This window comes from Ceratotherium simum, chromosome 13, assembly GCF_057802395.1.
Source record: "Ceratotherium simum simum isolate JZ-2026a chromosome 13, ASM5780239v1, whole genome shotgun sequence".
NCBI classification, from domain to species: Eukaryota; Metazoa; Chordata; class Mammalia; order Perissodactyla; family Rhinocerotidae; genus Ceratotherium; species Ceratotherium simum.
The window spans coordinates 47,792,551-47,858,172 of NC_141912.1; the positions used below are offsets into that span (position 1 = coordinate 47,792,551).

The window sequence follows — 65,622 nt, forward strand, 5'->3', positions numbered from 1 at the left end:
AAATAAATATAGCTTTTTGACGGCGCCTTGCTTATTATCCTTTTTACTTATAATATTGAACTTTCTGATTACTGCAAATGATATTTTCTTAGCATCCAATTAAAAGTTTAGGCTACTAGAAACTTTATAGAGCACAGTTCTTCTAAATCAGACAACTGGTGGACAATATTCACACGTTCTTGGCCTTTGCGAAATAAGTACTGAACGTGAAAATATAAAGGAAAGTGTCAGTTTCTATAATGGCTTTTTGCTATCCTATTTCTGCATGTATTGAACCCAAATGAACCTGAATGGTTCATTTTTTTCTAAAAGTAGCTTCTATTTTATTTTGTAAAAAAGAAAAAAAGAAATAAAAAAGAAAAAAAAAAGAAAATCTCTTTCAACTCTCCACCAATTGGTTCAGAAATTAAAGAAAATATATTTTATCTATTTATGAATCATAATAGTTGCTTCATTAATGGATTTCTTACCAAGCAAATCTCATATTATATTCCAGTGCTAGAAAGTTCTATTTTTTTGTGGGTAAATCCTGAATGATTATTCAGAAGTCCCACCAGTGTGAATTAGAAATTAAGTTGAGCCTTAAAAAAAAAATCTAATTGGAAAGTTCTAATTATAATGCTACTCCTCATGCTATATTGTGTCTTTCTATGTTTTTTGTAACCGAGGAATACCATTAGGTAAGATTTCATTTTTCCAAGCTAATAAAAAGCATGTTTAAAAAAATATGTTTAGGGGCTGGCCTGGTGGTGTAGTGGTGAAGATTGTGTGTTTTGCTTCAGTGACCCGGGGTTTACCAGTTCGGATCCTGGCCGTGGACCTACGCACTGCTCATCGAGCCATGCTGTGGTGGCATCCCACATATAAAAAAATAGAGGAAGATTGGCACAGATGTTAGCTCAGGGACAATCTTTCTCACCAAAAAAAAAAAGTTTAAAATATAGTCTTGAACAATTCTACTGAAAATAATATCTAAAATACCCTCTAAAGTCCCTTCATATAATATTTATTTTTAAAATACATACTATTTATGTGTACAGGTTATTATTTTGAGTTCTATGTTTTTATGCAACATTTATTTCTCACATATACCTTTGTGTTCTTCATACTTTCCATTTTAATGATTGCATAATACATGTCCACCTGTCATATTTTTGTTTCCTTGAGTATTATATTGGCATTGGGCATTTTTTTTCTTCCTTTTTTTTCACTATTATAAATGTAGAGCAAATATACTTATAAGCTTTAGAACATACTTTTGGTAATTTCAATTCTTTGAAAATCACTGAAACTAGCTTTAGGGCCCAGCATATGATCAATTTTGGTAAATGTTCCACGAGCACATGAACATATGTGTGTTCCGCAATTGTTGAACGTGGTGTTCTATACATGTTAATTAGGTCAAGTCAATCATTGTTGCTGTTCAAATCTTCTATATCAGCACAGCCTGATAGAAATATAATGCTATCTATATGAATTCTTATTTTAAATTTTCTAGTAGCCACACAGTTAAAGAATAGGTGAAATTAATTTCAGTCATATATTTTATTTAGTGCAATATACCCAAAACAGTATCATTTCAACGTGTAATTAGTATAAAATTATTAATAAGGTTTTTTCATATTTAGCCTTCAATATCTGATATATATTTTATATGTACAGCACATCTCAATGCAAATGCTAAATTTTGATTCCTGTTTAGATTTCATAAAATTTACTGTTGAAAAAGTAGACACAGACTCACATAGCCTATGAATGAAATCCATTTCAATGAAATTTAAAAGCCTTCAATACCTGAATCAAGTGCCAAAAGAATTATTTTTTTTCCTTTAATATTTACATTCACGTTAAGAAAACTGGTTTATCTCTTTTAGAATACTTGATCTATTTTTTGAAGCAAAAGTATATAATTTTCAAAACTACAGCTGTTCAAGTTTAATAAACTTACTAACTTTAGTGTTAACTCAGTACTACTAACATCATTTTCAAAGGCATATTGTTAAAGTTGAAAGAGAATTTTAAATTTATCATCATCAAGAATGCATTATTCAAATTTTCCTGTAATATTTCAGCCAATTTATATAATATTGTTGATTACAATGAAAATCCTCTCAGTGTTGATTTATGTTAGAAGAATGTGTAAAAATAAATATTACTGATTTGTATTATAGAAAGTTTTGATGTTAACATAAATTATCATACCTGTCTAGCTAGGTTACAATAAGCTTTTTCTTTCCTTAGAACTTGAAAATTTAGCTCGTTCATATACAGTGTGATACCAGTGAGGAAACATACATCAAACTCCTGATTTTTTGTCTTTGATTATTGGATATTTGAAAGGCATTCCTTTTGTTTCAAGAAAATCTTGAATTGGAGTTAACAATACAATAAATATTTGTAAAAGTCTTCCAGAATTCAACCAATGAACATTGGCAAAGAACCCAAGAAAATTAAATTCATTGTCTTCTGTTTCTTTCAGTAGGTCCACAAACTGGTGATGAATCCTAGCATTTGCATATATATCTCACATAATTTTAACAACTGTATGTATGATACTTTTCATAGAGATTGTTTCAGAAAGGTGTGCACAAATATTTTCAATATATATCACACTTGGGAATGAAGTAATGAGGAAAGTGTGTCTCATTTAAAATTCCAATAAATATGGATTTTTGATCTAAAATAACCAGAGCACTATCTGTTGTGGGAGAAACTAATTTTTTCATATCTAGTTAAAATTTTTCTTTGACAGATGTAAAAGATTTAAAAATATATATGCCTCCAGTTCAAATTTTTAGGCTGTGAGTTTCCAACATTTTTTTGGAAATTGGGAAGTCCTTTGAGACAATACTTACCCAAAATATTAATTTGGCAGAGGCTGTTATATTGTATGACTCATCTAAAGTTAAGAATAGTATTTGCAATTTTTCAAATTTTCAATCAATTAATCTTTTATATTTTTAGAAAGGTCTTGTATTTTATGAGCAAGAGTTGGTGGCTTAATCAAAGATCTTTTACTCTTTGTAAAATATCTTTTTTGGGCTTTTCTCATAACTTTCTAGCAAAATTTCCATATCTAAAATTACAATTTATTTTTTCATATCTCTATCTAAAAATGGTTTTCTATTTTGTGCAAAATTTTATAGCTGGACAAAGTTAAAAGGCTAGCTCTTGTTAAAAATTTTTAACACTTTTTATTGGAAATTCAGTTCTCATTTCAAGTGGCTAGTTTTGCCAATTCTTTTTTGACTGTTGAAAGTAAACATTTTACATAATGCTGAACATGTCTTTTAATATTCTTTATTTTTAAATTTTTTTTACACAACAGAGAGATTTTTTGCTTTGTTGTGTCACAGAAAGTTAAAAATGCCATTTATGGACTTTGCAGCATCCTTTTTCCCAGTACTTTTTAAAAGTTATTGTATCAGTTATAATACTAGTTTCTGCATCTCTACTAGTTTCTACATCTGTAGGTTGTCTTAATTTTAAATTTAAAAATTGATCCTTATTAATTTTTTAAATTAGAAAAATAATTTAATTTCATTATAATTAAAGTAAATATTTAATTAATTACTAATGCAATTTATATAGTCTTTAATTCTTGCTATCTGCATAAAATATTCAAATTAATGCATTAAAATGTTACATTGATATGCAGAAAAAAATCATTCCAACTTAAATCAATCTGTTGACCCCAACTAGATTGATGATATCTTTATGTATAATGCTAGACCTGGTGCAAACACCTGACACGTACTACATACAGCAATAATGTCTTGCTCAATGCAACAGTTAAAGTGAAATGCAGCCCTACCAAAATGATAAAACGGTGTTTAACAAAAAAGTATTTAATGGATCTTCAATTTTTAAATTTGTATTGAATTAATTAAAACAAAATATAAAATTAAAAATTCAATTTTTAGTTGTACTAGCCACATTTCAAGTGTTTCATAGACATGTGGCTAGTGCCTATTAAACTGGACAGTATAGTTTTGTATTCTTATTTATTTTTTTGCATTTTTTCTATCAAAGATAGAGAGTATGTTATGAACTCCAACTATGATTGGGAAATTGTTTATTTCTCTTTCAAATTCTGTCAGCTTTATATATTTGAAGCTATTTTAGTGTTTAATTTCCTTTTTTATCTATTGCATTTCTAATGTCAGTTATTGTTTGTATTTTTCAGTTCTAGAATTTCCATTTTTTACTTCTTCTTGTTGATTCTAGTTCTTTAGAGAAATTCTTTACCTTGTTATTAAATTTTGAACACATAAATCACAGTTTTTAAAAAAAAAAATGACTCTGTTTATTAATTCCAGTACCTGTATCCCTATATTTTTATCATCTGTTCTCTATCTTTTCTTTTCTCTTAATATGTATGCCTGGTAATTTTTGACTCTGGATGATTATCTTCCTCCAAAGTAAGAGTAGATCGTCTTAATTCAATCAGGCCTTAAACTGATTCTAAGTTTTATTTCAGCCTTTTTAAAGACCTGATCTATTTCCACCTCACCTTAATTTCTAGGATGCAGTCCTTCTGAAGCCTTGGATTGTTGATCAATATCCCTCCAAATAAGCAGACATGTAACAAGGTTACAGGTTGATCTGCTCAGCACAATGAGATTGCCAATAGTTCTCTGAGATTTTCGGCTTCTGAGCAGGCAGTCTTTGTTGACTATTGGCAACAAGTTCACTTTTCTGAGCTTCTCCTCTCTATAGGATTTTGGTTGCTGAAGTCCTAATTCATGGGTAGTCCTAAACTCCAAATATGTCTTTCCAGTCACTTGGGACTGGCTGAAAACTCTACTCAAGTTTTCTCCTATTATTCTGTTTTTGCTCAGTTTCTGAGCCTCCTTGCCCACATTATTTATGAATTAGCAAATGCCTTGAAGGGAAAAGCATTGAAGAATACCAGGCTCACCTCTGTGATCTCAGCCTCTCAAGTCCTGGCTGCCTTGGTAGCATTCGATACTTTCATTCAGTTTTTTTTTTTTTGTATTTCACAAACTCCTCTTGTTATTCTCAGTGGGAGAATTGGTTTTCTCCAAGTTAAACTTTTATAGCTGGAAGCAGAAGCCTTTCTAAGCCATAGAAACTAGCACTTACTGTAGTCTTTTTCCTCTTGATTACATAAAAAATACATATTTGTTGTAGCAAATACAGAAGACCCAGAAAATACTAAAAGAAGTCATTCATTCTCTAGATAATTACTTTTAACGTTGATATACGCTATGGACTGAATGTTTGTATCTACTCAAAATTTATATGTTGATGCCTTAATCCCCAGTGTGATGGTATTAGGAGATAGGGTCTTTGGCAGGTAATTAAACGAGCAGGGTTTGATGGGATTAGTGCCCTTACAAGAGGAGACACCAGAGAGCATTCTGTTTCTCTCTCCCTACCATGTGATGACACAGAAAGAAGGCAGTTGTCTGCAAGCCAGGAAGAGAGCTCTCACCAGAACATGACCATGCTGGCACACCCTGATCTCAGACTTCCAGCCTCCAGACCTGTGAGAAAATAAATTTCTGTCGTTTAAGCTACCCAGTCTATGATATTTTGTTATGGCAACCCTGGCTGACTATGCATATATGCAGTCATTATCTCTGCTATATACATATCTTGTTTTTTGACTAAATGGAATCCCATGTATACTTTTTATAATCTGATTCATTTAAATTTAGCACTATATTGAATATTTTCCTGTGTCGTTAAATATTATTCTACTACATGTTTTAATAGTTGCAGAGGATGAAAGAATGCAATTAGATTTCTTTCCAACTTTTTACTATTTAAAGTAATGCTATGCTGAACATACATATGCATAAAATTTTTGTATTTCTCATATTATTTCCTCATGATAGGTTCTTAGATATACAGTTTGCCTAAATAAGTAAACAGTTTATGTGTATATAAACTTTTTATTCTGTACACATAAACTTTTTATTCTAGAAAATTTTGAACATATAAAAAAGTAAAGACAATACTATGTGAACTTCTAAGTACCTGGAATCTAATGTCACCATTTCAGCAAGATTTAAAAATATGATTTGGTCCTCGGTTTCAATAGTGAATAAACAATTCATTCCTACATATTAGGGAACTCCAGTAGGTGTTAGGTGTTTTTTCTCCCACTCCAAGTATTTGCGTTTTCAATTTCTTATGTCATCATTGTACAGTAGCCTCAAACTTCTACAAGTCCAGTTGATGTCTATATTACAAATAGCCTTAAACTACTGTGGGGCTAAATTTACATTGCTACTTCAGGAACTCTGGATTGTCACAGCAGTACCTCAGGTATTTTATTTTTCCTTGGGGACTCCGGAAATGTTGGGAGGAGAAGAAAACACAGAAATGGGTCTTTGGGCTCAAGGCCACATTCCTGGAAACTAGGAGGAGTAAGATCCCATACATACAGGAGAGGGGAAGAAGGGTACCCCTGGAAGAGTAGAGTCTGGTTCTTGATTGGGGTTAGTCAAGGGACATGTATTTTCTTTTGGAGATTGGCCCAGGGTTCCTAGAAGAAGTCTGCTAGCAAATGTCATTTTGAGTTTTCAGACACCAATTCTTTGGGACTGCCCCTCAAAGGAAAGAGATGTGAAATTCAAAGTGAAGGGCTACCTTTTGAGGGCACAAATCACTTAGAGCCTGGGTGATTTAAAATTGACTGAGAGCCGCACCACCTGAGGAAACATTTTGCTGCATGAGGGAGGAAGAAGCTGAGACTGTCAGGGGGTAACAAATAAGGCAGTCATCAGTGCTGGAGATGAAAGAGCAGACGAAGAGGAGTAGGAAATGGTCAATAGAAACAAGGCAGATCAGCAATGAAACAGACACTGAAAAGAATCATCAAAGAACTGGAGGTAAAGAGCAGCACTGGTGGGAAGAAGTGGAAGAGGCATGTCAGGGTGGCATGTACTCATGAAATTTGAAGCCCGAGAATTTGAGGGAGGTGGGATGGAAAGGGTGGCTCAGGCCACTTTCCTCTTGGTTCACAGCCTAGGCTATTGATTTCTTTCAGGCTACATGAGAGAGTAGCCTGAGAGAATCACATGGGTTTTCACTGTTATTCATTTTATTCCGAGTAACTTCAACTTATTTTCTTCCACTTGGAATAAACATATTAACCCTCAACAAAGAAAGACCATCTTGCAAATTAACAAAGAAACCGGATTGCTGAATCACTCTTCCAGCAGCCTTTCTTCTAGAGCAAAATCACTGCCTATAATTAGTGCATTAATGTGTGAGCATGTGTGTGCGTGTGTTGAGATGGGAAGATGGGGGTAGGGCATAAGAAAAATGCACAAGCAAAACGTTAAGGCCAAACAGACTATAGTCCAGAGGAAAGTTACAAAGGTTGGGGCAAACGTCTCCAGTTGGGGAAGCTGGAAGGACTTCATGAAGGAGGTGGCTCTTGAAATGAACTTTGAATGTCATGTAGGATTATAAGAGTGATGGTGGAAAGATTTCCAGACCAAAGCACGTGTGCTAAAGCTTACAGACACAAAAACATGTCAGTAATTGGGAAACAGTGAGATACCTGGTTGACGGGCCCACAGGAGTTGAGATCAGCTGGAAAGCACATTTGAGGTCATATAGCAGAAGACTGTATGCCACGCTGGGAGGACTGCTGTGCAGCAGGAACTGGGAATAATTTTGGGAAAAGTTTCTTCTGATTTCTCAGAATAATCTAAAATCTTCATCCTCATTTATTTTTTCTTTAAACATTTCCTTTTATTTAAAAATCAATATAGGAGTATAGAACATTTGGGAAAAGAAAACAAGAATAGAAAAAAATCACCAGTAATTCTACCACCTGGAATCAACCTTTTGCTGTATTTCCTTCCACAAATATTTATTTACGTATTTGTGACATATTAGCATTCATAAAGCTTTAAAAGTTTAATTTATATATATAATATTACATCATAAACATTTCTTAATGCTATTATACCATTTCATAAATACCAATTAATGGCCTCCAGTATTCCATGATACTGGTGTATCATAGTTTAATTAATCTCTTACGGCCTGCGGGATTTATGGGTTAACCCCTTTTTTGGGGATGGTGGCGTGCTTGCAAAACAGTGATTTAAAAAGATCCTTACAGTTTAGAATATCAACTAGAAACAAAAAAAATTTAATAGGGATATATGTATAGTCCTTTTAATAAATTAATTTATATTTTAGTTTCAAAAGAATAAAAAGTACCAATAAGATACCCAAAGAGCTAACACAAAAAGGACCCAGGTGCTTAATTTAATGGGACTCTCATTGAAATGACAGTTGTGATGGGGGATACTATGATTTATAATAAGAAATATATATTTGATCATCATCCCTGTTTCTGGCTCAGATCTCCTAAAACCCTAGGAATTTCCCAAGTGATGAAGGTGTCTTTTGTTATGTTAGTGAGGTGACTTTTGGACACACTTATGATGGCGGCTGGTTGCCAGCGGAGCCAACCCTGTGATTAGAGGGTTGGAACTTTTAGTCCCACTCTCAACCCCCGGGGAGGGGCTAGGGGCTAGAGGTTGAATCAATTGCGAAGTGGCCAATGATTTAATCAATCATGACTATGTAATGAAGCCTCCATAAAAAAACAAAAGAAGAGGAGAGTTTGGAGAGCTTCTGGGTTAGTTAACACACGGAGATTTGGGGAGAACGGTGCACTCAGAGAGGGCATGGAAGCTCTGGGCCCCTTCCGCATACCTTGCTCTATGCATCTCTTCCATATGGCTGTTCCTGAGTTAAATCCTTTTAAAGTAAACTGGTGATTTAGTAAGTAAAATGTTCCTCTGAGTTCTATGAGCCATTCTAGTAAAGTAATCCAATCCAAGGAGGGAGTTGTTGGAATCTCCAATTTATAGCCTGTCTGTCGGAAGTACAGGTTATATAGCCTGAACTTGATGTTTGCATTCTGAGGTGGAGGGGGTCATTGGAACCTCCAGTTTATAGCAAGTTGGTCAGAAACACAGATAACAACCTGGGCTTGCAACTGGTGTTTGAAGAGGGGAGGGGAGGAGCAGCCTTGTAGGACTGAACCCTTAACCTGTGGAATCTGATGCTATCTCTGGATAGATTGTGTCACAATTGAATGAACTGTAGGACACCCTCTTGGTGTCTGGGAGAATTGCTTGGTGATATGGGGGGAACTCCCCTCACCACATGTTGGAATCAGAACTAAAAGAGATCAAATAGCTAATGTGATCTTAGGTTTTCAATGTAAAACATAGTACCACAATAAAAGTAGGTAAAGGTGTCTCCAAACTCTGATAAGTTTATTTAAGAAAAAAGATTTGCGAATGAATGAGAACAGGGCAAAACCAATGCTTCCCAAGGTGATTTCTCCCATATATAATGACAAGCTTCATATTTCGACCTTTAAATGTAGATTGTTCATGAGAATGAGTAATATTACTTTTCAGAAATGCTTCCTCCATGACATCACGCTAACAGTTATCTCAGGGGTCTAACAGTTTTAAATTATAAGCAGCTGTTGGATAACAAATGCTAACTTCCATTGTGCACATTTAATGAATTGGAAAAATGCAATTAGAGTAAAATTCTTCTTAAAATGAAACCTAACCAATCAGGTCCTTGAAGTTCTTATTCTGATCATAAATTTCTAATATACATCCAACATGTAGATGTCAATGATAAAGGTTCAGAGATAGGGTTGAATGGAAATGAAGACCCTGGTGTATTGCATAGGATGAAAGATTCAATTATAATTACTGTTTACTCAATACACTTTTTGGGAATGTTTACTAGGAGGCAGGCAAGATGAAGCTGTGAGGTATACAAAGATGATGAGCAAAACAGTCTCTGTATTTTTAAGAATTACGGAGTCAGATGGGATCAGCAAGGGCACAGGGGATTAACTAAGATATGGTGGGATGTGTGCTATACTAGTGTCAGTATAAGGAACCATGAGAACTGAAACAACTGAGGAATTAGTGATTCTCTATACTGGAGTGTGGTGATAAGAATGAAATGATACACACAGGTGACATTTAGCTGATTTTGGAGGACAGAGGATAAAAATTCCAGAAAGCAGTTGCGGCATATGAAAAGGCAGAGAAAGATAGTCTCTTTGACAAAACTCATATTCTAGCTAGTCAACAAGCCATGAGGCGTATGAGTCTATTAAGGCTTGAAAGTAGATAAATGTATTTCAAAGGTCTTTTTAATAAAGTGGTTGCAATCAAAAAGGTTTTCTTCCTTTAGTTAGCCAGAAAGTCATTAACAATTTTGCTGAGCAGTGGGCGTTACAGGCCAAATCTCATTTATTCTTCACAACAACTCTCTAATATAGGCATTATATTGTTATCCCCATTTTGCTAATGGGGAAATAAGGTTTAGAGAGTTTCAGTATCTTCTTAAGATTACTTAGCCAGACCTGGTGTTTGAACCGTGCATTTGTTTGTAAGAGCATTCTCTCAACTGCTATTTGTTTTCTAACCATCTACTTTGTGAGCTTTTCTCTACACTGTTAGACTTATTTTTAGCATATAGACATGTGTGGGTGGATGCACATATGCAATGACGGTTTATTCTTGCCTGACCACATGGATTATATTGTTCATTTAGTACATGTTGGCGCCCAGGGCAGGCCACCCCAAAATATCCCACAATGGCATATTGATTATTTTGAATTAAAGTTACTTAACAAGCAAAAAGAGCATTCTGACCCTCCTCTTTCTGTTCCCCCTGAAAGCAGGAAATAAATCTCCCACGTGAAAGGTGCTCTCCCTGTATCCTTCTCATCAGAGCTAGGGAATTCAGGGCTGAGAAGCCTGCAGAAACAAACTTTGCTAATTTACCACCTCAAGCCTAAATTCTGCTTAAATTCCTCACTAATTACATACCTCAAATCCAAGTTTATTTGTCCTGCCGTTCCTCACAAATTTATTGTTTCTTTGTATAAAAAATATATATATTTTCTGCTTTGTTAACTTTCTGAGCATCGTTTCTCTATGGTCTCCAATACATACATATTAAACTGGGTTTTTCTCCAGTTAATCTGGTCTTTTGTCAATTTTATTATTAGTCCAGCCATCAGAACACAAGAAGTATAGAAAGGGGATTTTCCCTCTCCTGACACATACACATCCTTTGAACTCCTTAACTCTCATTATTTTCTTATTTAAATTTTGACAGCAAACCTTTCCATGCACTGTTCTAAATACTTTGACTATATTAACTCATTTAATCTGAAGTAACTTGCCCAAAGGCACACAACTAGTAAGCAGTGGATCTGGAATCTGAACCCGGGACATAGGACTACAGAAATTATGCTCATAATCACTACAGGATACTCGTTTTGAAATCTTAGGTACTTGTCAAGTTCCCACATTTGAGATCATCTCGCCTATTAAGCTGTCTCACTGTCTCAGGTGAGCTCCAAGCACTGCATATACCCCTAACTTACGGCACTGGAACTTTTCTACGTTGCTATATTCTACATATTCTACATTGCACTGCATATCTTAATTTTTCTACTCTTACCAGACTAAAAGCCCATAGAATAAGCATCTATGACTGACATCATCATAAGCCACATCTTCTCTCTCTTCAATATTTGTTACCTGGAAAATACTTAGTAAATATTTGTGTAATGACTAAGTTAAGATGACAATTATGAATATCAATTATTCATTATTGCATCGAGCTATAACATTAATGCTCCCAGGTACTATCACTATTTGCAGAGCTATTTATCTTGACTCTAAGTATTTCTGCGTTTTAATTTTTTAATGATTTATTTATTTTGTTTATTGTATATATTTTTTGACTTTCCTTTGCTGGCTGGTGGCCTGCAATCACCTCTTTTTTTAATTAATAATTTTTTTTAATTAGGTTTACAGCAAAATTGAACAGAAAGTTCAGAGAGTTCTCATATACCTCCTGTCCCCACACATGCACAACCTCCCTTACCATCAACATCCCTCACCAGAGTGGTACATTTGTTACAGTCGATGAACCTATCTTCATACATTATTATCATCTAAAGTCCATAGTTTACATTAGGGTTCACTCTTGGTGTTGTACATTCTGTGGGTTTGGACAAATGTATAATGACATTATCCGCCATTTTAGTATCGTACACAATAGTCTCACTGCCCTAAAAATCCTCAGTGCTCTGCCTATTCATCTCCCCCACCCCGTCTACCCTCTGGCCACTATTAATCTTTTTACTGTCTCCATAGCTTTGTCTTTTCCAGAATGCCATATAGCTGGAATCCTACAGTCTGTATGTTTTTAGATTGGCTTATTTCACTTTGTAATGTGCATTTGTTTCCTCCATGTCTTTTCGTGGTTGATTGCTCGTTTCTTTTTAGCACTGTATAATATAATATTGTCTGGATATAGCACAGTTTATTTATCCATTCACCAGCTGAAGGATATCTTGGCTGCTTCTAAGTATTGGCAATTATGAATAAAGCTGCTATAAATATCTGTGTGCAGGTTTCTGTGTGGACATAAGTTTTAACTCGTTTGGGTAAATACCAAGGACGGTGATTGCTGGATCGTATGGTAAGAGTATGTTTAGTTTTGTAGGAAACCGCCAGACTGTCTTCCAAAGTGGCTGTTGCAATCACTTCTTGCTTCTTTCTCTGGCATCTCTAGGTTTCCTCTGTCCTTTTTTTTAAATTGTAGTAAAAAAATACATAACATGAGATTACCCTCTTAAAAAAACAAAAGTGTACAGTACAGTATTGTTAACTATATGCACGTCGATGTACAGCAAATCTCTAGAACTTTTTCATCTCACATGACTAAAAGTCTAAACCCATTGAACAGCAACTCCCCATTTCCCTTCCCCGCAGCCCCTGGCAACCACCATTGTACTTTCTGCTTTTCTGAGTTTGACTTCTTTAGATCCTCATATAAGTGATCATGCAGTATTTATCCTTAACTATCATATGATCCAGCAATCCCACTTCTGAGTTTTTATCCAGAAGAATTGAAAACAGGATCTCAGAGATATTTGCACTCCAATGTTCATTGCAGCATTAGCCAAGAGGTAAAAATGACCTAAATGCCCTTGGATGAATGGATAAAGAGAATGTGGTATATACATACAATGGGATATTATTCAGCCTTAAAAAAGAAGGAAATTCTGTTGTATGCTACAACATGGATGAACTTTGAGGACATTATGCTACCTCTGTATTTTTAATCTCTTCTTTCCAGCACCCTGCAGTCAGGGAAGCCAGTTAACTAAGCTTGTTAGATTTGTGTCTAAAGCAAGAGTACACAGATGCATGGATCTGATGAAACAGATTCTGTGATGCACACACCCACAACTACATGCATGTATTTAGAGACTTTTCTTGATTATTCCTGTTTTCTATTTTTATTATTTAAAATATACATTGTTGCATTATTACAGTCAATATAAAGAATACAACTAGGAAAGAGGAATAAGTAAAAAATGCTTGCATAAACTGCATGGGGTTGAATATACGTAATGAAGAGCAGTAACAGTTTATGTAAATGAAATCTATTGTTCTCATGTCCCTGATGCCCACTGTTATTAGCTGACTGCCCCTGATTGACGTGAGAGAAGTTGAGAAAATTTTATTTGCTGTTAAAATAAATTTTGATGGTTGGTAGATTTTTAAAATTCTGTAATCGTGTTATTATATTTTTTCATTGCATGAAAGTGTCACCTGAGGAGTTCTCAGTTTATATCTGAATGGAAATTTCAGTTGGTACTAAAATAACTGTCTTAAAATATTTACTACACCTGACTCATTTTTTTCCCTCTTTGAAACTCTCGATGAAGGGAAGTATTTCTGCACTTTGCTCCCTGTAAATCTCCAGACAGCCAGTTCAATGAGAACTTTCATAAATTTCCTTCAAAACACACACCCACACAGCTCTTTTCCAAATTTTCTTATCTGACATGCTTTATGTTTCATTTAATCACAACAGTCAGCATTTACACACTTTCCGGAATCGCACTGGATCTCATGAGTCTGCTCAGCTGGTTCTGACTCTCCGTCTTCCTCACTGCCTCGTTTGGGCAGGAAGCTTTGCAGAGTGAAGATGGGCGGAATTTTATGAGGTTTGAGCAAGAGATAATAACTTGTAATAACCTAAAATTCATGCAAACTTAGCTTTTGGGACTGTTTCCTTACTCATACTTACAAGGTAAACAAATAGTCTCTCTCTCCTCCTACACGCACACACACGTGCACACACACACACACACACAAGTATAGGTTTGGCATATAGTAGCCACTCAATAAATGGTAGGAATTATTATTATTACCATCATCACCATTATTTTTTAACCAGCATCTTAGTCATTGGGTGAAAAAAATTTCTTTTAGGTAGTGGTGACAAATTTCTCCATGAGGTGCTGCGTAACTACATCTTTGTTTTTCTTGATGAGAAATTTGTCCTGTTCTCATTATTTTAGAATCTATAGACCCTTACCGATATTTTATAGTGTATGTGGCTGATTTCATGTTTAGTTTGTATTGCATATTCTATCATGTTTGGAGCAATTACCTGGAGGATACTGGGCTGTCATGTTGGGTTGTCATGGATGGCATCTTGTATTATGGTTGGGGGCATGATGTGATGTGGAAGGGAAGGGTCTCATACCCTTCCCATTTATTACTCTCCTGGTGGTTTGCCACTGCACACACATTCATTTCTGAGGAATTCTTTACTCTAGGAGAACTTCGTCTCATTACTTCTTTACGTCATTATGGAAAATAAATCAAAGACAAGTATAGTCTTATATGACAAAAGTCAATAGTTCTTAATCATGAATGTGTGTTCATTAGAGTTATCAGATGGGTTTTAAATACGCATAACAAGACTTGACTTAGAATCCCCAGTGGGGCCCAGGCACATGCATTTTAACAAATTTGATAAGTAATTCTAATGTCCAGTTAAAGTTCTAAGTCACTGATCTAAACCTACAGAATTATAAATATACACACTCCCACTGTTCAATCATTCACTGAGGCAGATTTCACTGGATACGCAATTCCATGGACTGTTCTTTTTTTTCAGGAAATATTTTAATGGCCAATGGGTAGATTTATTGATTTTTTTCTCTATTGTTTTTCTGTTTTCTATTTTATTGATTCTCATTTTTATCTTTATTATTTCCTTTCTTCTTTTTACATTTGCTCTTTTTTCATTCTGGTTTCTTAAGACGGAATCTTAAGTCACCGATGTGAAAACTTTTTCTTATAAATTATGTATTTATGTCCTTTTGGTGAATTATGAAATGACTTTCTTTATTCCTTGTAATTTTATTTGCTCTGCAGTTTGCTTTGTCTGGTATTAATATAGTCACAACAGATTTCTTTTGATCGGTGTTAATATGGTATATCTCTTTTTCATCTTTTATTTTTTAACTTATTTATTTCTGTATATATGAAGTACATTTCTCATAGTCAGCGTGTAGCTAGCTCTTGCTTTATTATCCAATCAGACAATATTTGACTTTTAATTTTGGTGTTTAGACCATTTACATTTAATGTGGTTATTGATATGGATAAGTTCATATCTCTCATCTTGCTATTTGTTTTCTACCTGTCCCATCTGTAATGGTTAATTTTATGTGCCAACTTGACTGGACCATGGAGTGCCAGATATCTGGTTAAACATTATTCTGGGTATGTCTTAGAGGGTGTTTCTGGATGAGATTAACATATGAATCTGTCAACTAAGTAAAGCAGATTGCCCTCCCTACTGTGGATAGGCTCCATCCAATTAATTGAAGACCTGAATAGAACAAAAAGGCCTTCCTGCAGTAGAGGAAGACTGTCCCCGAGCTGGGACTTTGGTCTTCTCCTGCTTTTGGACTCGGACTGGATTTTATACTGTCAGCTCTCCTGGTTCTTAGGCCTTCAGACTCGCAAGGGTACTATACCATCTACTCTTCTGGGTCTCTAGCTTGCCTACTGCAGATCCTGGGACTTCTTAGCTTCCATGATCATCTGAGTCAATTGCTTATAACAAATCTTTCCCTCTCTCTGCACACCCACACACATCATCCATCCTATTGATTCTGTTTCTCCGGAGAAAGCTGACTAATACACCATCTAATCTTTCCTCTTTTACATTTACGATGCCATCTCATTTCCTTTGTTGGCTTATTAGCTACAAATCTTTGTTTTGTTATTTTAGTGGTTGCTTTAGGAATTGTTTTATACATGTTTAACTGATCACAGTCTACGTTTAAGTAATAGATACTTCACATATAGCATAAGAACCATAAATATTATACTTCCATTTCTTCACTCCTGATCTTTGTAATGTTTTCATTCACTTTACTTTTACATATGCTATCCATCCGATACTACATTTTTATTATTTTTGCTTAAACAATTACATTTCTAAGAGATTTAAATAACGAGAAAAAAATCTTATATATTTACCCGTATAGTTATATTCCTGTTGCTCTTCATTCCTTTGTGTAGGTCCATATTTTAATCTGGCATCATTTTACTTCTGACTTAAAGACTTCCTTGAACATTTTTTGTAGTGTGGGTCTGCTGCTGATGAATTCTTTCAGCTTTTGTATGTTCTAAAATGTCTTTATTTGCCTCTGCTTTTGAAATACATTTTCTCTGGTTATAGAATTCTAGGTAAATGTTTCCCCCCCCATTTACTACTTTGAGCACTCTGTTCCACTGTTTTTTCTCTTGCATTGTTTCTAGTGAGAAATTTCTTGTTGTCCTATCTTTGTTCCTCTGTGTGTGATGTGTCTTTTTTCTCTGGCTGCTTTTAAGATTTTCTCTAAATCACTGGTTTTAAGCAAATCAATTATGATGTGACTTGATGTAGTTTTTCTTCATGTGTCTTATACTTGGAGTTTGTTGAACTTCTTGGATCTGTGAGTTTAGAATCTTAATCCAACTTGGAAAAAAGTTCAGTTATTATTTCTTTGAATATTTTTCTGCTAAAGTAACTCCAATTACACGTATATTAGGCCATTCGAAGTTGTCCTATAACACACTGATTCACTTTGAATATTTAGAAATTCTGTTTCCTCTGTATGTTTTACTTTCGAGTTTCTATTGCTTTTTCTTCAAGTGCACCAGTCTTTTCTGATCTAGATTGTCTAATCTGTTGTTACTCCTATACATAGTATTTTTTATTTCAGACATTGTAGTTTTCATCTTTAGAAGTTTGCTTAGGGACATTTTTATATTTTATATTTTATATGTCTCTAGTTAACTTTTGAAAACACATATGGAATACAGTCATAATAACTGTTTTATTGTCCTACTCTGTTAATTCTAACATCTCTGTCAGATCTGGATCAGTTTCAGTTGGTTGATTCATCTCCTCATTAGAAATGGCATTTTCCTGCTTTTTTTATCTCCCAACTCCATCTCTTCAACTCTGGGAGTCTGAATTATTCCTCCCTGAGTCTGGAAACTCTCCTGGAACCTCTCTCAAGGAAGAAAGCTGGACAATTATATATAAGGTGGCCAGGGAAGGACACATTGTAAAGGTGTCATTGGAGCAGAGTATGAAGGAAGTGAGAGGGAAATCCTTGAAAACATCCGGGATATGTACCTTCCAGCCAGAGAAAGGAGGAAGGCCCTAAAGAGGAAATAAGAAAAATTAAAAATAGTTAGCCATAATAAAACTTAAATGTTGAACTAATTTATTTATCAAGTAATTTGTTATGGGGCAGGGATATTCAAAATAATTATTGTACATCCCTTAAAATGATTTAGGTAAATTCAAGTTTGTTCCCAGCTAAGATGGAAGAAATCCTTTGAAAGCATGGACCCAGGGAGCTGGCTACAGGTTAATATTCTGGAAAAAATGTTACTAGATATATTATTTGTTGTAGCTCAAGCAACAAATTGGATTATTTCAGTTTAGTTGATGCATAGGTTTTTTGTTTCCTGTGTCGAAGGAACGTTCACTGAGTGGATTTTTACAATGATTGCTCTTCTTATCTAAAAGGAGGAACAATTCTGATGCCCAAGTTTACATGTTAAATCTCAGGGAAACAGCATTGACTTACAACCATCTGCTTTAGTTGTTATTGGTGGTAACTCAAAATGACAGACAAAGGAGATAAATGGACAAGAAAATCTTCCTTTATCAAAATCTAGGGGCTGGCCCGGTGACACAAGCGGTTAAGTGTGCGTGCTCTGCTGCGGTGGTGGCCCGGGGTTTGCAGGTTCGGATCCCAGGCGCGCATCAACGCACCGCTTGGCAAGGCTGTGGCAGCGTCCCATATAAAGTGGAGGAAGATGGGCATGGATGTTAGCCCAGGGCCAGTCTTCCTCAGCAAAAAAATGAGGAGGATAGGCAGATGTTAGCTCAGGGCCGATATTCCTCACAAAAAAAAAAAAAAAAAAAAAAAATCTAGAGCCCAAGGCTTATAAAGAGCTTATAAGTAAGTTGTTGTATCGAAGGATCGGAAAAATAGCACCATGACTAATCTGAAGAAATTTAGAAGCAAAAGAGAAGAGATAGAAGTAAACTCAAATTCCTATTCTTTCTTTTTTTTTATGAGGGGATGATTCAACACTGTTGAATCTTACTGTACAGATCTTCTGCAATGTCATTCTGATTCCTTACCTCTTGGTTCTAATTTTAACATGGAATTCATCTCCTTCTCCCCTTTCATTGATTGATTCATTCAACAAATATTTACTGAGTGTCTACTGAGAATGCTTCTGATACTGTGCTTGGCCCCGGGAGCACCATTGGTGACCAAGAGACACAATCCCTGTTCTCATGAAATTTTCTGTCAGGCGGAAGAGACACACGTTAAAAAGATAGTTGCCAGTTTTACAAAGGAGAAGTTCAAGATTATTTGGGAGTATGTAACAGGGGAACACAGTTCAGTGGACCAGATGCTGGTAACTGCTATTGTGCTGGTGGTGGCATTGATCCTTTTGGCTGAGACCCTGAGATGTGTGAGGTGTGCACTTCGCATTTTCCTGTCTTGGACTGCAACCAGGGGTCCCAGCAGAGGCGAGTTGCTGGCTCTGATAAAGGACAATTGTCTTGGGTTTGATGCTGTCACCTACCTCTGTACCCTTATCAAGCACATCCTCTCACTTCCTTTGGCCTGTTGTCTGTCTCTAAAATAGGGGTTTGCTGCCACAAGATTTTGGAGACATTTGTAATTCCTATTAATGGTTATTGGATAGGTACTTATCCCAATTATAATTAAGTAAATTTTGTATAGTGACCTTGCACCTCCATTAAAATGGAAACTCAATGAAGGCAGGAACAAACTTTGTCTGTCTTTTTACTGTTGTATCTCCAGATCCCAGTAGCTTTCCTGGCTTATAGTGGACAAAATGATATTCTTTTCTTTAAATAGGTAATACTACCTTTAGAGTCATTGGACACTATTGTATTGCATAGAAGATGTCAACATCTTCCAAGCTATTGATGTCTTCCTCCTCAAAATTCCAGCATTTGGCCTCCTCCCTGGATACTTAATTCTGACTTTCTGTGGCCATTGGTTATCTTTTCATACAGATTGTAAGTGTAACTAATCCTGGAACTTGGGTCTGCTGAATCCACAGTCAGAGATTTCATTTTGTAGCAAGCATGAATCTGTACACAAGGCATGGCTTATCATTAGTAGAGAATCCACATGCAAATTAAGGAAGTCAATGTTCTTTGTACTGTGCCCCCACCGTGGTCATTTAACCATCTTTAAATTACTTTTCTCATTTCAGCACCTTTCTTTGGAGAGACATTATAATTTTTAAGTTTTAAAAAATAAATCACACACCTCCGGGAAAGACAAATTTGCCGTCCAAGGCCAGGCTTTTGAAAACAAGGTATCTTCTCTCCAGGTGGAGGGTAAGTGAGTGAATGGGAGATGAACTGAGGTATGACTTATGCTGAGAATCTTTTAAAAAATGGGATCATATCAATAGCTAAGATATAGAAACTACCTAAGTGTCCATCAATGGATGAATGGATAAAGAAGATGTGATATATATATCCAGTGGAATAATATTCAGCCATGAGACAGAAGGAAATCTTTTTGCAACAACATGAATGGACCTTACAACATTATGCTAAGTGAAATAAGCCAGACAAAGACAAATACTGCATGGTATCACTTATATGTGGAATCTAAAAAAAAAAAAAAGTCAAACTGATAGAAACAGAGAGTAGAAAAGTGGTTGCCAGGGCTGGGGTTGGTGGAAATAGGGAGAGGTTGGTGAAAGGGTAAGAACTTTCAGTTATAAGATGAATAAGGTCTGAGGATCTAATGTATAACATGGTGACTCCAGTTGATAACGCTGGATTGTATAGTGGAAATTTGCTAAGAGAGTAGAACTTAAATGTTCTCACCAAATAAATAAATAAATAATAAGGTAATGGATTGTTAATTAACTCAATGGAGGGGAATCCTTTCACAATATATGTATAAATCAAATCACCATGATATCCACTTTAAATATCTTACAATTTTATATGTCAGTTATGCCTTAATAGAGCTGAAATTTAAAAAAATCAGGTCATATGATTGGAAAAGCACAATGATAGTGTTGATTGGATAGGATGTTTAAAACTGAGATTATATTGAAAAATCTAGGAATATTTCTTTCTGAGGGCTGATCTGAAATAATCTTTCTATCTGTTAGGAGGCTTGCCTTAAATGATTGTGTTTACTGACACATTACATTTTTTTTCTCGATAATCAACATAATTTCCCACTTTTCTCCATGAAAACTTATTTGAAGCAATGTTAAGTGTGGGTTAAGGGCTTGTTCATTGGTTTAGTCAACAAGCATTTAATCAGATTCTACTGGGAGCTAAATAGCGTAACCTCGTGAAGCTACTTAATTTCGCTGAATCTCAGTATTCTTAGCAACAAAACAGTGATAATAACAATAGTCTACTTCATAGCATTATTGTTGTAATGGAACAACGTACGTAAAACACTAAACAGAGTGCCGGTTATAGGGTGTGCACCTGTTCAATGCCTGACATTAGATCCTGTGGCTGCTTAACGCCAAAGAACCAAAACCTCATTTTCAATTCTGACAAAACTTTAGGGCTAAAAACTGGGTCAGGACAAGGTGTTAACTTTTATGTGTGTGAGCTTCTCTCTTTCTATTTTAGTGACCTTTCTCAAGCAGTTCTATTAGGTAATTAAAGAGAATATCTTTTGATGAAAAAAATAGCCTAAGAAGACAAACAATGAATGAAAGCTTTAGGATTTAATTCTCGACTATTTAAAGATTAATCTGAGGTTTTTAAATCTGAAAAGAAAAAAGCAAGTATATGGTGTCTTAAAGTACAGTCAGCAAACAGCATTATTCTAGTTTCTGATCAATATAAGGGCCAAGTAGTTGTTGCTGGCTTTTTAATCACCAATAAATTAAGCTTCCAAAAATTGCCTCTCTGCTCACAGTTCAATAAGATGAGATTACTTTTTCCAAAGATATGATTGGTCCTTTCCGCAGAGGGGTGGAGAGAGCAGGAAAATCTAGAAAATGAATGCTTTTCACTTGATAATGTTTAAAACCAGCGGAGGTGCAGAGTAACCAGAGGGCTACTTTGGAAAGAACCAATAGGAAGACATCGCAAGATCTGAGCAAACCCAGCCTGAGAAGCCCAGGAAAAGAAACTCCTTTTTGGCAGGCCCTTAAATTGGTGAGTTTGAACAAGGGGATAAAATAGCTACAAAACGACAAATTCTAAGATTTACTGTCTGGAAGATAGGACTTTGAATTGAATGGTCAGTTAAAGGGAATTGTGAGAGTAGCCGAGGCATGATTTATGGGGCACAGAGACAACAGTTCTTAATTCACCTTTAGGGGTTTCCTCTTCTTTTTCTTTGTGCTTGTAAGAACTAGGAGCAAGTTACAGCCCTTCTGTCTGAATCTTTACTCTGAATATCACTGTATAATTGATCAAGTTAATTAGATGTTTTTCCCCCTGTGGTGTTTAGGCCCAAATCTATCAACTAATACTTAAAAGGCATGTCAGAAACAGAATTTCAGATCAGGAATAAAACAAGGAAGGTGCCCAGCAGTGGAACAATGAGAGACTGTAAAATTGCAGTTTCTGATCTGTCTGAAATACTGAGTTTCTTGCCAAAGTAAATATGTGTCTTTAACCTATTTGTTTCTTCCAGATTTTTTCTTTTTTAACTTTGAATGTTTACATAAGCCTTGTGGTTTACCTCTTTTTGAGAAGGAATGAATAGATACAATCACTGAAAATTCTGCACAGGCTTCATGTTGACCGTTATTATTACCGAAGGCAACTTCATAACTGTACATCATGGAAAACATGATCTGTACAGATGTATGAGCTCAGAGCTGGAGTACTTGAATTTGGGAAGCAAGTAGGGGATTTGGGGCCCTTTTTGTCAGTTATGTTATTTTGCCTAAGTTTTTTTTTTTTCACACTAGAATTTGAGGTCTGGAGGAGGAAATAAAATGTCCACAGTGAGGGTGCAGATAAAAGATGTTTCCAGCTTGAGAAGGATTTGCAGGCCCAGTGTTCTGTAATGATGCTGACGGGAATCCCGAGGTTCCAGTTTCATCTCTGGGGTTTAAAATGTCCTGTATGCTTTTGAGCCAATCTTCTAGGCCAGGCGCTGTCTTGATTCTCTGCAGAGGTTGGGCTAATTGTTTCCCTAGGGAGGGCTCTTGGGCGTGTGGGAGGTCCCCTGGGAGAGGAAGAGAAGGATGAACCCCATGCCAGAGCTGGGCAGCGTTGTCTGATACTTGAGTTGGAGGAGCCTCTTGTTCTGTGAATGAAAAGAATTGAGGGCTGGCAATTAAAATCGTAATTATTATATGAAAGTTATGCCTCATCCCTTTTGCCTGGGAGAAGTGGCTTGGACAGTATGTGGGCACAAATTAATTTGAAACTTATTACTCAGAAGTTCAGAAGAGGAGATGGTGGAAATAGATAAGAGTTACATTAAAGTTGGCACAAAAAATTAATATTAATCATCTAAGACAATGTTAAAGAAGACCTCTCTATTGCTTACAATTTTCCTGTTACCTTAGACTTGTCAATTTGTTTCAAGCTGAACTGCTTAGGAATAAACTGATACGGAGGTTATTATTCTTAACAGAAAACTCTGCCCCTTTTTTACATGGCTTAGAAGATAATGAGTCAAATTGATTGCTGTCTTGTTGGCTTGGGTCTGTAGAGGAAAATACTCTTTTTTCCTTCTTTTTAGCCTCCCTTCCTTTCTTCCCATGTTTCCTGCCATATTTTTAGTTAAGTGGTTAAAAAAATATTTCTATTTTATTTTATTCTCTAGCATTATATTGAACCACGGCAGAACAACCTGGAGTGTATGTACATTTCTGTTTGACAGCCAACCTCAGCTGATCACTAGTTTTCATTGTGGCTGTGAACATTTCCCTATAAAGAAGGCAAGGATCTCATTAACACTAACTAATAGCTAATGTTTACCCCTCTGGAGACCTGGATTGGGGATATTTGAGCCCCCAAATTATTTATTTCATTTCTTGGTTGCTACTTTGCCTGTGGAAGTGCTTGCAGGTTCCTTTTTAATGTATAAAAGAAAAATACTACATCCTCATATATGCCAAGATAATCCAAATCTCTTCACTAGAACACAGATTTGATGTACAACACGTTAGTTTTGCTATTATTACTGCTTGATGCACATCAAGCACCTGTAGCTGCTGACATAGAAAAAAAATCATTATGAAGAGCACAGTTTATGCTTATTGAATTTACAGAACACTCAGTGAGCAAGAGACACAATTACCGGGGAGAAAATCCCCAAGGTGTCACCTGGGCCCGACCTGTGACTGACACACAGCCAAGGCAGTGCCAGGCACATGATCAGGAGCACAGTTGTGAGCTGCAGCCTGGGGGGTGAGATTTCTGGGCTGTGAATAGGATCCCTTGCAGAAATATCTTCCATCTCAGTTCCTATGAGGCACCCCATTAATAGCAAAGCCCAAAGGGAAGTAACTTATGGACTCAGTAGGGGCCTGCCACATAATCTGTGGTCAATAACTATTTATATGAATGAATGAATGGATGGGTGTACAACTTTTGCTAATGTTATAAATAATCTGCAACAAATCTTTTATTAAAAATACAGACAATAAATGTTATAAAGTAAGATACCAATGTTACATAGTTAGAAAATGTCTATATCATTAATTACCCTCCAAAGAAAACGTAAAAAAAAAATTACTCCTAACATTGCTATATGTAAAAACTATACTATCACTGTTCATAATAAAAAAATTTAACCCCTCGGTGTCTTTTATATATTTTTCTCTATACGGTTCTTTCTCAAAAAATATTTCATAACTCTTTGATAATTATTTTTTTCCACTAACTATATTGTGAATATCCTACTACGTCAATGAAGTTTATCAATTCCATTTTGTTTTTAGAGAAGAATTTGACAGGACAGGGAAGGGGGGGGATGGCATGAGACCACTGTGGTACTCAGAAGGCGAACGGAGAGCTTGAGGTTGAAGAGACTGGGGGTTGAGGTTTGGTCCTGAGTTGTTGGCCTCTCACCCTAAAACACTAGCTTGGAAAGTGGCATAAATTTCTAGAGTTGATGTAAAAATGAATCTAATCACCAGACCCTTTCTCCCGTAGATTTATTGTGGGTAATCCTTGAAGACAGGAGTAAAAATGGGCGAACATCCACTTGACAAAGACCTGTAAAAGCCAGCCATAGGACCTCTAAATTTTTTAAAAGATTATTTCCTTGCTTATATTTTATCAGGCTTACTACCAAGACATTTTACCCCTAGAGGCTGGATATTTCAATTCTTGCTGCTCATCTTTCTTTGACATCATTTTCCTTGTTCTTGGATGCTTCCTTGTTAATCTCTGGACACATCACGGCCTTCCATGTTCTTTCAAGGATACCCATGCATTACATTGTTTCCAGCTCCCTCCTCTGTGTCATGTTTGGCATCACCTGTACAACACCTGTTTTCAGCTCCTCTGGCTTCTACTAGGTATCAAGTAACTAATTTCATAAACTCCTTCATGTTAATGTTTTCATGGGTGCCGATAGATTCAAATCTTATGTTCTCAGGTAATATATACCTAGAAAGAAATTTTGGGGTGCTAATGCCTTGAAGTAAAAAAGCCAAAAGTGTCAGAGGGCAGAGCAGGCCAGTGGGGAAGCTCATTTTGGGCAGAATACTTTCAGACACTTTGCGTAAGTGGCTATACACAGTGCCCATGCTTTTTGCTATCTCCTGCTGTAAACCAGTGAAGATTCAGCAGGTAAAGGGAAAATTTGTTGTCTAATACTTTTTGAAGATAGTTCTAAGACTGGATAAAGTTGAATAGAATTAGGCTCTTATCCTCGACATTAATTTATAGTGTTTTTCTCCTCTTAGGAGGTGATGCTTTGCCATTCTTTTTTCCATATCTGCTACATAGCCATTGTGTAAGTCCATTCAGTTTAGACGGGAGGACTTGGGCCTGGCTATGCCTCAAGTTACTCCTTAATTTTTATTATTGAATCATAGAGGATTTTCAAGTTAATCCTAGTAACTCAAAAGATATTTAAAACATCTGTGAGTGATGAGGAATGGGGATGTTTTCAGGCTTTTTTGTAATAAGCTGTTATGAGAAAAGTCTTAAAAAGCTTTATTCATGGTCATAAGGACCATTAATTAGCAAATGTGAGGGCAGTAGAGTATATTTTATCGCTTGAAAGATTATGCTAACATGAATAATGTGAATAATCGCGTATAATTTTCTCCAAGAGGTTTACTCTATATCTTTGCATAGAATCCTAAATTCAGAGGGAATCTTGAGAAGTCTCTTATTTTATTCTCTACTTTTAGATGGAAAGCTTCTTTTGCAACTCTCTCACACCTCCGTGAAATATTAGACTCTTCAAAGAGGCACTTCCAGTGTTAGACGGTATTTCCACACAACCAAAAACTCCCTTATTTCAATTTAAAGTTTCTCTAGATGCAATATACCTTTAGAATTCCCAGTCACAGATGTGTTATTTTAATTCTTGATTCTTTAATGCAGTTTTACTAAGGCAGCATTCTCACACAGATGTTGTCTCCCTGAGTACTAGTACCATGAGGTGCTGTGCAAAAAAAGAAAGTTTCCATGGTTACAAAACTTAGCAGAGTCTGCATACTATAACACCCTCTTGGGAAAGATCTTTTTGTAGCTATCAGTCTCTGGAAGTTGCCCCCAGACCATGGCACCTGAAGAAGAACTAGAACACAATCAACAACTAGCATACAAAAAAGCAAAAATAAGAGTACAGGTGAAACAGATGTGCAGCTGGTTGAGAACCATTAGTTTTGATTGTAGGATGCTATCCCCAGGAACTGGGGGACAGGGTGATGAGGGTCCTGAGCACCTGGGAAGATAGAATGGGGTACCATGTGTCATAGGCAGTCTTCACACACAGGAGGTAAAATGGGGAAGAAAGTAACCAAACAACCTTATTTTATTACCCAATGAGGTAACTCAGGCCCTTTCAATACTGATAAAGGAATTCCTTAAAAGAGGTATGTGAACAAATAGGTTCATGACTACATGCTGCATTTATTGTTTTAAGTAGCACAGTGAGTGTTGTTCTGTAGGAACACTTGTGATAGTCACATTGCTACATCCTGCTTCCACCCGGCTCTGATGATGAAACCTCACCACCACAAAGTAATGATAATGATCCCATAGCCCATGCTCTCTCTATGCATTGGTACCTCTACCTTCTTTCTTTAGGACTAAAAGTTGTTCAGTGCACATGTAGGTAAATAAGAGGAAGAATTAAGTAAATTAAGCATGATTAAGTATCCCTCAGAGTACTTTAGGGCATGGAAAGATGAGAAGCTCTTTTCTCAAGAAGCTATTGAAGGAGCCAGATTCATCTTCTGAAGGATGTAGACTTTGGACAGGGGCCTGAAGGTCAAGTGGAATTTGAATAGACTAGGAAGACAGGGAACAGACATTACATGTAGGGGGAACAACATGTGAAAATTATGGGGCTTAAAATGAGCTTGTAGTGTATGAGGAAGAATAAAGAGCCCCCACATAACCAATATATTTAGGATTCTCTACCTCTTCTCACTCTGCCTCAGGAAACTACCTAAGTCTTGTTTTTGAAAAGAATTGGAAACACCTACCCTTAAATTTTTTTTATTCATGTTTTAATGGTTTTTAACATTGTGAAATTTTGGGTTGTGCATTTTTGTTTGTCCATCACCATATATATGACTCCCTTCACCCCTTGTGCCCACCCCCCATCCCCCACCCCCACTGCCCCTGGTAACCACAGTACAGTTTTCTCTGTCCATGTGTTGGTTTATATTCCACATATGAGTGAGATCATACAGTGTTTGTCTTTCTCTTTCTGGCTTATTTCACTTAACATAATATGCTCCAGGCCTATCCATGTTGTTGCAAATATCTTTAAATATTTTATTGCCAAACTTGAACAAAGCACAAATTTTGATCAGTGGATTTGGAAAAAAATAAGCCCACATATCATATGTCAAAAGCAACTCTTCTGCCAGGCGTTACTAAGCCAAGGTGGCTACCACTTCTCACCATCATGGACTCTATTCCAGTGAAGCCAATCTTCTTCCATCCCTTACATGCTCTGTGTTCATTTTCCCTCCAAGCCTGTGCTCATCTCATTCCCCCCTACCCCGAAAATAACCCTCCACAGTTGTCACTGCCTATTAAAACCCCTCAGGGCTCAGCTGAAGTTTGATATCATCATTATCAACACTAACCTATTGAGACTTATGCTGTGTAAGGCCTTGGGGACCTCGAGATATAGAAAGGACAATTTTATTTTTCTGAGGAAGATTTGCCCTGAGCTAACATCCATGCCAATCTTCCTCTATTTTGTATGTGGGTTGCTGCTACAGCATGGCTGCCGATGAGTGGTGTACGTCCATGCCCTGGAACCTAACACAGGCCACTGAAGTGGAGCATGCAGAACTTAACCACTAGGCCATGGGGCTGGCCCCAAGAAAGGACAATTTTTGATATTAAGACACACACACACACAATCTAGTTAATTTCTCAGATCATATAATTATTTCCTTGCTTTAAAAAATTGTCTAAAACCAAATAATTTTATTGTTTTATATTCTTGTATTATTATTTTCTGAACATTAGTTGTGTGTTTTTTCTGTCCAAAATGATAGTTATGCTCCTTAAGTCCAGGTAACATGATACATATCTCTTATCCTACCTCATCGTGCTGGGTTAATAGTAGATATTCAATCGATGCTTCAATTGTTACACAAGCATACATTTATTTAGCACAGGACCCTGAGGAAATTTGTCATGCAACAGCTGTGTCTTTGTGGATGGGCAAGTTTGGGACAAGTAAGTGTTCCAGCACATAATAACTAGATAAGACTGTCCATTTACAATATGCTTTCAAATCCAACATCCTGTTGTTTCTACAACAAGGATGGCTGGTGAGTAAGAATGATATTGCCCATTTTATAGATGAAGTGATTGTGATCCAGAGAGTTAAAATAATATCAAGATCAGAGGGTAGGTGTCAGAGCTGGACTCAAACCCTTGTCTTATGATTCTGAATCTAAAGTGGAGGACAGGACTGAACAGTCAGTGGGCATGGGGAATCTGTGATGAGGAGAGAGTTTACCAGAAGGAGGGACAATCAAAGCGGAATTAGAAGTTCTAAAGATAAACTTGGGATTGGGCAGGTCATGAGATGGGGTGGGGTTAGCAGTCAGAGGTCTCTATTTCTGGCAGCTCCACTTCCTACAGCTCCCAAGAAGAAGGATTTTGAGTGAACATTAACCATGTGACTGCCCTCAAACTGTGTGTGGAAGTAGACAGTAGCTTCAGCCAACTGGGCACCACGAGGGTCACGAGTGAGTTGAGAAGCCCTATTTAAGATGTAAATAGGAAGTTAGCAAGAGGTCAACCTGGATCTTTTGGAGAGATTGAATGACATCCTTAGACCTCTGCTGATCAGCCTGTCATCAATTGTGGGGCATACAACTCTACGTTCCACTCACAGGCTAAGTTCTGCCTCAAATCTCTTCCTAGAGGGCTGAACAGTGACATCTATTGGTTCAATTTGAAATAAGCAAGTTCAAAAGCAGTTGAAATGTCCACATTAGTATTTCTCCCCCTTTCAAAACAAATAATAAGAGTGATTCCAAAGGAAGTTATGACATCAGCAGAATGCTTTATCTCAGGAACAACACGCCACTCTAACTTTCAGCACTGGGGATATTGTGTGACTTATATTTTTGCGGAGGGCCCATCAAAGACTTTGTAAAATCGATATTCAATAGAAACACTACAAAGGGCTGTGTGTTTTGGGAGTTTCTCACTACTCAAGATTTCATCCTGGAGCAGGAATGAACAAATTTAGAGAATGGATTTGAGAGGCAGTGGTGGGAAATAATGAAGTTGCTTTCTGCTTTAAGAAACTTGGAATCAAATCTTCCTGTGGATGAGACTTGTGAGTTACAACGAAGATTGAATTTTCTTTTCTAAATGGTCCTAAATTTCAAGATAAGCTTGAAAATCTTCCAGTTCTTAACTACATTTGGTAAAGTTTCTATGATCCTTTATACTCAATTCTCTAATAACTAATGACTATTTCTTCTTATAGAAAAACTGTAAAGCTCACTGAATATGTAACTGATAGAGTTGCTCTTCTGGGCAATTTGGATAATTAAAAAAATACTCTGGCAAATTAAAAAATATTTTATATATTTACAACATTTTAAATATTGATGAATTGTTCTCTCTATAGGTACAGTGTATATATGTGTATATATAGAGTGTGTATATGTAGTATATATAGTATGTGTGTATACATATGTAGTGTGTGTGTACATACAGATATGTATATATAGTGTACACTCCATACAATATTTTCGCTTAGTTCAGACTTTTACAAAAATTGCTAAGAAGCAGTAAAACGGATAGAGTTTGGCCTTCAACCTCTCATTCACCCAAGGGAGGGGTGAAGTGGCCCAAAGAGAGCTGTGTGATGAAGAAATGAGATAACCCAGGCTTGTATAATCACACATCCAATAATTGAATACTGACATATTTGGATCATTGAAGAAAAATATTAAAATGTTCTCTCCAGTTATTAATTAGTGAATCAAGCATGACCCTGGGAACTTGCTTTTCATTTTAAAACAGGGGTATGGTTAAGAGATGGTTCAGATTGGCTTATTCAGGTCTCTTGAGATCTCTGCCGGTTTGCTTTGCAGACTCCTGGTGGCTGGAGAACAGCATGGCGCTAAACCACACCGCCCTGCCCCAGGATGAGCGCCTGCCACACTACCTTCGAGATGGGGATCCCTTTGCTTCCAAACTTTCCTGGGAAGCGGATTTGGTGGCTGGCTTTTACCTAACAATAATTGGTAAGCTTCCTTAATTTTTCTGTGCAAAGGTTGCATCTAGAAAATTCATGGGCTGATATGTTGATTTTGCACAAAGATTCTGACACTTAGGTGGGTATTTTAAGTGGAGACGGAGAGAGGGAGGAGGGCCGAAGATGGGGTGGCATTACGGAGCTAATAAATGTTTCCTGGAAACAACTCTCTGTTACCTTTATTATTAGGGATAAATATTCCCTCAAAAATCTAAAGAAATTTTATAGCAAAATAATTGATTTTGAGACTGTATTTCATTTTGGTTGCTTTGGTTGTAGGTTTGTCTTCTGAATAACATTAATGATAATGAGATCTTATTTAAACAGAGTGCCTTTACTTTTTAAAACATGCTTTTGATATAGTCATAAGAGTACAGGCTCAGAATGGATCTTAGAAATCATCTAGTTCAGCCTCCTCTTTTCACAATTGAGAAAACTCTGGCCCAGTGCTGTAGTGATGATGGACACATTGAGTTTACTTCACCTAAAAGTAAAGTTGTATCACAATATCATCACTAAGTGATTTTGGTGGGAGTTGGAAAAATGTATTGGTAATAAATGCAAGTCAGTCCAAGGTCAAAAGATTTTTGTGCATAATCCACAACATGGTACATCTGCTTCCAGACTCTGCTATCCAATGTGGTGGCCACATGTGGCTCCTGAGCACTTCAACTGTGACTTTTCCAAAATAAGATGCACAGTAGTGTAAATACACACCAGATATTGAACTTAGTACTATAAAACATAATGTAAAATAGCTCATTAATAATTTTAAAAAATTGACTACATGTTGAACCCATAACATTTTGGATATATTAGGTTAAATAAATATCTTATTAAAGTTAATTTAGTAACATATTTACTCTGTTTACTGTGGCTACCAGAAAAATTTAAAACACACATGTGGCTCATGTTTCTGGTTTATATTATGTTTATATTGGACAGCACTAGTCTAGGCAATTAGAATTCAACTACAATACTTTTCTTAAATTTAGAAATGTTTTAAATTTGGGTAACCAGTGTGCAGGTGGGTTATATCTTTAGGTGTGTCTGCCTTTAATCTTTTCAAATGTTGGGTCAAGCTTTCTCTCTCTCTCTCTCTCTCTCTCTCATTCCTTCCCTCCCTCTCTTTCTCTCAACTATTTATTACTGACTAAGAATTTCATTTAACCTCCTGAAATTAGCAAAACTCATTAGAAAAGTCTGGAGACCCCTCTATGGTCAGTACTTGAGGCAAAAGGAATTGATGAGATTTAATCAGAAATTCTGCTGCAAAGGGATTCCCTGGGCCCTTGGCTTTATTATTAGTTATTATCAAACTGATTTAAATTCTGTGTCTTATAAATGGACACCATGTCCTTCCAATCACAAATATATATTGAGTGCCTGTACCTTGCCACTGTTTAAGTTGCTGGGAATATAATGGTGAACAAAATGGCAAACTCGCTGTCTGCACAGGGACTATCTGGTAGCAAAATCCACACCGCATTTTTATTAAACATAAGTACTTTCAATTATCAGAAAAGACAGAAAAATAAACATCTTATAAATTGAATTTGTCTCAATCAATTGCAAGGAATGAATTAAACAGTAGCATCTTTAACCTGACCAATTTCTCAAGATGACACAAATAAGGAGGTATATCAGTTCCATCCCACCTTGGCATGAAGGATCGCAGGAGGAGAGGCAACCAGTGGGTGGGTGGGGGGAGTCAGGAGGATTTCTCACTTGATGCACGTGGGGTGGAAGGAAAATCCACGATCGTATTCAAGGGGCTTGATGAGATGGATCCAGAAAAACAGGTCCCCAAAGAGTCTCTTAATAAATGGAGCATCAGGTAACTCAGAGAGCTGGGAGTGGAGCCAAAGGCATGTTCCAGAACAGTCATTCGGGCTGAGGCCAGGGGCAGCTGGAGGGGGTTAGACTCATCCTAGAGCCAGGTCCTGGGCTTGATCCTGTGTCTGGTTTTCACCTCCTCCTAGGATAGGTGTGCAGGGATGTGCCCAGCTTCTTTTTAAGGAACCACAGTGGAGTGACATTCTTGGCGAGCTTTGTGAAATACTAGGAGTCTTAGGGAAAACTGGAAGGTGAAAAGATAAACCTGAGTTTGGAATAGAGAAGAAATACATTAGAGACCCATTTCCACCTTCTACTCTTCTACTGTAAATTCTTAGTTTATTAACTGTCTCTATATGAGATTTTATTTTTTTATATTCATAGAAAGATTCAGGATTTTGATAATTTAAAATGTCTCCCCTCCCTTTATTCTTTACCTTCTTAATCTTGTTTTCCTTAACTACCACTAGAAATAAATTTGCATTCTCTTGACACTCCCCTACAGATAAGATTGCCTGTGGAAATTACCTACATGCGGCTTGAGAGAGTTGACTATTTTTCTATAATGCTTTGGGCACTGGGTAAAGCCTTATGAAGTAGAGTTAATATAGATAATTTAAGAAAGGATAAGTAAGAAAATCAGTATTCTCAAAAGAGATGTAGGAGCCAGCCCTGATGGTGTAGTGGTTCAAGTTCTGTGCTCTCGTGGCTTCTGCGGCCCAGACTCGTTTCCTGGTCACAGAACCACACCACCCGTCTGTCAGTTGCCATGCTGTGATGGCAGCTCACATAGAAGAACTAGAAGGACTTACAACTAAGATATACAACCACGTTCTGGGGCTTTAGGGAGAGAAAAAAAAAAAGAAGAAGATTGGCAACAGATGTTAGCTCAGGGCAAATCTTTCCCAGCAAAAAAAAAAAAAAAAGAGATGTAGAAAGGCAAAGCGTGTTTAAATGAGTTTGTGTATAAAATACATACACACCCTTACAGTTTTTAATCTTTTAATTTAAAGTAGATGGCATTTATTTATAATATTTCAAGCCATGTTTTCACGTTTTAATTTTCCAATGTGCCTTACTAGCTGGTTTCCTTTAATGAGACGTAGGTTTCATTTTAGTTGGTTTGCTCTAGAACTCCGTAATCTCTTCTATTTTTTTCCTCTTCTGTCTTAAGGAAGCTAAAAAGGTTTAAACAGACCATTAGGCAGCGCTGACTCCAGGGATTCAGAATTCCCTAAGAGCACAATGCAGTTAGTTCCTGTTGGTTTCATACCATCAGCTGAAACACACATTTCTTTCCTTGCCCCTCAAATGAATTGTGGTGGAGAAGTAGAAATTAAAATAGAAAAATCTGGGTTTCTCCTGTTAATACTCTCCTTATTCCTTACTACTAAAGGCAGCTGTACCAGATTCTCATTTATACACAGCTACTCTGTGAAGCAAGAAATCCTGAGGAAATCTACTCTACATGTTAAGCTATGGAAGTAGGTGTATTCTTTTCTTAAATAAAGTCAGTAGGGATTGGGTCTTTTGGATTTAAACTGGGTGTGTAAGAACTTTTGAACAGTTTCATGGTAACGCCAAAGCCAAGTAGTCATTAATAAAAAGATATAAGAGAGTGGGAACACATTTCTACCATTGTTGGTAGGTCGGTGGGTTGAGGGTCACTTTCTCTCCCTTTGGTGGGAGGGGGAGAGGCCATATTCTCAATAGTCACCCACTTCCCCTTGAGACCTAGTTCAGTAGCAGCTGCAGACACCCAGCGTCCATGTATCCTCAGGAGGCAAAAGTCCTGGGATGTGTCTCCAGGAGATGAAATTTTCTTTGCAGAGGGTTATGCCATAGCTGGCCTCTGCCTCTCCTGAATGCTGGGGCTCCCTCAGGAGGCCACGGTGATAGTGAAAGCACCTCGTTTGGTTTGGGTCTCTTCATCTTCAGAATTTATCAAGAGCCAAGGGATTAACCCTACTTATCAGAGGGAGGGAGTTCTATAAAGCCGATACTCTCTAAAAATGGCTGAGGAATACTCCACCCTGGGGGCCAGTACAAGAACTGGCCATCGGGATGCCCACACCCTCCTGAGCTTCACTGAGAAGTTAGTGGTTCCCATTTCTGGGTAAGTTCAGTCTTATGATCCCTGACTCTTATCCCTTTGGAGGCAACCCATCCCTCGCCTGTCACTCACAACTCATGCTTTTTATTTCATCTTCTGAATTTAGATTTTTATTTAGAGTCCTCTCACTACCCTCTAAATCTATGGTGACCATTTTTGAAATTGAGAAGTGTTTCATATTCCAGTGAATTCTAAAACCTAGTTTTAATGATGGGAATTTATATTTTTCCTTGTAGGGATTCTGTCCACATTTGGAAATGGGTATGTCCTTTATATGTCTTCTAGACGAAAGAAGAAGCTGAGACCTGCGGAAATAATGACTATCAATTTAGCAATCTGTGATCTGGGGATTTCAGGTAACAACCGTGCCGTTTCTTCTTTGGGGGTTTGAACGATGCACCATTCTAAAGCCCTCACTGGCTCAGAGATAACCCCTAACCCATCCCCTTTTGTTCCTTCCTTCACAAATCATCTTTACAGAGTTTGTGGTAAGACAATGGAGTGTTATCTGGTTAAAGAGATCATTCATTTAGCATTTATTGAGTTCTTTCTATGTTCCAGGCATGTTAGATGCTGAGAATACAATTGGGAATAATATATCCTATCTTAGACGCCTCAAGGTGTAGTGGGCTAAATGATTCAGAAAACAGAAACTTACAGGCAGGCTCCAGATCACTGTTTTAAATTCTGTTACACCTCTCCCACTCTTATGGAAATCTGCTGAAATAAATATCAAGAGGGTAAAGTCTTAAAAGGTAAATGATGGCCGAAGACAGTCTGAGAGGTGAGTATAGGAAGAAGGAGGAGCTGCCCTGCTAATGATATATTTAAGTGATAATATAATGATATATTTAAGTGTGGCTTGGGGACCGATTGCAAGTATAGGAAGCTTCCAGTTCAGTGGTTCTCAAACTTGGCTGCACAAAAATGTCACTTGAAGAACTTAAAAAAAAAAAAATACCCATGGCTGTGTTTCATACCCAGAAATTTTGAATGAGTTGGTTGAGAATGTTACCTGGGCATCAGGATATTTAAAATTAGAAAAATGAGAATCCAAAATTGAGAACTACTGGTTTATTTCTTGCTTTTTTGGCATCTCTGATAACCCAGAGAGGAGGAGTTGAAATAAAATTTCTCTAACTGCAATACATTTTTACAAATATGAATGATGTGGGGTAAGTCACTTCCCTTTGCTTTCATCTATAAAATTCTACACACACTCAAATGTGTCTTTGGATCCCAACATTCTGCTCTTTAGCCTACAGTTTTAAGTTACTAGAGGCAGAGAAACTGAGTTTGAACAGAACAAACACACCAACTCCTCTTTCCGCTGGAAACCTTTTAGCAGTTTCCCATCTAAAGCATCCCTTTTAAAATGTTTCCTGATATTTGTTTCTCTCTTCATTAGTAGATTTTTTTGCCACTGCCAATCTCTAAAGAGAAGGGTCCATAATAAGCCTCTATCTATTGAGTCACTATTTCTCACACAGCCTTACTGGTGCAGCTTTATTTTAACCTTTAATTCTTTATTTCATTGTGGTAACATTGGTTTATAACATTATATAAATTTCAGGTTACATCATTATACTTTTATTATTGCATAGATTATATCATGTTCACCACCCAAAGACTAATTACAATCCATCACCACACACATGTGCCTAACCATCCCTTTCACCCTCCTTCTTCCCCCCTTCCTTTCTGGTAACCACCAATCCAGTCTCGGTCTCTGTGTGTTTGTTTGTTGTTGTTTTTATCATCTGAGTGAGATCATACGGTATTTGACCTTCTCCTTCTGACTTATTTCACTTTGCATAATACTCTCAATGTCCATCCATGTTGTCACAAATGGCTAGATTTAATTGTTTCTTATGGCTGAGTAGTATTCCATTGTGTATATATACCACATCTTTATCCATTCATCCCTCGATGGGCACTTAGGTTGCTTCCAAGTCTTGGCTATTGTGAATAATGTTGCAGTGAACACAGGGGTGCATGTATCTTTACGCATGTGTGTTTTCATGTTCTTTGGATAAACACCCAGCAGTGGAATAGCTGGATTGTATGGTAGTTCTATTCTTAATTTTTTGAGGAATCTCCATACTGTTTTCCATGGTGGCTGCACCAGTTTGCACTCCCACCAGCGGTGTATGAGAGTTCCCTTCTCTCCACATCCTCTCTAACACTTGTTGTTTCTTGTCTTGTTAATTATAGCCATTCTGACGGGAGTGAGGTGATATCTCACTGTAGTTTTGATTTGCATTTCCCTGATAGTTAATGATGTTGAACATCTTTTCACGTGCTTGTTGGCCATCTGTATATCTTCTTTGGAGAAATGTCTGTTCAGGTCTTTTGCCCATTTTTTAATTGGGTTGGTAGTTTTTTGTTGGTGTTGTTGAGATGTATGAGTTCTTTATATATTTTGTATATTAACCCCTTATCAGATATATGATATGCAAATATCTTCTCCCAATTGTTAGGTTGTCTTTTCGTTTTGTTGATGGTTTCCTTTGCTGTGCAGAAGCTTTTTAGTTTGATGTAGTCCCATTTGTTTATTTTTTCTATTGTTTCTCTTGCCCAATCAGATATGGTACTTGAAAATATGTTGCTAAGACCGATATCAAAGAGCGTACTGCCTATGTTTTCTTCTAGAAGTTTCATGTCTTACATTCAAGTCCTTAATCCATTTTGAGTTAGTTTTTGTGTATGGTGTAAGATAATGGTCTACTTTCATTTTTTGCATGTGGCTGTCCAGTTTTCCCAACACCCTTTATTGAAGAGACTTTCCTTTCTCCATTGTATGTTCTTGGCTCCCTTGTCGAAAATTAGCTGTCTGTAGATGTGTGGGTTTATTTCTGGGCTTTCAGTTCTGTTCCATTGATCTGTGTGTCTGTTTTTGTGCCAGTACCATGCTGTTTTGGTTACTGTAGCTTTGTAGTATATTTTGAAATCAGGGAGTGTGATACCTCCAGCTTTGTTCTTTTTTCTCAGGATTCCTTTGGCTATTTGGATAAATTTTAGGATTCTTTGTTATATTTCCATGAAAAATGTTGTTGGAACTTTGATAGAGATTGCATTGAATCTAGAGATTGCTTTAGGAAGTATGGACATTCTAACTATGCTAATTCTTCCAATCCAAGAGCCATGTGCTGCCTTCTTATTGAGAGTTTATATGGTCTTGGTTATTTGGGAAGGCTATTTTAGGAATGTTTACCCATGCACATTAAGAGGAGCATATCATGTCAGGCCCCTTTCTGTGAAAATAGTCATGATGAACCCTGGGGAATTTGCGAGGCTGCAAAATGGCTGCCATTTTGGCTATTGCCACACGATGGCGGTGTCACAACAGGAATGATAGCTTTCCGGGTCAGCTCACCCTGCTGACTCCTGATGGTCCTCTCCCTGTTACTGAACGTCAAAATACTTGAATGAAACCTGCCATTTCAGCCACATTCTTCCCCAGTGAATAATACCAGTTTCATGCTCAAGGCTGAATTAGACTAGGCTTGAATAAAAATGCCTTTAATTGGTCCTATACATTGAAAATGCTTTCAGCCAAGCAAGGCTGCTCTACAATTGCACAAATTACCACATTTCTCTGCATATGTCTTTAGAGTAATCTACCAAGAACGCATTTTCTTCTGTGCGATAGCTTTCTCTGATGGACCCAGACCATTTTTTTCAGCTTCTGAGTATCTCTAATATACTTTTCCTTTCCAATAAACCTTAAAACTTTTTATGTCTGTGTTATTTTTTTCTTGGTCAACTGTATTTCGTTACAAGCTCCTTGCAGAAGCACATCCTAGAGACCAGGTGTATCTCACTTCCACTGCTAAAATTTGCTGTTTAAATATCAATGGTTCTCCATTGGGTATGTGTATTAGAATAACCTGGGGAGCTAAAAAAAATGTATATTGATGCCTGGGCTTACTCTCGATAAATTCAATCAGACTATCTGGGGGTCAGAGTCCTGGACATCGATATTTAAAATAAATCAAAACAAAGCAAAGCAAAACAAAACAGAACAACTCCTCCAGTGATTCTAACGTGCAGCTAGGTTTGGAAGCATTCTGCTAGGTGGAGGAGGGAGAGACAGTCTAGGTTCATCAAATCTTGGCTCCAGGAAGAAGCTTAAAATAGCTTTTGCTGATGGGTCCCAGGCACAACAGACACTCATTTCATTCCATCCGAGTCACTTCCACTTGTCTTTTGCTGTTTTTAGCCGTCACCCAGCAGATACTTAGCTCAAGCTTTGAGTTTTCTGTCTCCTCTCTCTAGAACATTTTCCCTCTAGACGTTGCCTGGGTCTCTACCACTGATGTAGGCATCCGCCTAAATGTCGCATTCCCAGAGAGGTCATCCCTGATCCCCTGATGTAAAACAACAATTTCTGTCTATCTCCTTCCTCTGCTTTATTTTCCTTCACAGCGCTAATCACTACCTATCATGCCAACATATCATATCATAGCTCATATGACAAATTACTTGTTTCTTTTGTCTGCTCTCTGTGTGGAAAAAATGAATTTGTCCATCTGGATCTCTATTTTGTCCTCCAGCACCTCGCTCTATACTTGTTACATAACAGGCACTAAAGAAGTATTTATTGGGAAAAAACCCAATTCTTCTACCCTCAGTTTCCTCACTGACAATGGAGTTAGGCTCACTAGGATCAGGAAGCGGTAATGTGAGGGTGCACTGTCTAGCAAGCTGGAGGATGGCACTAGCTGTCTAAACAGGTAGAGGAGATGTGCGTCTAGCTTAAGGAAGGCACTCAGTAAGTATGTGTTGACTGACTGAACTAACAGGGACTTCTGTGTACCTTTGTATGCCAAGCAAGAGGCACAGCTGGGAGGGATAGGGCAGGGCTGGCACCTGCCAGCTGTGAATATCAGTCACTTGGTTTTCCTAATGAGTTAAGGTTAGGGAACCTTCTTTTGGTAGATCAGATAGAGACTTCAAAGAGCTTCCTCGGCACTTTCGCTTCAGGGAAGGTGAAGATTGAATACAATGACTGAATAGGGAGGGTGCAGGGTGTGAATTAAAGTAGAAAAATGCTTTCTAGAAAGTAAAAAACCACAACAACAAATGGAGGCTGAAGTTATAAATAGTTTAAATCCCAGAAACCTGGGTCTGGTTGTAAACACATTGAACCCAACATTTGCTAAAATAGCTCTCTCTTGTGTGAACGGGATACAACTCAATAGTGAGTTGAGGGAGGTGGGTACATTTTAACTGGAGGGAACTTCCCTTGATAAACTGCTTGGCGCTCTAGTTGTAGGCAAACCATTCACGATCATCTCCTGCTTCTGTCACCGCTGGGTGTTTGGCTGGATTGGCTGCCGCTGGTATGGATGGGCTGGATTTTTCTTTGGCTGTGGAAGTCTTATCACTATGACTGCTGTCAGCCTGGATCGATACCTGAAAATCTGCTATTTATCTTATGGTAAGTCAGAAGGTTTCTCATTCTCTGATAGTCAAAGCTAGGTGGATTGTCAGCGCTGTACATATTGTACCTGTAGGTAATAAACAAAGATTATTAATAACTCAGGGACCAAGAGTACTTCCATGTCTAGTCTGTCTTGTTCTAACCTATGTTTAAAGATTTGAACCGGTGTCAATGTAGATTTCTTTTAGCACCATTTTTATAGGAATGTCTGGTGATTGGCTACAATGCTTTTAAAAGTATCATTTCCTTGTATAAAGTGTGTAAGCTTCTACCATGTTTTGCCATGAAAACAAAAGAAATAAAATGCGTTGAAAGGATGTTTAGCTGGTTTCCCACATAGTAAGTATAATTGTGTGAAAAGATGTTTCTAATTCTCCTTTAGCACTCAGGTTCCCCATGATATCAGAGATGAGGGGTCCAAAATGTCCACCTCCAAGTTAGAGAACTGGATAGCTGTGCCTGCAGGAAAGGACACACATACAGAAATACCGCTTGACATTCTCGTTGAGGTATTGGCAGGTAGAAACACAAGTGACAAGAATTGGTGAGGGGTAAGCCAGCAATAAACAATTTTCAGAGGCTAAAGACTTTTCTTAATGTTAAAAATAAATTTTTAGTACTTTGGCTTCTTGGGGTTCATGCATTTATTGAACCCTAAAGAGAAGCATTTAGGCCCTTAAGTTTAGTATTGAGAATCTGGTGCAACCAGGGAGTAGTATTGGCTCCGTCCGGATAAAGCTGCTTTGTTCGTCAATCTGTCAATCAGAGTGGTTATGACCATGGGGACAGAGCATGGCCTGGAGCCTGAGGTGGAAAAGATCAGGTCGACTTGACACTTTCAATGTGGTGGAATTTCCTTTATATTTCGAAAGTTTACAGTCCCAAACTCCAAGGAAACCATGCAACGGGGGGAAGCGTCATGGACTACTATCTTCATGATCCAGCACTCACTTTTTATTTTTTAATTTGCATCTGTTTTTCTAAACAGTTTAAAACTTCCAGTAGAAATAGCTTGAATCAAAATTTTCAATAAAGTAGAAGAATATACAATTATACATATTCTGGATGACTTCAGAGTCAAATTCTTTCTATAAACTTATGTTTGGTCATATCAAATAGATTTTAAATATACCTATTGATTTTTTAGATGAGAAGGCAAAAAGTTCAACTTCCTGGGAATACGAAACATTGACGTCTCTGCTTTTAAAATATTTTTTTGAATTTAGGCTTTGTGTCAATTAAAGAGTTGATACTGTCCACCCGTAGAATCATTGCAGTTATAACTCCAGATGGGAACTGTACATATTTTTCAGCTTCTTCTAAGGCTGACTCTCAATAGTATGGTTTCATCGTTTGATCTGATGCACTATTAAACCCTCCACACAGTGTCTTAGAATGTTAGAATTAGAAGGTCACTTGGGGACATGTAGACCTTTCTCCCATGTAATGTGGTAAACTGTTTTAAGGCATCCCTGACAGACAGCCATTTGGCCTCTTCTTGAATAATTCCAGTGACCAGTGACGGGGAGCTTACTACTGCACAAGGCAGCCCATTCTCTGATTGGTCTGCTCTCATTGTTACAATGTTATTCCTTATATTAAGACAAAACTGCCTCCCAGTAACCTCCACCCATTGGTCCTAGTTCTGACTTCTGGAGCAACACAGAACCAATCTACTAATCTACTCCCTCCTGTACTTGACAGCCTTTCACCATACTCGAATGTAAGTATAAAACACCTCACCAAGTAACCCTAACCATAAATGCTTATACGTATGCCTATGCACATTCCCATAAGTATATGTGATTATCCGTGCCAATGTTTTATCCATTATAATGGATAACCAAGATCTGACATATACTGTGGCTACATGATTGTTACCCCTATCTGGTTGGGCTCAAGAAATTTTGCATTTTATGATACAAAATGCCATGTCTTTGAAAAAAATAGAGACAGTAGAAACAATCTGTTGCATTTCTTATCAATGCTAAATGAGGCAAACACAGGAGTAAAAATTCATGTTAATGTAGTTCTTCATAGTTTGCAGAACAAGCCTTGCATTATTTTATTTAATACTTATTAAAATCTGTAAGCAATATATTCTTATTTCCTCCATTTTACTGCTAAAAACACCTATGTCTAGAAAGGTTACATGAAAAGGGTCAAATACTAGAAATGAGAAGAAGTAGGCCCTACTGACTTCCTCATCCTCACGTGGTACTAAGCAGAGTCTATGTTGAGTCTATGTTGAAGCAATCATTTGGCTTTTACTGAATATGTTTTGCTATTTCTTCTCTGCTACTACAAAACCAAGGCAGTCAGGAATCGCTTCTCCGGCCCTTTTGGTTCGAGGGATAAGTGGGGCGTGAAAGTAATTTCCTGTGTAGGCTGCAGCAGTAGATCAGGCTGACCTGTCTTCTGTGGTTGTGTTGAACTTTGGAAAATGATATTAGTGCTTTACAGCTTTTCTTAGATGACTGCACTGTTTCTTCCTCTTGGAATTCTCTTTTGGTTAATGGAAACTAGTGCTGAAAAACGAAGCTCGTTTTTTGTTTTCCTAAAAATATTTTTGCAGAATTACTTTTGCAGAACATGATACAATCTACCTAGATTCTCTACCTCTCCTCCTATGGCTGTGTGAGCGTGGCTGTTGTGTTAATAATGTTTGAAGATTCAAAATCTGCTCTCACCAAGCAGAGTCAACCACTTTGGCATCACACCGCACAGTCATAATCACGGCCCACCAACCCCCACTCGACAAGTGCTTAGGAAGACAAATGAGATGAGAGGACACAAAAGCTTTTAGGAGGAAGGGTATTCTGAAGACACAAGCAATGTCTTATCATTTCTCATCTCCCCCAAAGATTTAACCTTGGATGATCCAGTAATACATGCTTTTTTGGGCTCAGTACTTATAGTCCACCAATTGGCTTCTTACATTGGATAGGATCTCACAGTTCATTCTGGATGCTTCCATAAGATCCTCCAATGTCTTCAGCATCCTCTTATCTTTTTACTTCTCCTTTTCCCCAGCTTTTGTCACTTCCCCCTCCCCAGGTTCCCAGATGCCTAGAGAAACCTTCCCTATGAAATCACTTCCAATTTTATTTTCTTGGAAAAAGGCCCAAGCTCTGGAACTTTTCTCCCTGCACTCCACTCTCCCTCAGGCGTCAGTTATCTGACCGCTTCTCCCAGAATCCAATGGAATAACTCTTTGGATGTGGAATTTGACATATCGAGGGGAGGTATTTGGGTGGAGGGCAGATTACATCCTGGTAACATTTCTTTTCCACCTCCAGGGGTTTGGCTGAAAAGAAAGCACGCCTACATCTGCCTGGCAGTCATCTGGGCCTATGCTTCCTTCTGGACCACCATGCCCTTGGTAGGTCTAGGGGACTACGTGCCTGAGCCCTTTGGAACCTCCTGCACTCTGGACTGGTGGCTGGCCCAGGCCTCAGTAGGGGGCCAGATTTTCATCCTGAACATCCTCTTCTTCTGCCTCTTGCTCCCAACGGCTGTGATCGTGTTCTCCTATGCGAAAATCATTGCCAAGGTTAAGTCCTCCTCCAAAGAAGTAGCTCATTTCGACAGTCGGATCCATGGCAGCCACGTGCTGGAAGTGAAACTGACCAAGGTACCTGCAGTAATAGTTTACAGAGGTGTTTTCTGATCAGTTAAAACTTCATAGGGCAAAGAGGATAGGGAGTATTGGAGGCTGAGAGAATTTAGAATCTCCACTGTTTATGTACTTCTGGACTTTGTTATTATTTATATAAGCCTTTGTAGTTTCTCTTTCTTCTCTCTCTGTGTCTTTCTCATTTACACACATACACACACTTCTAATATCTACCAAATTTGTATAATGGATCTACTGGGGGCTTGTTCTTTCTATTGAATAGAATATTATTGGTTCTTAAAAATTATTTCAGTAATAAGAGTAACAACTTTTATGAATCATGAAATGCCTCATAGTATTTACTGTTTTGTACGGACTTTGGTGTGCATGGTTAGGGACATTCTGCCACCTTGCCTTATTTACAGAGTAAGAGCTTACCATGTCTACTTTCCTATGGGAAACTTACCTTAACACAAGAGCCATTTCTGCAGGGTTGAGTACCTTGGTAAATGCTAGTTTCAGGGTTGGTAGCTCTTTAAATATTGTGGTGTAAGGAAAAGAGCAGACTATTTGAAAGCAGAGTAGGGTTTTAATTCCATCACCGACACTTGCCTGGTTTGTGACCCAGAGCGAGATAGTGAACTTCCTTGAATCTCTACTGTATCCTTTGTGTAACAAGAATAGTAACATCTATCTCATTGGTTTGTGATAGAGATTCAATGAGACAAAGCATGTTATCCTGTCATCTGGTGAATAGAAGGTGTTAAAGAAACCATAGTTTCTCCTTTCTTTTATACCTTTTAGGAATTCTGGTAAGGTCTAAGGCAGTGGTCTTCACAATTTCATCATGTCTCACCCTTATATTGAAAAAATCTTTTTCAGCGCATACTCTCAATATAAATGGCATGTAGGTAATATCATCAAACTGTGTATTTAATGTTAGCACACCCTAATTTCTATCTTATATTTTAAAGATAAAAATAAATGTATATTGAAGTCCTAATCATTCCTTCTGGTATCCCAATTAATCATGTTGATTGATATCCGACCTTCAAGCATCCTCACAGATACTCCGGAGACCACTGGTCTCAGGGGCCTATAGTAACACAGTTCCCTCCGGACCAGAGGTGGCTTCCAATAAGTCAGGGCCTTGGTCCTGTGATATTGGTCTTAGTAATATTCCTTTCTCCAAATTGCAGACTTTTTGAGGTTGTGCAAGGATCTCTTGGTTGCACAGTGTGAGCTTGAGATTCCTCTTGGTTCTGGTTGACCTTTACTCCCTAGACCCCACATGTTGAGTAAGAGGAAGCTTTGAAGCAAGTTTTCATCACTCTAAATCTATACTAATAACCTAATAATAGAGAGTTCTCCCTGGACAAAAATGCAGAATTAGGAATCATGATCTACTTCTATCTTATAATTGGCTGTAAAATAGGAAACATATTTCCATAAAATGCAGGATCATGAATTAAGTTCTTCATTTTCAGGTGTCCCTTTAGCTCCTAGGTGTGATTTTTTTAAAGAAATTTAATCCAAATAAATTAACCCAAGTTAATTTTGAATAACGTTTAATCCAAATCCTATTCTGTACCAAGTATTGTTCTAGGAACTAGGCAAATGCAACAATGATAAGAATGTTCCTTTTTAATAGTTTGTGGAAGTATGCCCAGGGAAACAACGTGATGTCCATGACACTGGCGTGTGGATTTCAGTTTACCTCGTAGCCCTGTAGTTTGGCATTCCATAAAGCTGCTGATATGTCATATGACTTCCTTTCTCTTCTTGCCATCCCCCAATGTTATTGACCTCCAGACATTTTGATGAGCTTGCCCAGTGAGTCTGAATCCTCACACCCATGAGGCCCTTCTCCAGTTTCTCTGAGTCTGTTATCTATCATCCTCTCTCCTGGTAGCTGAATTGCTCAACTCAACCCACTGACCGCTTTTAGGAGTACCCTAGCATCTCGTTCTTTGTGTATTCTTGAGGCAGCAGCTGCTTAGTGAATGCTTCTGAAGCTCATTATGCGTATGAGGTGAAGATCAGCGTACACCATTTACTTTGGTTTGTTGTTATCATTTTCCTTGACCTGGATGGTACAGATCAAATAGTCAGGCTCACCAGGCCGGATTAACCAAAGAGATGTTAAATGAAAAGTGTAGGCACTTATATGCAGGATTTTATTTTGTATGCATCTTCTAACTTATATACTAAATGACATTACATTACATATAATGTCTATATTATACATTATATCATATGTCTATATTTTATTTATATATATATAAAACCTATCTTAAAATAACCTAAATATACACTGTTTCTAATTATTAGAATTTGTGGAAAAAATGTAAGTCAACATTCAACCCACATTGAAAAATAAACACAACTTTCTATTGTGGCATCCTTCACTAAATTTAAGCTGTTTTCAATTACTACTTAATTTTGTCCTTGATTTTTTGTACTGAGTAAAAATAAGTAGAAACAACCTCACAATGGGGCTTTTCATAGTCTTAGAAACCTTTTCCTCCATTCAACTACCTCTCAGGATTGGTAATTTACTTGTTCACTTGGCGCTTCTCATCTTCAGAGCAGCCTGGTCTAAAAGCTTGTTACTTAAAGACCACCTCCCTGGATTCTGGGATCAAAATAAAAATCATTTACTATGTGCTCTATTTATTTCTAGCTGGGCTATTATCTGGGCCTGCATTTTGCCAGTCTGTTCTCATCAACTTAAAAACTGACATTTCCTCTACAAAACTTTCTCTACTTTGTAACTTCCTTCTAATTAATTAGAAAAAAAAAAGATTTTGCTAGACTTTTGCAGCAGGCTGAAATTTCATAGACTACAAACAGAAGCATGCAGAAAAAACCAAAACAAAGCAAACTAACCCCCCGACCAAAAAATACCTCTCTTTATATTTCTATGATTCAGTATAATCTCACTTTTATCCCTGCATTTGACCTTGTAAAACAAACAATATTACATAATCAGGATAAATTCAGTTGAATCAGGGGTTTTCCTCCTGTTCCCAGGGCCGTGTATAAGTTCCAGGGAGGTCTTTATAAATCCATGGTGCCAATGGCTGGGGGTTCCTGGGCGGGTTGTTGTCATTTACTGACCCTTGTATTGCTGAGATATTTAAGGTTCCCTCCGGTCTGAGTCATCAGTTGTCGTGGGTCACTTTACATCCTTTTTGTTCCAACTGTAAGGCCTCTTTGGGCTCATCAGAATCCCAGCTACTTCCCATCCTTTGCCTGCAACCCATCAGGTGGTTGTTGGGACCTTGGCTAGGACCCTGAGAAGTGAAGCACAAGTTTTCTACTCTCAAATCCCCAAATGTATTGAGGGTTCTATTGCATTGCAAACCCATCCGTGCCCCCTCGTGCTCACCTCAGTGGAATAGCTTTAAGACAGCTTCTCAAGGTCATTTGCCAGCTCCTCTGATGTCCTTCCTGTCTTTGGGCAATAGGCCCTTTACCCACTCTCGGGTGAGGAAACTGGCTCCTATATCCACAGGCATCCCTCTACATTGTTCATATGGAAAGCTAAAGCCCCGAGTCCTTCAGGTCTCTGGCTGTGGATACTCATTTTCTTCACACTCAAAACCTTTTTCTTTTAACTATTTTATGTCCTGTACATTTCAAGTTTCTATTTTGAAACTCAGAAGCTGAGAAATGTATGTTTTACTTCTTTGAGTATTTCTGCTCTGTAGAAACCTTCACACAATGCAGCAAATACTCTTGCCTCTGCTTTAATAAGGGGGATGGTGGAGTGACAGGAAAGAAGTAACAGAAGCATAAATTAAATTTTCCAAATTTTACTATGCTGTGCTTATTGGGACTTCATATTCATTCATTTAACACACGTAGATCACCTGTAATGTTCCAGGCCTACAGTTAATATCCAGATCCTTTGGGCACCTAGATTTCTTTTAATTTCCCTTATTTCTACCAGAAAGCCTTCCTGATCCCCTCGACTGGTCTAGGTCCCTCTGCGATGGGCCATCAGGGCACTTGGCCTATTTATTTCCTGAATCTCATGTTCGTCACTCTTTTTTGCCAGGTGTGGGCAAGAGCTGCATGTCCTGTGTGCTTCTGTGCCCCACTGTCTGGCGCCTGCTGGATGCTTGATCAAGGTTGCTGGAATGAACACATAATTGAATAAACTAAGTTGATCTAATTACCTTGATGAATGTTAAGTGGTCCCTTGACCCCTGGCTTGAGTGTCTCTGTTCCTTTTATATCCGAGGATGCATTTTTCTTTGCTTTGTTCTTTCTCATTGATTGTGAAGTCTTTTTAAAACTCATACACATAAACTTCTGCTTCCCTCGGAGGACTACTCTCCTTTATTACTCATCGAATGTTATTTATCATTGAGGGTTCAGATTCAGAGAACCCCCGGGGTGGACTCTAAGTCTGTGGGAAAGCTGAACTGTGCTGTTTTTTTTTTTTTAACCCAATTAATTAATTCCTTTCCTCTTGTTCTTCTTAGTTGTTCTTAGCTTAAATGTCACTTCCCTCAGAAACATTCTGCGAATTGAATTCAAGTCCTCCTATTATGATGTTTCGATGCTGCCTTTACATTTTCTTCTTAGAACTTGTCATAATTTATGATTAATTTACAATTACATATTTATTTTTATGATTATTTGTTCAATGTCTGTCTTTATCAATAGTTGATAAGGCCTGTGGGGGCAATGACCATATCATTTTGTCCACTTTGTGTCCCCAGGGTCAAACACAATGCCTCAAACATATACTTATTGAAGGAAAGAATTTCAAACTAGGGGTCAATCCCACTTTTGCCACTAGCCCACTGAGAAGTCTCACAAAGCTGATACTTGTTATTTATTTTAGCTTCTAGTAGCTGAATCCTTTTCTGTGTCTGGAATTTCCCTGTTGAGGAATTTCTAACATTTTGTGTCTTGCTGAGGAGTGAGGAAGAGGAGCTATGTGTCTGTGCAAAGATTGCTTCTTACTTTAAAAGATACAGAATGACCAGGTATTAATTTTCCAAGATTCTATTGCACCTAGGATACAGCTACGACCCTAGGCTCCGGCCACATCAGCCTGTCTCAGGAACTAGAGACGCTCGATGCAGGGCAAGAGATCTCTCCTGACCACGGTATAGCAGCAGTGGTTTCTGTATCAGAACCAGTTCAGGTCGTAGTTTTGGGTATCATTTCTGTCTCGTTGGCCTCAATTCTAAGTCCAGCATTCTCAGTGAAGCTCTGTTCTAATCAATACATTCATTTTCTGTCTCACTTGGCCAAAGTCAATTTCTGTTGCTTACAACTTGGAATCTTGACTGATTCACCTTGGGCAAACCACTTAATCTCTCTGGGCTGTAGTTTTCTCATCTGTAAAAGGAGGTGGGGGAGGAGCATTAAATGAGATCTAAGTTGCCTTCTAAAACTCTGAGGTTCTATGAAAATGGCTAGATTGGTTGGATTGTTTCAAGGTCTGTGGCAATAGCTCTTATTACTAAAACCACTGGCCTCTCAACCTGAGTATTTTTTCCCTTCCGATAGAGGTATTCCCACCTCAAGGGGCTTGGTTCATCTACAATGAACGGTGAAGTCTCCCTTATTTTGCTGAACTAGATACTTACTAATTATTTCCTGTTCTTCCAGCCAGCCACTGCCTTGACAGAGGGTATTGTGTTGAGTTTTAGACCAAAACCCCAAAACACAGATGCATAGAGTGACATGACCTAATTTACATATTCTCCTTTCTATCACAGAATTGCTTGTTTATAGAGTAGTGGTATTTTAGGATTTGAGAAAATTGCAACTGAGAAGTGCAGAATTCTTCTCCTTTTTTAAAAGTACGAATTAATATTTTCTATTTGGATCACAACCAGGCTAACATATGGCAGACACATCAAAGCTCTCAGAATTTTTCTTCTTTTTAAGGGTATGAAGAAGGGTCTGGGGCAGTTGGCATGAGTTGTCATTTTGTCAATAAAATAGAAGAAAGGAAGAAACTCAAACTGGACATGCTTAGACTTGTCAAATTACTTAATTTCTTGAAAGGTGGTGTGAAAGCTATCACCACCATTATTTTTATATATAGGAGAAAATGGAGGGCCAAAGAAGGTAGGTCATGGCTGTCAAGTTCCCACCCTCCTCCTTGCCATTAGTAGTATCCCTCAATGACCAGCTGCCAACATGTGGAGGGTAGTGGTCTCATAACTGGCATTTACTGTTGCATTACCATCTTTTAATATCATTTTCGCACTGGGTAGGAGCAAATCCATATACTTGCTAGCTAGACAAGACAGAAAAACCAAATCTTGTCATTCCTATGCTCCTGTCAGTTATACACTCTCTTGAAGCAGGCTGGGACTCTCCTCGTCTTCCCATTCTCTCAATGAACAGATGTGGTGATCTCTTCTTGTGATCTTATTTCATCCCAGCCACTGAAATATCTTTACTATCAGTCTAGCTCATTCTGTAATATAATTCAATCTTGTTATTGATGGTGAATTTACTACATATCTTTAACCCTCCCTTTAAGCCTTCACTTCCACATCAATTCCATGTCCTCTTCTCATCTATTTCATTATTCAAGGTAGCATGCAACTTCAAATGTGGCTGAAGTCTTACTCATATCTGGGCAAAGGAGCCTGGTGAAGGAACTGAGATGGTGGTTCATAAAGAATCAGAGATTCTGTCTCACTCACATTGGTTTCTGGAGCTGAACCATGATTGGAATCCAAACCCAGATTATCTCCATGTCGATGACTTTCCCACTGTTCCACACTGCCTCAGCACACAGACAGGATTGGACTTCCCTTCTTGGAAACTTTATCTGCTGGAATGGTTCAGATATAATGGGCCCAAAGGCAGAGACTTATATAACTTGAAGAATTCACTTTCAACCCCATTGTTCTATTGTTGCATTAATTGGTTAGTTCACTGCAATTGATCACTTATGGACACTATTGCTTATATGACTCTTAATGCCAGCTTGAACTATAGCTGGAACATACCGATATCCCTTGGTCCTCTGCAGCAAGATATATTTAAAATGAACTGGGTTGCAGATGTGTGATTCTTTTGTAGAAGCTAAACACATATCCTGTGAATTTCCTCCCACAAAAAATGTCTAATTTAAGACTTTGTGGTTTTATTGCCTTTCCAGTGACCCAAAAGGCGGTGATAAAAGTGAAGGGATTAAAAAATAAACAACCTGGAAAAAGTTGACAGGTACAGGTGCCTGTGCTAGAACTGGTTTAATGATATCTGGGAGAAAAATTTTGGGAAACAGAAATGAGGGCATACTAAGAAATGAGGAAGGCGAAGAACAGACAGATGAAAAGAGTAAACACAGTCCAAGTCAAGTAGAAAGTTCTGGGAAAACTGAGTGTAACATGAAAGTTTCAGAAATTTTTGTAGAGTGTATCTTAAAATACTTTCAATATTTAATATTTTAATGTTTAATATTTTATGGAGTATATTTTAACATGAGAAGGTTGTAAAAAATGAATGTGCCTCGTATTAACTTTGTAGTCACTTCAAAAACGTAAGTAACATTCTGCAGTACCTTTTAAATCTAAGCTTTTATCCCTCTTTCTGCTTTAAACTTGATTTCTAGTTGTTCAATTTAAAGTATTTAGTTTTATTCTAGTCTATGAAAAACCATGATTCATTTTGCTATGTGTTTAAAAACCACAGTCTATTTAATTCTCCCGTGTCCTCTTAAAAAGGATAACATAATGCAAATGTTTTAAGTCCTTCCTGTTCCCCACTGCATTCTCCCGTAAAAGTAGAAAATATGTAAAATGTAGAAAATATTACGGACTCAGTGCTAATCTATTTTTTGTCAATGATTTTGGCAGAAACATAGAAAACAGCTTTTGAGATATTGTGAAATCATCATATGACTCACCAAAGGAGAAAGCGTGGAGCTATGTTAAGTTCCCAGACATCTGTTAAAGCGAGCTTTATTTATATAGTTATTGTTTATTTGGGGATTTAGAAAAAAAAACCCTCACTGTGAGCTCTGAGGCATCCATTCCATTTACAAACAAAATTCCCACAGACCAAACTAAATACAATTTCTTCTGGGTAAGCTTCTGCAGAAAGATGGAAAAGGAGGCAAGTGGGAGAGTCGCGTGTATGCGTTAGGCCTCCTTTATAATTGTTAAGCACAGGTGAGAATTTTGACTCAGGACCCTAATGCCAGGCTGTAGGACCCTAACCAGGGCTTCAGGATGTGCAGGAGGTCTGGGCTCACTTGATTCATCTCTTTGGGATTTACATTTTGTTTTGCAAAACAAAGCGAAATAGATGTTGTTGATGTTTTTCTCTGCTGCGGTTAATTTTTAGAGATGAGCCTTGAACTTCTTGGGTAGAATTTTAGAACCTGAGACTTTAGGGTAGATTTCCCATGCTTCTTTCTTGACACACCCCACAAATGTGGGGTTCCCAGGGCAAACACACCCTACTGACTGTCTCTTCCACAGGTCAAGCAGTCTGAGGGGTACAGACCGTTCCCTGCATACAGTACTCTGCTCCCATCAAAGCATATTGAAATGACTTTGTTTTAAGAAAAACACGTCCAATTGAATTTCTAAAACAAAAAAGCACGCACAAGTGTTGTTGCTTTATTATTAATAAAACATTTTGTGTCTTATTCCTTATCACTCATCCTCCTCACTAGCTTGTCATGACCCTGATGTTGGGAACTTTTATTTCACCTCTTAAGTAAGGTGAAAGGAGAAAGAAGAAACGTTCCCTGCCCCAGATAGCTCCATCCTTACATCTTCCCAGAGTCTTGAACTCAAAGATAAAAGGAAGACCCACTTTTCCTAGAGCTCCCTTATAAAATCCCAAAGATGGGTCTGATTATGCTCTTTCTAGTCCTGTGCCCATCCCACTCCTAATATTGTAACCAGGGGCATGCTGTCCTCTGATCAGACTGTGATCGTGTGCTGCCTATGATGCCAACTCCGTAAAGTAGCCTAGGAGGCAGGATGCTGGCAATGCTAAGGTAGATGGTATTCCGGGAAGATGAAAACAAACAAACTCAGATGTCCACTACACAAAGTGTTAATTTGAATATAGTTTCATTATTTATCTTACAGAGAGAATATTCTAGTAGATCACAGTGTAAGGATACTTTGAAGTTAGTGCACTCTCTCTCAATCAGGGCCTGAAATAGCTCAAGTTTACAATAAAAACCAAAGCTTGGACTTCATTTGCTAGTGTCAGTACACTGGCTAAGTCCCTTCTTATGCCTTGTGTAGACAGTTGCCTAAAACAATCTGCTAACCACGGAAATTCTATGTGGGCAGGGATTGTGTCTGCTTTGTTCATTGCTTTATCTTCAACACAAAACATATAGGAGATGCCCAATAATACTTGCTGATTGAATGAATAAAGAATGATCTTTCTACCTCCTATTTCTTTCCGCTCCATTTCATTTTGCCGGTTCATCTTCCTAACCTCAGCTCTCACGATGTCTCCTGCTCAAACAGCTGCTAGTGCCTCAAAGCACATGGAATTAAGTGCAAGCTCAGCAATATGTGATGCAGAACCCTGAATACATGGATATTGTCTTTCTCTGCAACCTCATCTCCCTTTGTTGCTTTCTCATACCCCAGAGTGAATCGCTCACGAGTCCCTACATAAACCTCACACGCACTTCTGCCTTTGCTCATGCTTGGCTCACTTTTATTCCTTTATTTCCACTGGCCAACATGCAGATTCTTTGCCACATCCTTCATAAAACGGTTCTTAATTTGCCCTATAGCATGTAATTTTGTTCTCCTCTGAGCAGGGACTTAAATCCTATTCTGCCTTGTGCTATAGTTATTTGTATTCCAGAGGGATACGACTCAGGTGCTAAGGTGGACTGGTGTTCCCCACAGTACCTGGCATCGTGTCTTGCGCAAAGCACTTGTTAAAAAAGGTTTATTGAATTAAAGTGAGATGATCTATAGGGTCGGGTAGATAGTTACAGGGCACTAATTAAGATGACATTACTAAAGGGACTGAATTGCAGATGGTGAGAAACTAGTGAGGGTGTTTTCAACCCTATCTCTAATTATTCTTTGATGTGCAAGTCAAGAGGCCGCTAAGGTAATTACAATTTTGTGAGAGAGTAAAGTACTTTTTTGGAAAAGTCTTGTTTTATACAACTGTGTCACTTTGGTTAAAGCTCAATGATTCTATTTTACTTTATACCTAGTGAATGTCCACTCTCTGAGCCTCAAACTTGAGAAAAACTTGGGCCAAAAGAAGTAGTTTAATAAAAATCTCTGAAGAAGATTCGTATTATAATTTCAAACAAGGGCAGAGTTTCTAATTTTCCTGAGGCAAATAAGGATGATTTAAAATTTATCAAGGTGAACATATTTTCCATCTAGTTTGTAAGTGGAGGTGGGTTAAGAAATCTGGAAATTTCAGGAGCATCGATGTCTTCTTAGCAAGATTTCTTGCCCAATGTAGGCACAATCTGACAGTTTAGGGTTAAACTTTGGATCTTTGGGTAAATTCAAATTTAGAGTAGAGAATGGACAGGATGTGGCAAATGGGTTAAAGAATTATAATAACTTGTCCTGACTGAACATCTCAGAAGTCCGTATGAAATGATTCCTATGAGCAAGATAAAAGGAAAGATAATAGACTTTTTTGGTGTAAATTGGCTACCCGCTCCTCCATCATGCATATCATTTCCACCAGGTGTCTTGATTCTGTTCTCTGTTGCTTTCCCTCACCAGGTGGCAATGTTGATTTGTGCTGGCTTCCTGATTGCCTGGATTCCTTACGCAGTGGTCTCTGTGTGGTCAGCTTTTGGAAGACCGGACTCCATCCCCATACAACTCTCTGTGGTGCCAACCCTACTTGCAAAATCAGCAGCAATGTACAACCCCATCATTTACCAAGTCATAGATTACAAATTTGCCTGTTGCCAAACTGGTGGTTTGAGAGCAACCAAGAAGAAATCTTTGGAAGACTTCAGGTAAAATTTCAGAATCTAGAAATGAATGATACTCTCTTTGTTTGACCCATGGAGTTCAAGCCACTCCGATATGCTATCTTCTTAGGGTTTGAGCTCATCACTTAGGAGTAGTGTAAGGAGGACTTTATTTTCTGTTCATCAAAATTCCCCAAATCAAGTAATCAGATATGTAGGGTTGGACGACATGGGTAGATAGTGAGAAAAGTGATTCCGTTTTTGATTGTAGAGCAGCTAAGGTACGGAGATACGTCCATTTGAGCAACCACTATGCATCGCTCCTCCTTATCTGGGACCAAATCAGTTCACTCCAGGAGTGCTGTTCCACATGGTGTTGATCCACAATTAAGCTCTCACAACAGAAAAGATTCTCCTATTTGGAACATTTCTACCATTAGCTAAAAGGATAGGATTTGGGCAGGTACAGGAAGGGGAGAAGGGAGATGACATTTTTACTCTCTGCCACGTTCTTCATTTTCACAAGAGCCCCATATTATTACTTTTCTTTGTCAGATGAGGAAACTGAGGTTCAAGTAACGGTGAAGTTCAGTGAGCTGCCCATGTTTACGTAGCCAAGAAGTAGCAGAGTAGGGATTTAAATTCAGGTCTATTGGGTTTCAAAACTCATGCTCGTTCATCTACACTGTTTCTACTATACAATGAATGAGTGAGTTGCGGGATCCGGCACCATTTTTCCTAAAGGCTCAGGGTGAGTAAAGAGTTGAGGATGATTTGTGGTCTTCTGTGTCCACTCATGGCCCCTCTTAGAAGTAGAATGTGGAACAGACGCTTGAATTCATGGTCTGAGGTGAGGGGTGTTGAGAAGGCCCCAGGTTCTCTGAGCCCCCTTAATTCTTACTCACTTGATGTCTAATTATTTTTCAATACTATTTTCCTTGAGTAAGTAGGAAACAGGAAAAAAAGGTAGAACTAGCTCTGAGAAGATGTGGTTCTTTATCTCGTTCTTTCACTGTACCTGAGCAAATGATAAATCTTTTAATCTTTAGTTTCCTTAACATGTAGGTACAGGATGAAATGAAAAAGATAATAAAGATGGCATAAATAAAAGGTAGTATTGTCATTGTTGCTGTCGTTCAGGGGAAGAAACACACAATTTGGAGGTAGAAGACTGGTGTTTAAGATCCATTTTGATATTTACAATAGCTCTATTGGTTGGGCAAATTAACTACTTAGAGCCTAAAATTGGGATGAGCTGATGGCAATATTCATCTTCTGAAATTGTAAGAATTACACACAATTCATGTGTGAAAAGGGCAAGGTAACAACTGTTAGTGTTTTTTTTCCCCCACATTGTTGGTGGTTAATGCCTTCTGTATTGAATTGAATAAATTCATATGCTAAACTGCATCTATTTTGGAAGTAATAACACTTTATCAACTACTAATACTTCATTATGAATGCAGGTAGAGAGAATACTTTCAGTAGAGCAGTTGTGGGAGAAAATAATGGGGCACTTCTTCTTCTGAAGGAGATGAGAATTTGACAGGAATGGCTGAAGGCAAATTTCACCTACCTCATAATTCTGCCTCAGACTGACTCCGTGTTCTGTATATTTGCTCACAAGTGTGAGCAGCACATAAATATTCAGCATTCAACAATGAAAAGAGGAAAATTTATGTGGAAGAAAGTGACTTAGGGCCACAAACCTTTGGAAATATCAGCCAGGCAGGAGTCAGTTCAGTTCACCTGTTCCCATTAGCCATTTATACGAAATACAGCAATTGCTTTGCCAGAGGACGACAAGGATTGTTTCCTCACTCTAGAGTTGCAGCTTTTAGTGGAAAAAGCAGGTGGCAGGGCTGAAACAGGAGAAGCCCTTGGATTCTAGAGGTCGGAGCATCTCTAGGAAAGACATGCTGAAGAGGTGTGATGAGTTGCAGACTTTAGAAGGATCTGCTTCAGACAAGAGCAGAAGGGTGAGAAGTGGCCACAAGAAGCTTCTTTTTAGCTTTCCAAAGAAGAAAAAACAAATCTTATTTGTCTTTGCTGTCAAAGAAGCTAAGGAAGTGGGGAACAGGGAGGCCCATAGAATGAGGTGAAGTGCTATGAAGCCAGTCCAGAGTGGTGAATGTACTACCAGAACAATGAAATTGAATTAAACTGGATTAATTGATATCCTTGTTCTTTCCTTTTCCGAGCTCTGAAATGTATTTGCTGTTAATGGGAGACCCTCTTGGGAAATATTTCAAATTCAAATAAAAAAGCTAATGTGTTGAATATGAGATTGTGGAAATAAATTTTGAAGAATTGTAGCAGTTCATTAAAAGTTAACTCATTTTTTTCCTCCTAAATTGAGTCCACTGAGATTTCGGGGGAAGCTGATGAACTAAAGAAAGAACTGTGGGCAAGAGTCTTTTCTGGAATGTTGTTATTCACCACGCTTGGGTATCCAGGTGTAGTCTCCCGTATTTTGTAAACAGTCCTTCACCATGACTGTGTGTTAGAGACACCTGGGGAACTTGGAAAAACTGCTTCTGCCTGGACCCCTGCAGATATTTGGCTTTAATTGATCTTTTAAAAAAAATTTAATTGGTTTTTATTGAGGTAACACTGGTTTATAGCATTATATAGATTTAAGGTGTACAACATTATATTTCGATTTCTGTGTAGACTACATCATGTTCACCACCCAAAGACTAGTTGCCATCTGTCACCGTACACATATGCCCTTTTACCCCTTTTGCCCACCTCCCTCGCCTTTCCCCTCTGATAACCACCAATCTATTCTCTGTGTCTATGTGTTTGTTTGTTGTTGTTTGTTTTATCTTCCACTTACAAGTGAAATCGTAAGGTATTTTTCTCCTCATGACTTGTTTTGCATAGCATAATCCCCTCAAGGTCCATCCATGTTGTTACAAATGGCAAGATTTCATCTTTTTTATGGCTGAGTAGTATTCTATTTCGTACATATACAGCATCTTCTTTATCATTCATCCGTTGATGGGCACTTAGGTTGTTTCCAGGTCTTGGCTATTGTGAATAATGCTGCGATGAACATGGAGTGCATACAACTTTTCAAATTAGTGTTTTTGTGTTCTTTGGATCAATACCCAGAAGTGGAATAGCTGGATCAAATGGTATTTCTATTTTTAATTTTTTGAGGAATATTCATACTGTTTTCCATAGAGGCTGCACCAGTTTACTTTCCTGTCAGCAGTGTATGAGGGTTCCCTTTTCTCCATATCCTCTCCAACATTTGTTATTTCTTGTCTTTTTAGTAATAACCATTCTGACCAGCGTGAGGTGATATCTCATTGTGGTTTTGATTTGCATTTCCCTAATAATTAGTAATGTTGAATATCTTTTCATGTGCCTGTTGGCCATCTGTATATCTTTTTTGGAAATATGTCTGTTCAGATCCTCTGCCCATTTTTTAATCAGGTTGTTTGATTTTTTGTTATTGAGTTGTATGAGTTCTTTATATATTTTGGATATTAACCCCTTACTAGACACATGATTTGCAAATATCCTCTCCCAACTGTTAGGTTGTCTTTTCATTTTGTTGATGGTTTCCTTCCCTGTGCAGAAGCTTTTTAGTTTGATGTTGTCCCATTTGTTTATTTTTTCCCATTTTCCTTGCCTGATGAGACATGGTATTCAAAAAGATATCACTAAGACTGATGTCAAAGAGTGTACTACTTATGTTTTCTTCTAGGAGTTTTTTTTTCTTTGGTGAGGAAGAGTATCCATGAGCCAACATCTGTTGCCAATCCTCCTCTTTTTGCTGAGGAAGATTGGCCTGAGCTAACATCTGTGACCATCTTCCTCTATTTTGTATGTGGGATGCCTGCCACAGCATGGCTTGATAAACGGTGTGTAGGTCTGCACCCAGGATCCGAACCCATGAACCCTGGGCCACCGAAGCAGAGCGTGTGGACTCAACCACTGTGCCACCAGGCTGGCCCATCTTCTAGGATTTTTATGGTTTCAGGTCTTACATTCAAGTCTTTAATCCATTTTGAGTTGATTTTTGTGTATGGTATAATGTGATGGTCTAATTTGTCTTGATTGGGCCTAAGCTTCAGTTGTTTGGTTCACTCTCCCAGATGATTCTCGTACACAGCCATTGTTGAAAGCCAGTAAACCAGAGGCTGGGAAAGGAAAACATTAGCAGTGCATCTCACAGAGTCCGAGGCTTTTCGCCCACCTACATAGAAACCAATGAGGCCACCTATCATCAGTGACAGGTGAACCAGACTTCAGATGCTAGGCCAATCTTAGATGGAATATAAAAGTTCAAAAGACACTGGGGTATATAGTGAAGGCATTTTACATTTTTAGTATTGCAGTAAAGACAAAGAACAAAGAAGAACAAAGCACTAAATTCTGACATTGCTATTGTAATCAAATCTCCCCTGACCACCTTGGTTTGAATGCTGTCTTTCCAAAGATCTCTCTTTAGTAGGTAAGTCACAGGGCCCAATTGAGTGGTAGGTAGGTATGCAATGAATTTTGTCCTAGAGGACAAGAACCTCACTTGGGCAAAGGAAATCTGTCATGAACAAGTGGCTTGTTTTTAGAAAGCTCTACCCAAGGGATTTCTTGACTATGAATATTCTAAATTAAATTATTATTTTCCATCTTTTTCTAACTCAGGCCTTGTGCAGTCTAGTCTTGTGCAAGTGTTATGCAAACTCGTGTAGTAAAGTTTGACATGATATACGTATATATGTATGTGTGTATATGTGTATATATATATATGCACAGATTTTCCTTGACTTAACGATGGGATTAGTCTCATAAACTCATCGTAAGTTGAAAATAACTTAAGTTGAAAATGCATTTAATACACCTAACCTAGTGAACATCATAGCTTAGCCTAGCCCTCCTTAAACGTGCTCAGAACACTTACCTTAGCCTACAGTTGGGCGAATCATCTAACATAAAGCCTATTTTATAATAAAGTGTTGAATATCTCACGTAATTTATTGAGTACTGTGCTGAAAGTAAAGAACAGAACGGTCGTATGAGTACAGGATGGTTGTAAGTGTGTCAGTTGTTTACCCTGATGCCTGCTGCCCAGTATCATGAGAGAGGATCATACTGCATATCGCCAGCCTGGGAAAAGAGCAAAATTCGAAATTTGAAGTATGATTGCTACTGAATGTATATTGCTTTTGCACAGTTGTGTAGTCAAAAATCGTTAAGTTGAAGCATCATAAGTTGGAGACTGTTGGTATATATATTAAACTGCATTTTTCTTCTCCTATATCTAGGCTGCACACTGTAACTACAGTCAGGAAGTCTTCTGCTGTGCTGGAAATCCATCAAGAGGTATGAAGATGGACACAGCATCACCCATGGACACAATTATTCACTTATTTGCCTCTTCACTGCTGTTAATGTTTGATTGTGACCACACTTTTCTCTTTATATTATATTTTTATATTTTGTACACTTTTTCTCTTTTTCCTTAAGCCAGGATTTGCTGGGAAATTTCAATGGCCAAATGGAAACTAGATTATAGGCTACTACTTTAAGGAATATTACTAGAATGAGCCTCCCTGAAGTGTTCTTTCCGTTATGTTTTAAAACCTATTTTCATTCCAAACAGTGTTGTCTGAGATATTAAGAAAAATGTTTAAAAGTTTTATTTAAGGTGTTATTTAATTTTATTACATCATCTTTATTATTCCTTAATGTAGGGCCAGGGAGGCAGTTTCTGGAGTTCATTTAGGTGGGTGATCATTGGGACAGTGCGTTGGACCATAGCTCTTGACTAGTAGATGCTGCTGATCCTCATGGCCATTATCTTCTCATGCTGACAGGGTGTCACACTCTAGTGGGAGTGACTTCATCAAGTTGTCCTCTAGGGAAATCAATTTTGCCTTAAATCCCAAAATGGAAAACTCTCTTGTATCTTGGAATTTGAGGACAAAAGTAATTCCCACTGATGATAATTTCACCCACATGAGTATTTCTCCTTACGCTCTACATACTAATATAGTGGATGTAACAGGGCATTTCTAGCTATAATTATTCAAGAAAAGAATTTAGTGAAAATAGCTATATATAAGTGTTGTTTCCTTTATTTGTTTGTTTTCTGTTACGTTTGTTCTTTCTTTTGTTTGTTCTTTCTTTTCAACTAATACCTTGTGAGATTTACAGGTAAAGAGATGCAGAGAAGAATGAGATGGAATGATTTCAAAGGCAGATCCCTGCCCTTCAAGAGCTAATGAAAGGGGCAGGCATGTAAATGCTGATCCAAATTGACCTTCAAGTCAATGCCTGATCTTCTTTCCTAATCCAATGAGTGGGGCCATCTATATTGCAATTCTTCTAATTCAAGGCCTAGGCGGGTGTTCTCCATGCTCCTCCGCTCCATTCACCTCCCCTTCCTGCTATAAACCTAAGCCCTGTTCAGTAATTCTGATTCTACCTTTCTGATAACAGCTGGTGAAAGAGAGGAAAAGGGAGGAGAGCAGCTCCTGTAGTGCCGTTGATACTCTCTGCACTCCTTCCATTTGAGGATTTATGGAGAATGGGATCCTTCTCCAAGGCTCAGCCCTCAGTACATGGCACCTTTGGTTTCTTTGTCTTTTCACTTTCTCCAGAGTTGGGGTGAGGGGTGAAGAATGAGTTGATGAGTGTCAGTGGTAAGATAAGTGCTAAATAAGCATGTATATAAAACACACTCTATGATTAAAGCAAAAAGAGTTACAATTCTGCCTTGGGCTTAGGACTGCTTACCAAAGTCTGGAGAAAAGAGGCAGAATTGTCACTAGAGTAGAGAGGCAAGGGACTTTTAGGCAGGTGTGTAAAATATAGGGGTGTGAAAGAGTGTGGCACCTTAGGTGGAGGGGGACACAGGTTTAGAGCAATGAGTCAGACTGCCTGTGTCTGCACCCCACTTAGTGTCCTTTGGCAAACCTGTAAAATGGGGATTGTAACAACAACTCGCTCACAGGGTCATTGTCAGGCTTAGATGAGAAAATATCCACATAAACCACTTAGCACCATGACTGTAACGAGGAAACACCCCCTACATATTAGCAATTGCTATTATTATTATTATTACTATTATTAATATAGGTGGTGGTGGTCAGAAGTAGGGCTAGCGATGGTAGTCAGCAAGGGCCAGGTCAGACTCCAAGGGCCTTGTTGTTTATGCTGTTATATGAATCTTAAATTGAAGATGATGGGGAGACCAGAAGGGGATTTTAGGCAGGGGAAGGAAGTGATGAAGTTTATGATTTTTAGTTTATGCCACTCCAATGGCAGTGTAGAGGTGGATTGTTCTGGGTGGGGATGGAGTTCAAGATTTGAGGTTGGGAGATCAGTTAGACAGCTTTGTAAAGAAATGATGGTTTATGAGGGCCTGAGTTAAGGATTGGTAACAGAAATGGAGATGAGAATATAAGTTTAAAATATTTTAAGAAGTAGGAGATCTTGACAATTGATTACATGGGAGATGGAGGAGTCAAGGGTGACCTGGGGGCATCTGCTTAGGGACCAGTGAGGATATCGGTATCTACAGAAGGGAAAAATTCAGGAGGGAGAGTGGGATGGGGGCAGATAATGAATTATATTTGGGATGTGTTGAACACAGTGGCCACAACACAGGTGAAGATATTGAAAATAATAGCTAGTTAAAAATATTCTAAAGTCATACCTGACGATATGGGGATTATAGAGTTTGGAAGTTAAGCAGGTAGGAAAAGAATGTTAAAGGAGAATTTGCTGGTTTCAAAAGACCTGAAGAAGACTAAGTGAAGGAGTTTTTGTTTGTTTTGTTTTGTTTTTGAGGCAACGATTATGGAAGTGAGTGATGGGGGGAAGAAGATAGAAAAGAACATTCAGATTGATGTCGGTTTGTCTAGAAGGTAGAATTTAACACTGACTTTGGAAGTCCCTGAAGCTAGACATACTCTGTCATTTATTGTTTAACTAGAATGCGGTCTTTAAAAAGCATGTATAAGAAAGGATTAACATAGTTATGAGGGGTGGGGAGGAAGAGTTTAAATACTAGGAGCTTTGGGGGAAGATCTGAAAATAAACTTCAGCTTCCAATTTAAAAAATATGACTTAAAAAGTGACCCTCCATGCTCTGGTTCCCCATTTTTTGGTAATACCCTGGGAGCTGGGAGGCACCAGAATTGTTACCAGTATTGATAGGGAAGGAGAGAGCTGGTCCTTGGGGTAGAATGGAGGAAGAAAAGAATGAGTCCTCGAGGGGCAGCTTGCTTACACCAGGCTCTCAGTGGATAATTGCCCCTTCCCCAGGGGCCTTCAATGATTGAGAAAGCTCTGTGTAGTCCCCAAACACTTCTACAAATTTGATTTAAGCTTACTTTAGCTTAAAAAAAAGACATATTACATTTTGTGTGCTGGTAGGGTTGTGTGTGAGACAGACTTTGAAGCCTTGAGCAGACACTATACCTACTCACCTTTAGGTTCTTGTAACTGGCTTAGTGCCTGAGGTGGGAAGGACACTCAAAAATTGAATGGGTGAAATCAAAAGAGCAGCTATCAGGTTATAATTCGAGAGGGATTTGAAAGCATGGGTTAGACTATTAATCAAGAATGTAAAATCCTAGATCCCTGGTTTGTTCTTAGTTTAAATTCACTTGCTTCTATGGTTTAAATACGACCTGTCTCATTAATAAATAAGTGAATAAGTGAGTTGGTGAAATGGGGATTAAGAATAGAAATGCCCTATTAATTTATAAGGGTGGATTTCAAGAATTGTAATAAAATCCAAATATATTTTGATTTTTTCCAATAGAGTGAGGCAGTAGGAATATATTATATAGGAAAATCCAATTATTTGACCCAGAAATGCAATTATCTCAAGAATCAGTCATTATGCTTATTTAGAACTGAAATAGTAGCTAAAATTTTTGTCTCATTAATTTTTCTCTTGAAAAACACACTACCACCTTTCATGAGTTTTAGAAATATGAACCCCAAATCCGCCAATGGGAATGCTTCTCCATTAAGGTAGTGCAAATGAGGGAGGAAGAAGGAGGAGGAGGGAGAGAGGAAGAGATAGAGAGGGAGCTGACTAGTAGGATACTGAAGCAATTGCTGATGCCTGCATAACAAAATGTCTTAAAGACTGCCAAAATGTCAGAGGACGATTTACATAAAGAGAGGGAAAATATATGTCATCGTAGAAAAAAGGTTAACAAAAGTAGCATCAACCTTTGATTCAAATACTAATTTTGTAGAAAGCAAGACAGGCTTATTGCCCAGAAGGCCAAGAGTTGACCATTCTGTACTCCTTTTGTGAAAAAGGGGCAAAGGCCAAGAAATTTAAGAGCTACAAGGGATTTGGTAAGAAAACACATTGGAGGGCATGCCCAACCTCAAGCCATTAGCCTCCGCCACATAGCAAAACCACTGGTCACCACTGTGACCTTGAATGATTTTTTCAAATATTGGACAATTTTCAACATGTATGTTCATTAGGTTATGGAACTGTGTGAAGTATATTGTGAAAATAATTTTATTCAACAGATTTATATCAAAATAAGCATTGGCTTTTAAAGGACTTTTCTCAATTAATTTGAACCTGCTTTCCTTAACCATGCCAGAGAGATGAGACACTAGAGTAACTGTGTGTAAAGACTTGCTCAGTTTGATCATAGACTTATATATACATATATGTATATGAGGGTACTATCTATATAGAACCTTCACATGTACCACAGGCTCTGGAACAGACAGACATATGTTAGATATGTTACATGAAACGTATTTGAGAGCAAAAATCATTCTGAATTGTATGTGTGCGTTATTATTGGCTTTGTTTTATTTTGGTTTTAACATTGGCCAAATCTACATAGGCACATACTACATTTGCTCACTCAGCTTTGAATTTAGGAAGCTTTTATTCAGCGCCTGTGCTATACACTGTCCTGAATGTTTTGGGAGATACAAAAGAAAGGGAGGATGTGCTTTCAATTCTTTAAGAATTTAGGGGTTTTGGCAAAGTCTTGACTTCTATCTACATTGTAAATAGTTTTAATAGTAATCATTTTTAGATTGGTATCTACAGATACCAATAGGGTTTACTTTGATGGGATACCTGGAGAAACTGCAAGATGTCAGGACAGAAGCTGAGAACTGATTTGCACGTGTACCTCTGTGCCCCAGATGAGGAGAGAAATGTGGTGCTCTCCCCAAGTCCTCTAGAGCTGAATTCGTTCATTGCTGAGGGCAATGATCTCCTGTAACCTCTGGATATTTGAATGCTTGGTTTGAGCAAAGGAAAAGTTCATGAATCTGTTTTCTTCCCAGGATACAAAAAAATTGGGCTGGTCAGGTGATTTGGGGCACTGTGAATTACACATTTTCTCCTAAATAAAGATGGGAGCATCAGAGAGATAGCATTGTATAGAAGTACAGGGTACAGTTGCTGAGTTTGCCAGACCTGATCTCAAACACAGTTTCTGTCATTTACCTGCTGCATGAATGTGGGCATATTATGTGATCTCCCAGTGTCCTCAGTTGTCCTAGCTGTGAAATAGGGGCAGTCTTACCTCATTAGGACTTGTTGTAAGTAATCTGAATAAAGTTTGTAAGGTTCTTAGGACAGTTCTGGCCCACTGAAAGTATACCATCAATGAAGGCTATTATTATCACCATTATTAGAAGAACCATATAATTATTCCAAGTGGGTTCTGTAGTGACAGCTGTGAACTCTAGTTGGCAGGAGTTCTTCAAGACATCTGATCACTATAGATCTAGGTGATGTTCAAGCTATTTGAGACACCAAGATTCTGTGGGAGTGGCCACTGGTATCTCTGCTACAGGGAGCTGCTAGTGTTAGGAACTGCCACCTTGGGAAGATGCTTGCCTATTTGAGCCGGAGTTGGGGGCAGCATGTAGTGCATTAGACCAGGAGAGTAGAGCTTTGCTCTATTCCAATGGGAGTTACCCTGGAAGGAGAAGGGAGCCAGAGTACTTTGTCTATTTAGCTCTAACGGAAGGATCAAGATGGTTAGCCTTTCATAGACACTTCACTGAGGTGAGAACACTATAATTTCCCACTATGGATCTTTGTGGAAATAGAGACAGAATCAAATTTCTCTTTTCAGTTCAAGCTAGTTATAGAAATTCTCAGTTACCTGACCCTCTGGTTCCTAAGTGGAGAGTATATTTAAAGCAGAGAAGATTCCATTTGAAGTCTTATCTAGGATTTTCAACCTGCTACTGTCTATGTATGATGCTGTATATAGTGTGGTCTAAATCCTTGTTTCCCAGAGTGTAGTCCTCAGATCCAGATCCCGGGTAT

The 65,622-nt window shown here is 37.9% G+C and overlaps 1 protein-coding gene across 1 annotated transcript; it reads left to right on the plus strand.

The window, feature by feature from the left end:
* Positions 1 to 30,234: 30,234 nt before the first annotated feature.
* Positions 30,235 to 59,663, plus strand: OPN5 (opsin 5). The gene is made up of 6 exons (XM_004424042.2): positions 30,235 to 30,371; positions 34,568 to 34,687; positions 39,604 to 39,774; positions 43,077 to 43,411; positions 54,124 to 54,365; positions 59,600 to 59,663. The coding sequence occupies exons 1-6, from the start codon at positions 30,242 to 30,244 to the stop codon at positions 59,661 to 59,663; spliced, it is 1,062 nt and encodes a 353-aa protein (XP_004424099.1). The 5' UTR covers positions 30,235 to 30,241.
* The last annotated feature ends 5,959 nt before the right edge of the window (positions 59,664 to 65,622 follow it).

Excerpts from the sequence above, each read along its gene's own strand:
- OPN5 (XM_004424042.2), top strand. The coding sequence starts at position 30,242 with ATGGCGCTAAACCACACCGCCCTGCCCCAGGATGAGCGCCTGCCACAC. Across the intron at positions 30,372-34,567 it reads CTTTTACCTAACAATAATTG|GGATTCTGTCCACATTTGGA; the intron begins GTAAGCTTCCTT and ends TTTTCCTTGTAG. Across the intron at positions 43,412-54,123 it reads TGGAAGTGAAACTGACCAAG|GTGGCAATGTTGATTTGTGC; the intron begins GTACCTGCAGTA and ends TTCCCTCACCAG.